Below are 72,089 nucleotides of genomic sequence, written 5' to 3' on the forward strand. Positions count from 1 at the left end.
ATAATGTCTGTTCATCAAGAATTGCTACCAGATTCAGCTTCATCTCTACTTTAAAGTGATCCCACTCATCTAGTCAGTTCAAACACATGCAACTCCAATGTTCTTATAGGCTATATTCACTGAATAGCAAATTTTAAGATGAAATGATGCTTGCATGACAAGGTTTGCAGTAGCAAAATCCTGTTCTCAGCTTAGCTGTTTCATTAGTTTTACTGGGGAATTTTCATTTACGAGTCCATCGCTCTTCCATTTTTCTGTTTTACTTTTAACTGTAAGCATCAAATGTAACTAGGCAAAAGTAGTAAATATTGACAAAATTATTACTTCATTAAAAGTAACAAATGTTATCCTGTACTTTACAATTAAAAGTATAAAAACTTTTACTTAAGTACAGTAACTAGTTACATTTACTTAGGCCCCCTTTTCCTAAAGCAATTAGCGTGAGTCAGTGTAGTAAGCGCACCAAAGACCTTTAAATCCTTATTCACTTTGGTGTGGATGCCACACAGTACTCACTAACACAACTTATTAAAGAGGGCCTTGGTTACTATACAACACTGACCTTTCATTCCATGACAAAGTTGTAATAGAAATGTGCTATTTAACAAGTTTCTTAAGTCTTGAGCTATCAGCATTTGGTTCTCTCTGATACACTTGGAAAAGTTTCCAGAATTGCCTCTGATGATTTTAGTAGGTTACCTAAAACATTTCACTTGAGCATCTTTTGGAGAATATCTTCCTTTCCAAGAGCCTGGGTATTTAAGGTTTTGCTAAACATCTTACTCTGTTTATATAATCTCTCAAGAGCAATGAAATTGTTAGGAGTCCCTGAAGCTTTCACAAAGTTATCACCTCCTGCAATATCACTGAAAATTTCATCATACAATTTATCCATGCTAGAAGCCACCTTGAGCATGATTTTGATGGAAGGGCTAAACATAGAGTATTTTGTAATAGTGTTTCAAAAAGTCACAATACATTTATTTTCTCTTCATTTAATTCACCATTAATACTAGTACCATTGTCATTGCTAATTTTTTTATATTGTTTCTGTAGCCATGACAAATACATTTTTTGATATGTCAGATCTTGTTTTGAGTCTTACATAAGACGCTGGTTTTCTACCCCCCAGAAAAGGGTGTGTGTCTTATGGAGCGAATACACCTCTGCGAGCCCCCCAGGCATTCTGCTACTGCTCGTTGCCACCCCGTCATCCCCTTGCCACCCTCTTACTTGCTCACCGCTGCAGGAAAGGAAGAGAAGGACCGGCGATGTGCAATCGGGCCCATAAGTCTTGCCCCGATGTCAATTCCCATCAGAGAGAAGGTCCAGGCCAGCCAATTGCTGGCCCAGACCTTATCTCCAATGTCAGAATTGACATTGTAGGAAGGCTTGTGGGCCCGATTGCAAGCCGCTGGCCCTTCGTGGAGTTGCACGCAGGAGTCGGCAGCAGGAGTCAGCAGCAGAAGTCGGCAGCCGCTTTGCCCTGTCGGCAGCAGGAGTCGACAGCTGCTTTGCCCTGCCGGCATTAGGAGTCAGCCGCTGCCATGTCAGCAGTGGCGTTGGGTATGCTCTGCAGTCCCGGAGTGCAGGAGCCTTGTTTTGAGTGTGTTGCGGTCCAGGAGTGCAGGAGCCTCACTTTTGTCAGAGGAGCCGGCTTTTGATCTTCTGTGGAGGAATCTTTGAGTTCCTGAGAGGTGGGCAGTGCTGCAATTCCTGGGGTGGAGCCTTGAGGATCATTCCTGTGGCAAGTTCAGGGGTGTTTGTATGTTCAGGGTGTATGTGTGTGTGTGTGTGTGTGTGTGTGTGTAACTTGGTGCGGGTTTGCTAGTGGTACTGGTGTATGGCCTGGGAGGTGAGCCTCTGGTTATTTGGGGTAGTGGGGAGTTGATAGGTTGGGGTTTACCAGGGTTTGGTGAAGGGTATTACTGTGCTCCTTATGGCGCCTGCTAAAAAATATGGTTCCAGGGGAGGGAGGGATGTTGGAGCTCAGAGGGGTCATTCTGCAGTGGTGGCAGTGTCTGTTGGTAGACCAGGGAGGAAGAATCGGCATGTTAAGGAGGAAGGAAGGCTTTGTGGAGTTGTGGAAGCAGTGGGAGAGTGGTCGACCGGGGAGGAGGAATCGGTGTGGCAGGGAGGAAGGTATTCAGGCTTCAGTGTGGGAGGGAGGCAGGCTGTCAGGCTTTGGTGCAGGAGGGAGGAAGGACAAAGGCTGGAAAGCAGTGAGGGGTAGGGGGCAAGAACTCAGGACAGAAGGAGGAAGGGAGGGAGGGAATAGAAAGAGACAATTGTTGGGCCTGAAGAAGTAAGGAAGGAAAGAAAGAAAAAGAAATAACTTTCATTTTCAACCAAAAATCACCAGACAACAAAGGTAGGATTTCAATTTAATGATTAAAATCTGTCTGCTTCAGTATATTTGTCTATTTTTCTAGGGGGCTAGGTTTAGAGGCACAATTTGGTTAAGAATATTTTTTTCTTGGTTTTTCCTCCTCTAAATCTAGGGTGTGTCTTATGGTCAGGTGCGTCTTATGGAATGAAAAATATGGTATATAGAAATAATTATAGAAAAAGATGATGATAATCATAACTATGAGGTGAATGTAGAACAATACACAGTCTTCTCTAAGCAGATACCTATATTAAGATTAGTAGATCAATTTCAAGAAGCATCACTATAGGTTCTAAAAAACTGAAAACAATAAGTAACCTAGATCTCATATGAATAAAACATTTCAACTATGCAGACGACACAACGATCATGCTACCTGTAACAGCTGCATTAGCCAAGACCTTCACCACTGTCCAAAAATGTGTCCACATCATAGAAAACTGGACCTCAATCCACTGCCTCAAATTAAATAAGAAGAAAACCAAATTCTTTTGACTTGGATCCTCAACTGACCCAGAGTATACTCCATGGATTACATTAGATGACACAGATTTTCTATTAGAACTACAAACCTGAATCTAAGGAGTAGAAATTGTTGTGATAGTATAGCCCCTTGGGAATAGATTAGGACACTATTAGCCAGAATAGGTATTAGGATAATAGATGGGTAGAATTGTTAGAGCTAAATATCGTTATACCTAAGTATGGAATAAATTGCTTGTTGGTGATAATTGTGTGCTCCTTAGGCCCACCTTAGTCCCAGCTTATGTCCATCTTTCTCTGATTTGCTGTGCATTTGTACTTGATGTATCCTTTTCCACAATGGATACTGCTTCTCCAGCCTTCTCTGATGGCTCTGATGGCTCATCCCTATTCTTTTGCAGCTCCATTCACAATATCATTTATATCCTCCTCCTTCTGTTAGAAATCTTATTCCACTCCTGCTGCCTTTCCTTCCATGTTTCTCCTATTTCCTGTAGTAAGCCTGGTTCCCTTGAGATCAGCTTGATCAATGCCCACTCCCTTCGCCACAAGAGCTCACTTATCACTAATCTTTTTATTTTACAATCTCTTGACATCTTCTATGCCACTGAAACCTAGCTTCATTCAGGTAATAAAGAAATGCTTTAAACCCAACTATGATCCTCCAGTCCCCCTTTTTACCATCCTTGCAGATGCTTGTGCCCTTTATAGGATTGTGCTTAAAACCATTTTAGTTTTGGTACTGAATTTTGAGCAGCAAAGGAATAGTAAATGTGCTTGAGGGAGCAGAAACAACCAAATTGCAACCATACACATTTTTAACTGAAGCTGGACATGAATTGGGGAACTTTTAGTGTAGCCTTTATCAAGTTTCATCAGAGTCTTCAATAAATACTATTGGGCTCATTTTCAAAAAAGATAGACGTCTTGCTCTTTTGAGAATTGACATTTTCTCTACTGGCTTTCCCAAAACATCCAAACTCAGACTTAGACATCTTATCAAAAATGCCTCTTCATGGGAGCACAAATATGTGCACAAACTATCTGTCAAAAGCAATAGCGTTCTCCTTAGAAAGCAGTTATTTTGAGTGACATTTACAGATAGCAACCTGATTATTAGCTCACGTCGGGCCACTTCTTTAGCAGTTACAGTCCCCACGATATGGAACTCTTTACCTTTCTATATCAGGATGGAAAAAAAACTTATCAAAATTTAAGGGATTATTAAAGACTTACTTTTTCCAAGAGGCGTATAACTTATAACATCTTAATTTTTTTTTTACACATAGAGCCGCTTAATATTTATGATTGCCTACCCTTCCTACTGTACACTTTACTTTTAATTTGTAGTTCTCCCATGTCTTGTTAAGTGATTATTTATTAAGTTTGTCTCCCTTTATTATTATAAATTGAAAAACGCTTAGAAATTCAGATTTGTGTTCAATCAAATTTTTAATAAACTTGAAACTTGAAGTGACAACGCACAATCTGCAAAGGAAAATGTTAGGCATGACCCCAAATGGTTGCTGATTTAGGGCTCCTTTTATCAAACTGCAATAGAGGGCCAGCAAAGTAAATGCTTCGCCGCTTATAGGAATTGAATGAATGCCAGAGCATGTACCTCATTGGCCAATGGTAAAACCCTCTACGGTGGTTTGATAAGAGCCACTATTAGATTTGTAGCTGTGGTAACTGCAAACCCTTTCAAAAATCTTTTTAAGCTTCCATCATCTTGATGTTACATTGAAGTAGAAATCAAATTGTATACAAAATGTCTTTTTTTAGACTGAATTTTGCCATTATCTGTTGCTAGACATACACCTAATAGTACACATTTGGCTCTTTAAGATGCCATAAAAATGATTTGTATATAATGGGAAACTGACTGTATAATAAAGAAATTACCAGTGTGGAGAAAAAGAATGACTCATTAGCTGTACGCTCAGAGAAATGAAACTCTGAAGAGGGGGTGAGAACCTCCTCTTGGGGTAAGAGTTTACCTTCCAATCATTGCATATGTTTCATGAAAAAACTCTCTCTGAACACTGGTAAAACATGTATTGATAATTAGACTTGCTTGTAAGGCTGGCGTGAATATTCAAATTTCTTATGCCACAAATCTCACTGGATTGCTAGTTTGGAAAACTTATCTTGTAAGTATAGCTCTCAGGGGTCTCACACTTAATTGAACGATGTACTCATTGAGATTCTGTACAACAGTAACAGTTTTCCATGAGAAAATCTAAAATACAAAAATTTAAATCAAAACCACACAAACCGTAGAAAAATATACTTAAATAGTCTACGCAATGAGAAGAGTTAATGTCTTATTGGCAAAAATGAGGCGGGAAACACAAGAAAATTCAAAAAAGTACATACCAATTGCAAACTTCCAAAGTTCCAAGCAACAGAGAGCCCTGCCTGCCTCACCCGATTTAAAGCAAAGGGGAGGGAGGGGGAGGGGAGCTCTGTATGCAAACGTGATGACATCATAACGTGAAAAAAGTTACAGCTGTAGGAGAACAACTGTCACTGTAAATAAAGATAATTGAAAAATGAAAAAAAACTGTAAAAAATGAAAAAATGTTTGTGAAAAATCCCAAGCACATCAGAGAAAAGCCACCCATTCTATTTCATTGTTAAGTCCTTGAGGGTGCAAAGTATTTAGTTCGTGTATCCATTTCTGTTCCTTTCGCCAGAGTAGCTTAGCTGTGTTACCACCTCTCGTGGTAACAATGGTGTCTAATACTGAGAATTTCAAATCCACTAGAGCATGCCGGCGTTGAAGCCAGTGAAGAACCAACAGGGCTTCTTGTATGCCTGACTTGATTCTGCTAATGTGCTCAACAATCCGAGTTTTGATACTGCGGGTGGTGCAGCCCACATACAGTAGGCTGCACGGACATTGAATTACATAAACCACTTGTTTAGAATTGCAGTCCGAAGCCCTCATGAAGTCCCTGCCACCGCGGGTGGCCATCACCCGTGTGGACATTGCAAAATATGTCAACACAGTGTTTCCCTGCAAGAGATGAATGTTCACACAAAGAGAAAACACACGCTGAGGGCTTCGGACTGCAATTCTAAACAAGTGGTTTATGTAATTCAATGTCCGTGCAGCCTACTGTATGTGGGCTGCACCACCCGCAGTGTCAAAACTCGGATTGTTGAGCACATTAGCAGAATCAAGTCAGGCATACAAGAAGCCCCGTTGGTTCTTCACTGGCTTCAATGCCGGCATGCTCTAGCGGATTTGAAATTCTCAGTATTAGACACCATTGTTACCACGAGAGGTGGTGACACAGCTAAGCTACTCTGGCGAAAGGAACAGAAATGGATACACGAACTAAATACTTTGCACCCTCAAGGACTTAACAATGAAATAGAATGGGTGGCTTTTCTCTGATGTGCTTGGGATTTTTCACAAACATTTTTTCATTTTTTATAGTTTTTTTCATTTTTCAATTATATTTATTTACAGTGACAGTTGTTCTCCTACAGCTGTAACTTTTTTCACGTTATGATGTCATCACGTTTGCATACAGAGCTCCCCTCCCCCTCCCTCCCCTTTGCTTTAAATCGGGTGAGGCAGGCAGGGCTCTCTGTTGCTTGGAACTTTGGAAGTTTGCAATTGGTATGTACTTTTTTGAATTTTCTTGTGTTTCCCGCCTCATTTTTGCCAATAAGACATTAACTCTTCCCACAGCGTAGACTATTTAAGTATATTTTTCTACGGTTTGTGTGGTTTTGATTTAAATTTTTGTATTTTAGATTTTCTCATGGAAAACTGTTACTGTTGTACAGAATCTCAATGAGTACATCGTTCAATTAAGTGTGAGACCCCTGAGAACTATACTTACAAGATAAGTGTTCCAAACTAGCAATCCAGTGAGATTTGTGGCATAAGAAATTTGAATATTCACGCCAGCCTTACAAGCAAGTCTAATTATCAATACATGTTTTACCAGTGTTCAGAGAGAGTTTTTTCATGAAACATATGCAATGATTGGAAGGTAAACTCTTACCCCAAGAGGAGGTTCTCACCCCCTCTTCAGAGTTTCATTTCTCTGAGCGTACAGCTAATGAGTCATTCATTTTCTCCACACTGGTAATTTCTTTATTATACAGTCAGTTTCCCATTATATACATAGCCCTTTACTGACTATTGTTTATAGACAGTCCCTGTAATTTGCAATAAAAATTATTTGAGCACATACCAAAATCAATGTCCAGCTACCTCTTACAATACTCTCATAATAAATTCTCTGGGCTTCAGACATGCCATTTGGTCACCACATATTTTTATGGTTGCCAAATATTTCTTAATGGCTATGGCTTCTTCACTAGCCCTAATTTTCCATGTTTTTTATTTTTATATAAATATTTTTGTATTTTCTTTAAAGTGCTTAATGTTAATAACAATAACTTAATTTTTGTTATTAAAAACTTATCTTAAATGTTTGCTTTGCTCATTTCTCTCTCTCTTATCATGTCGGGAAAGGGACCTGTCACATCGACATGTTTCGCCGTTAGGCTGCCTCAAGAAAAGTCCCCCCTTACAAACTTATCTGCACCATCCCGATCCACATAGCTTCTGCTAAGAGAAATGATTTGAGCACTACATTGATTAAATGAGTATTAACTTAAAATGTTTTAATTCTTTTATTAGTCAGTATTAAAACAACTTAGCATGCACTAAAAATTCCTTATCAAAACAAATGTGCAAAACTCACTGAAAAAAACCAAAAAATGAAAAATAAATTGTTGACAAAAATAAACAAAATACTAACTGAAATATTATTGTCTGGATAAAACCGTGGAGGAGCATAAGAAAAAATATATCTAAGTCCGTTTTGGGCCTAAGTTGCTAGTCGCCCAAAATCAGCAGTGTCTAATGTTCATTCTCAAAAAATACACCCAAAATATTTTTTTTTCCAGTATCATCTAATTATACATCCATCCAGACCGCTAAGTTGTCTATCTTTATACCCCATTCTCATCCAAAAATTTGTCCAAGTCAAAAACGCATAAAACAAGACCTTTTGGATGTGGAAGGGGCCAGCAAAGTGATGGAATGGATACACAGACATGGCAACACAGTAGTGGGGCACCTTACAGGGCACTGCTACAAACTTCACAAAAAAGGTGCCACATAAACATCTCACCAGAACTCACTGATAGGTCATGGTGAGCCCCCCAAAATTTACTAGACCCACCTGTCTACAACCCCAATAGACCCAGAGTACTTAAACCACCTCTGTGCTGCTCTACTAGGCTTTCCTATGCCAGGTGCTGTTGTTCTGGAGGTAGGTATGTATGTTTTTATTCCAATTTTTATGGTGTTGTTGGGGGTGGGGGGTCAGTGATCACTGGGGCAGTGTTGGGGGTCTGTACTTTGTGTCTGCAGTGATTATCTGGTCACTTTGGATATCTTCTTGGCACTTAGACCTGATTTTACATTGCCTAAGTCACAACGTACAAGTTCCGTCTAGGCAGTCTAGTTAAACTTTCGGTTATACTTGTATTACGACTAAGGGCTCCTTTTACAAAGCCGCACTAGTGGTTTTAATGCATGCACCGGATTAGTGTTTGCTATAGCATGCGCTAGCCGGAAATCTACCGCCTGCTCCAAAGGAGCACACGTTAAGGCCCTAACATGGCTTTGTAAAAGGAGCCCTAAGTCTAGCTCAGCTCACATCGCGCCAAAATCCCAACCTCACCACTCCCTAAAATGCCACATTCAGCTCTGGATGTACAGCAGCACTGAAAAGGCCTAAGCTGTTTTTAGATACGTCTAAAACCTGTTTTGATCATTGGCACTTGGATGACTTGTCTTTTTCATCGTCCAAGTACCAATTTAAGTGGGATTTTAGACATATTTCTGTTTTGATTATGAGCCCCCTAATGTTTACCTCTGGAAAAGCATACTTTTCTCTGTAGAGCTTTTCTCAGAGCTATCTTCACATCCCTATTCCTCAGGCTATAGATGAATGGGTTCAACATGGGTGATAACACATTGTACACCACACTGGCAATCCTGTCCTTTTCCAAGGAATAGCTAGAAGAAGGCCTGAAATATATAAAAATAAGTGTCCCATAGAAGAGTGTTACCACAGTGAGGTGGGAAGAACAGGTGGAGAAGGTCTTGCATCTTCCATCAGTGGACTGGATCTTCAGGATGGCAGTAATGATGTGAATGTAGGAGACCACAATGATGAAAAAGGGCAGTACTACAATCAGTGAGCCCTCTGTGAATATCACTAGTTCATTGATAGAGGTGTCTGTGCAGGAGAGCTCTAGCAATGGTGTGAGATCACAAAAGAAGTGTTGGACCTTGTTTGAGTTGCAAAAAGAGAGCTGAAATACCAGAAATGTGTTTATACATGCATTCATAATGCCAATGATGAAAGAAGCAGCTGACATGCTCAGACACACCTTCTTGTTCATTACTGTTACATAGTGCAGTGGATTACAGATAGCAACATAACGATCATATGCCATGATGGATAGGAGCACACATTCTGAGCTACCAAAGACAAGGAAGAAATAGAGCTGGGTGATACACTCAGAGTAACAGATGGTCTTTTTTCCAAAGATGAGGTTGTTTAACATTTTGGGGACAGTAACAGAGGTGAAACACATGTCTAGAAATGACAAGTTACAGAGTAAGAAATACATGGGAGTATGGAGTTGGGGGTTCCCACCAATCACTAAGATCATAGTTCCATTTCCCAGCAGGTTCATAAGATACATGGCCAAGAACACTAGAAAGAGGAGATATCTTAGTTCCCCATGTTTTGTAAGGCCCAAAAGAACAAATTCTGCCACTGCTGTCTGGTTCCTCTCTTCCATTTCTATTGCTATGCTATAGAAGTCAAAAACAATATTTAAACACACCTACAAACAAAACACACACAGTAAGATTTGTCTTCTCTAGATCACATATGCTAATGCAATTAAACAACTTATCACCATAGTTAATACAGGAGGAAAGGTAGTTCCTTGCAGGACTATTCATTAGCATCAGTCTTCAAGAAAATATTTTAAATTTTGGCTATATTATATTTTATGTCATTCAAAATGATTTGCTGATGTTATTCAAAATTATTGTACCCCAGCTTGAACTAAGATTTATTTTGTGGTAAAAGCAGAGAATGCATTCCAATTTATAAATTAAACTGAATTAAACTTGCACCAGCAGATGGGAAAATATTACAGAAAAAAATAAGAAACTGATAGAAAAGACAAATGAAGATGACTGAAATTCTATCTCACCTACTAATGAAATGTGTAAAGTAAAACTGCCACCAATCAAAAAATAAATGTTATATTTTGTATTCAAGAAAAGGCAAATGATGCTTATGAATCATGATGTTAAAGAAGGTTACCGTGAGTACTATGGACCAAAAATATTCAACTCAATCAATTTTGTCATGTCAAGAGAAGACTTGAGTCACTGGAGACGAATATTATGCTGGGAAAAGTGGCAGGATAATGCAAAAAGGGAAGACTAGCAGTCAGATGGAGTGACTCAACAATATCAGTGACAAATACTAGATTAGCAGTAAACACATCATGGAACGTTGAATCCTTTACTGGAAATTGTCCCGAGATTCACTGAAACAAACTTGATTCAATGACATTTAATCATCATCAGTAGCATCTCCCTTTCTCACTGGTGAGCAGACATTTTGGGCTATAGAAGTGATTTGTTTTGTTATGTTAAGTAGAGCACCCTTCCCACTTCTGAAGTGAAAAAAAATATTTTCTGGAATTCAACCATCTCAATGCACTCTTCTTCTGTTTTGTTTTGCTGAGTTCTTTTTGGAAAGCAAAAGATAAAAAATATATTAAATAGTAATAAACTATTAACTTATTTCTTCCTAGCACTATATTCTTGCTGCTCGGTGGTGCAGAAATGTACACCTTCTCTGAAGAATGTATAAATATGTGCATATACTCAGTACAGGTACACACATATATAAAATACATATATAAAATACATATGTTTTACATACACACATATATAAAACATTGCATATCTACCCCTTTTCCACCCAAACTCTGCTTCCAGAGTTATTTCCATAATATCAGTCATGCCAACTTTTTACACATTTACATCCATGTGCAGTGTTATAAAAGTTGTTTTCTGCATGTAAAACTTGCTTTACACTTATGGCTGCTTAATTATAGGCTGCCAGAAAGCATATAAATGCCTACTTATGCACATAAATGACTTTTATAGAATTCTAGCTGCTGTGCAAGTATGTACACGTACCTGGTTGCAACATGAGTGGAGAGCATTGGTACATGAGTATATTATAGAATACTGTTGCATGTGCTCTAACACACTCAAAAGAATGGACCATAAGCCATAAGGTTAATGTAACCCATTGTGTCTTACATTAGAAGTACATTGTCAACCACTCGTACTATTATTTTTTTTATCATGTATGTAAAATTGTGATCCACTATATAAACTATAGTCAATAAACTATATTCACTACAGAAAGCTATAAGCCTACTTTTATAGAATAGACTTTAAATAAGTGCCATAACCAGCATCTTTAATAGGCACCCTGATATAGAATTACTTTCCACATGCTTTATAAGATAACCCCATAATAGCAAAATGTCTCAGTTTGGTACATTTCCATTAATAAGAACATACGAATAGCCTTACTAGGTCAGACCAAAGGTCATCAAGCCCTGTAGCCCATTCTCACAGTGGCCAATCCAGGTCACTAGTGCCTGTCCAAAACCCAAAGAGTAGAAACATTTCATGCTACCGATCTAGAGCAAGCAGTGGCTTGCCCATATCTTTCTCAATAATAGACTATGAACTTTTCCTCCAGGAAATTGTCCAAACCCTTCTTAAAACCAACTATGCTATCCGCTCTTACCACAACCTCTGGCAATGCGTTCCAAAGCTTAAATGTGAGTGAAAAAATATTTCCTCCTATTGGTTTTAAAAGTATTTCCCTGTAACTTCATTGAGTGTCCCCTAGTCTTTCTAATTTTTGACAATGAAAAATCGATCCACTTTTACCCATTCTACTCCACTCAGTTTTTGGTAGACTTCAATCATATCTCCCCTCAGCCATCTCTTTTCTAAGCTGAAGAGCCCTAACCTTTTTAGTCTTTCCTCATACAAGAGGAGTTCCACCCCTTTATCATCTTGGTTGCTCTTCTTTAAACCTTTTCTTGTGCTGCGATATCTTTCTTGAGATAAGGAGACCTGAATTGAACACAATACTCCAGGTGAGGTTGCACCATGGAGCGATACAGAGGCATTATAACATTTTAGTCTTGTTAACCATACCTTTTAAAATGATTCCTAACATCTTGTTTGCTTTTTTGGCCACCGCCGCACATTGGGCGGAAGGTTTCATCATATTGTCTACAGATTTCAGCATTGACCTAGAGTCTTGGAATCTAGGATTAGTACATGTAAACCCACTTTTTTCTTACTAATAATTGCTCATAAAACAATCTTGGTAAATTCATTCTACAATACCCGTCCTGCTATCTGTAAAACTATACTTAGAAACATAGAAACATGATGGCAGATAAAGGCCCATCTAGTCTGCCCATCCTTAACTTTCTTCTCTTTTATCAGCTGACCTACAAACCCTCTGGTAATTTCTACAGTGCATCTGTCTGCCCTTATTCTAGATTAGTGGTTCTCCACAAATGTGTTAGGACATACTGGTGTGTCACCAAGAGCAGAGAGGTGTGTCATCAAAAGTTTGACAGCAAGTTTTCCTTAACAGGCAGATTGGGGAAGGTTAAGAACCTGGAAATAAGGTACTTGAAATCTCCATAACTAGCCCCAAATTCTGATAACAACCCCAACTGGAAATGTTACAGGTCTTTGGCCCACCCCTCTTCTCCATTCTGGTACTCATCATAATTGCATCTGTATTTCTCTTGCATCACTGTTAGGGCCATGCTACTTCTGTTGCTGGAAGTGATTCAGGACTTAAGATATAGGAGTGGTTCTAACCTTTCTTCTGTTTGTGACGCACTTGGCAGACAATGTTCACATGCCTGACACACTGAACACTACAATTTGCAGCTGAACATAGAAAAAAATATTAGCACTTGCTATTTGTTCTAATATGGAGACTGCAAACATAACTAATGCACCTCAATCCTGCCCAGCAGCACCTCTGAAATTTTAGCACTAGACCATCTTTCTTATGCTGTGTCTAATGTTTACCTGTCTCTTCAATAACCAAATTATAGGAGAATAGAGCTGATTAAGGAATTTTATTTCATCAATTGTAAGTGATCCAACTCTTCTCCACTCCAGAACTCCTAGACAAGGCTCCAGAATTGTTCATGGTGATTTTCATATGCTACTCACATGTGTTGTTCAAGTATCTTTCGGAGTGCAATTTCCTCTCCTAGACATTGTGTGCTTTCCATGGTGCTGATTCACTTATTGTGTTTATATTATCTCATGAGAATAATGAAGTTCATTTTTGAATCCCCAAAGACTTCACACAGAACAGGAGGGAAACTAATATAGCTCCCTGCAGCATCCCTGGAACTATAATTATAGAATTTGTAATTGTTGCAGGTTGTAAACCTATATAACTTCTAACATTCAGCGAAAATAGCCAGCTATCTCTACTGTATATTAGCAGATAGCCACTAAAATTTGTTTGGTTATATTGTCCGATAGCACATGATTTTAAACGATGACAAATTAGTTACAGAACTAAATGATTTATCTATGCCCACTATAACTTAGCTGGCCAGCACTTAAAATCAGCTTAACTGGCTACGATTAAGCCTGCCAAAAATAGACTGTATATTCAATGCTTGTCTCCGGAAACTGTCCATCATTGATTATCCAGGCTCATCGTAGACCTTGGAAGTTAGGCAGCCTCCCTTCAACTGTCTAAGTATCAGCCCCAATGTACCTAATTGTATGATTTTCATATTCACAATCAATACAGTACATTGAGCAGTACTTTACCACCGTTTCTACTGCTTATTATTTCTATAGCACTGACAAATACCTGCTTTTTATATACGAGTACCGTATATTTATCTTGCCTTGAATTTTATATAAAGTGTAATGATAATTTTTGAAATAAAAAGTAAGGATGTTAATGGTGTTGATAATTAACACTAGGAGGTAAATAAGGTAGTTTTCAGAAAAGACAGGATATGTGAAATGTAGTAAGAATAGCTATATAGTTTTGGAACAAGCTAAAATCCATTGAGTTGCAAGTGAATAATAAGCAGCTGAGAAAATGGGGGTTGGATTGAAGAGGTCTAATAGATATGAAGGTATAATATGTGAAGGGGTATTTTCCATGTAATGGACAAGTAAAGGAAAAGACGTCTACTGGAAGATGTCCAAAATGTAACACGTAGTATGTTTTGAAAATTAGCAAAATCAATGTCTAGAAATGGTATTACTGTTTCTTGTTAAATGTCACTGTGTATTGAAATTAGCAGGTCCTAAAGGTCGAAATTCATTTCCTCCTTCTCTGTCGTGAAATATATCTCTGCTTTGCAAATTAGAGTGAATCGTCCCTGTGCCTAATGCTGCTCTTCTGTTCATACGATGGTTATGGAAGCCTCCCTAAAGAGCTGCTTCAAATGATGAGCAGCATTTTAAACCGAGAATGAAAAGTGGGTTATTTTTTTTTATAATACCTATAAACATATTTAAATGAGCGAACAGCATGTTTATTCTGTCTATCATTTAAAGTATATCTAGCCCTTTGCCATCTTCAAGAGCACTGAGACTGGGAAGTGCAAGGTAAAAGAAAAAAAAAATATTGTTACCAGTATTGGTTCTTTCCGTGGACAGCCTCTACTCCCTGTCACTGACTCATTCACAGGCTACTGGGGCATTCGGGGCAGCAGGAGATCAGGGCTGACAGGGCAGAGAGCAGGGCAGCGGAAAAGGGCTTCAGCGACTGGTCCTCAGCAGTTGTTTGTGATCGGCCAGCCCAGTTGACGTTGCAGAGGTTTGCTTAGTGAATCACGCCCCTGTCTACTTTGCATGCCGTTCCCCTTATTTGCATGCGCGGATCGGAGGATGGTCGGCAGAGAGATAAGTGAATCAGGCTGGAGGGAAATCAGGTCACAAAGGGGTCGCAAACTGATCAGTACATGATTGGTTTGCTGTGTGAATCTAGTCCTAAGTTAGGAAGTAAATAGAATGTTAGGAATTATCAGGAAAGGTATGGAAAAAAAGCTGAAAATGTTATAATACCCTTGCATCACTCTATGATACAACCGCACCTCAAATACTGTGTGCAGCTCGGAGAGAACGAGAGCCAGAAGGTCTTGAGCATGCGCAGATACTGAAGGCCCAGCACAGGCAAGAGCCGCGATCTTTCCTTAACTGGCACTGGCCTGCAGTAGATGGGGTAAGGAGCTTGTTTGGGTAGGCGAACGGGTGGATGCCGTTTCCAGCAGGGGGGTTTGATGTGGTTTTCATGGGGGGGGGCGCTCTCGGGCGGGGGTTGCGATGCCGGTTCGAGTGGAGGTGGGTGGGTATGTGTGCTCATTTAGCGGGACAGTGCTCATTTTGTGAGTTAAGGTTTGCGGGAGTGTTTTGCTCCTCTTGCAAAACACTTGCAAACCAGGTTACTCACATACCAAAGTTCCACTGTACTTATTTATTCAATTTTTTATACTGTTCACCCAAAAGAACCCAGAATGGTTTATATTAATTGATTCAGGTATTGAAACATTTTTCCCTTTCTGTCCCAGTAGGCTCACAACCTACCTAATGTACCTGGCGCAATGGGAGAAATAAGTGATTTGTGTAGGGTTACAAGGAGTTGTAGGGATTTGAACCCACAACCTCAGTCTACTAAGGTTATTGCTTTAACCACTGCACCACACTCTCCTCCCAGCCAATATAGCTGGCAACGGTCCACATAATAAACAAACAAAAAACACAGACTGCTGCCAGCTAAACATTTACCCGTAGCCCCCATTTTTATTTTTTAAAAGTTGAATTTTCTGTAATTGTGTATGTTTGTTCACGTTGCGTTACCTTAACTATTGACTTTGGAAACACTGGCTGAATTATTGTCTCTAGAAATACATAAAACTAATGAAAATCTATATCCTACCTAAACTTGAGGCTAAGTTGTCAGACTTTAGAATTATATTAGGGATTTAAATATTATTCTAAACTCATATTTATTAAATGTTTGGGGCAGAGACAGAGATACAATGGATTTACTCATGTACAGTGTTCTGACTAGAAGCCAAATTTACTCTAATTTGAGAGCATTGTCAGATTTCTGTGAGACAGCTGAGCATATTGGTGACCAGGAGTCCGAATCAAGTAATACCTTGTAATTATTTTAACGTTTAACCTGCTTGGAGACGTGCAAGATAGAAACAACAATTTTTGAAACTGCTGTTGGCTGTGCAAATACATTTTGCACTAAGCTGTTCTGGCTAATAGCTTTGCAGAGTTGTATAAGGAAAGACATATAGTATAAGCTAAGAAATAGAAAAATCTTATAACGGGAATATCATTGCCTGCCTAAAAAAAAATGAGTTTGAATGTGTTTATTGTACAAAGAAAAACTGAGTTTTTGGAGTTTTACTGTAAGTTAACTGTGGAAAGCTATACGTTGTAAGTCTGCTGTTTAAGTCTATAGACTTCAGTTTAAACCAGCAAGGGTTTACTAAATGTTATGATTACAGGAAGAACTTTGAATAATGTGCTGCAAGTGATTTTATATGTGAAAAAACCCCCACCTAAATGATATGTTCTTGCCTTTGCACAGCTCTACTGTATACCTCTGGAAAAGCATAGTTTTCTCTGTAGGGCTCTCCACAGAGCCATCTTCACATCTTTATTCCTCAGGCTGTAAATGAAAGGGTTAAGCATTGGGGATAACACGGTGTACACCACACTGGTAATTTTGTCTTTTTCCAAGGAATAGCTGGAAGAAGGCCTGAAATACATAAAAATTAGTGTCCCATAGTAGAGCGCTACCACAGTGAGGTGGGAGGAGCAGGTAGAAAAGGTCTTGTGCCTTCCACCAGTGGACGTAATCTTCAGGATGGCAGTAATGATGTGGATGTAGGAGATCAAGATGATTAGGAAGGGCAGTACTACAATCAACGATCCCTCTGTGAAAATCACTAGCTCAATGATGGAGGTGCCTGTACAAGAGAGCTTTATCAGTGGTGGTACATCACAGAAAAAGTGCTGGATTTTGTTGGAGTCGCAGAAGGAGAGCCGGGATGTTAACAATGTATATAACAATGCATTTAGAAGGCCAATGATAACAGCAGCAGTCGACATGCTTAGACATATATTCTTGTTCATTATTGTGATATATTGCAATGGATTACAGATAGCAACATAACGATCATATGCCATGATGGCCAGGAGCATACAATCTGTAGTAGTGAAGACAGTGAAGAAATAGAGTTGGGAGAAACACTCAGAGAATGAGATGGTCTTCTTGTCAGAGATGAGGATGCTTAATAATTTAGGGACAATGACAGACGTGAAACACATGTCTACAAAGGACAAGTTGCATAGTAAGAAGTACATGGGTGTATGGAGCTGGGAGTTCCCACCAATCACTAAGATCATAGTTCCATTCCCCAGCAGGTTCATAAGATACATGGCCAAGAACACCACAAAGAGGAGATATCTTAGCTCCACCTGTTTTGTGAAGCTCAGGAGAAGAAATTCTGTCACTGTTGTCTGATTCTTCTGTTCCATTTCTATTGTCTTGCTATAGAAATCAAAAGTAATGTTACTTTAAGGAACAAAATGCCAGAAAAGCTTCAAAGCAAGAATTCTCTTTTCAAGATCTCATATGATATAATTCTATATATTGAACAGACCATGAGATAATGAGTTTGTGAAGATTTTCTGTCTCGATTGTGTAGCAGTATTTTGTTGGATCAACTGATTATATGAGAGGCTAAAGTTTGTGTACATACTACCTGATATTCAGACTGCGGGAATTAGCCAGGCTGACTCCTGCAATCAGGTCTGAGCCTGAATATTCAATGCCAGGTCATTTCCTGTGACTGGCACTGAATATTCAGTCTATTTTTGGCTGCCAGTACATCCATGCCAGTACTTGTATTTAGCTCTGGTTGGCTACGTTTATAGTGTCCAAAAGTATACCAGCTATTTAAATGGCCTAATTTGGCCACTTGACTTAGCCAGCCAGCTATTACATGTTCTCTCCATTTGTGAATTCCCTTCTTAGTACAAACCTCAATAATTTATAAAAAAAATTACCTAGAGCCCTGGAATCTAGGCTCAGTGTATATAAATGCACTTATTTATTGCATATAATTACACTTAAAACAATGTAGTATACTCTCCTGATACAGTTGTAGGTCTACTTCCAGCAAGAGAAACAGCATGGACATTGCACCTCCTGATTGGCCTTCACCCTCCCCTATTTTGTTTTTCCTTGTGTTTTATCTTTCCTGCCAGTAGGAAAATGCATGGTTTTACTTCTTGAAGATCAGGTCAATAGTCACTAGATGTTTCTCATTTTGATGCACTTCCATCTCCATGAAGGCACCAACAAGACTCCGCTTGACCTAGAGACATACATTGTTTTAGAGGTTTGAGCTCAGGATGAGCTCTGCCTCCTTCTCTTGGCCTCAGATAGGATGGTGTCATAGCAGCAGCTATGAATCATCTAAGCAAGGTAGAAGGCAGCTTGGAGGGGGATATCAGGGGAATGGGTACACATTTCGTAATGTTGCAGAATGATCAAAAGTAGAGTATAGATGATGGTGGCCATTTTAGAGCAAGAAGACTTTTTTTCCTTCCTGTAAACCCTTCTACTTCTGTCTGATACCACCTCTCAGTACCCCTCCTTCAGAGGTATCTTGAATCATTTAAAGCAATTTGTTTCTTGCCATTTGGTTTTGTATTAATTATCCCTCCCACACACACACAGACACACTTTTACAAAACTGTAGCACAGTTTTTAGCACCAGCCATGGTGGTAAAAGCTCCAATGCTCATAGATTTCCTATGAACTTTGGAGCTATTACAGCTGTGGCTGGTGTTAAAAATCGCACTACAGTTTTGTAAAAGGGAGGGGGGGGGGGGAGGTTAGTACGTGTACAGTTTTCAAAACCATGAATGCTAATACATAGAAATGTAAACCCATAACCTGGCTGCCTGAAAATGATTGTTAATTAATATAACTAAATAAATGTGCATGGTGCATCAGCATGCCTACTTTTAACTGCATTTAATAAATGAGTACCCTGATAAATGTTTTGAGCATAGTTTGGAAAACAATGTGCATGCAGAAAATCTATAATAATAAAATGCTAAGCGCGCATGCGCACTCTAACCGCGTGCTTTCCTGATCCCTGATCTGTCGGGCTGTGGCAGTAAGAGTGCGCATGCGTGCATCTAAGGACCGGCCAGTTAACACCGCGACTCCCACCCCTCCTTCCCTCACCCCCCCCACCACCGACCCTACCCGGCACACCACTAACACGCCGTGACTCCCCCCCCCCCCCGCTGACCCTACCCGGCACACCAGAAATCCCCGTTGACCATCCCAGCCAACACTCCCACCGCTACACGGCTGACAAACCTCACAGCTCCAGCAGTCCCAGGCACAGTAAACATGCTGCTTCGGATCTTCTACTTGCCTAATTTCCTCTGCCGCGTCCCTGGCAGGTTGGCATCGGAGGGGGGTGGGGGGGTTTCAATGGAAGGCAGGCAGGCTGGCATCGGGGGGTGTGGTGGTTTCCATGGAAACATGCTGCTCAGGGGGACGGAAGGCAGGCAGGCTGGCATGGGGGGGTTCAATGGAAGGGGGATGGGAGGCAGGCAGGCAGACAGGCATCGTAGAGGGGGTGGGGGGTTTTCAATGGAAACATGCTGCTCAAGGGGATGGGAAGCAGGCAGGCTGGCATCGGGGGGGGGGGGTTAATGGAAACATGCTGCTCAGGGAGATGGGAGGCAGGCAGGCAGGCAGGCAGACTGGCATGGGGGGGTTAAATAGAAACATGTTGCTCAGGGGGATGGGAGGCAGGCAGGCTGGTATCGGGGGTGGGGGTTTAAATGGAAACATGCTGCTCAGGGGTATGGGAGGCAGGCAGGCAGGCTGGCATCGAGGGTGGGGGTGGGACAAAGTCTGGAAGATAATGATGAGGACATAAGAAGGAGGCACTGGGGGCACTAAGGATATATAAAGGGGCACTGAGGGCACTAAGCAGGACAGAGGCACTGAGGGCACTAAAGACACGGGAAGGAGGCACTGGGGGCACTAAGGACATAGGAAGGAGGCACTGGGGGTATTAAGGACACAGTACGCAGGCACTGGGGCACTAAGGACACAGTACAGAGGCACTGGGGGCACTAAGGACATGGGAAGAAGGCACTGGGGGCATTATGGACACAGGAAGGAGGTAATGGGGGCACTAAGGACATAGGAAGGGGCACTAAGGACATAGGAAGGAGGCACTGAGGGCACTATGGACATAGGGAGAGACACAGACAGAAAAAATGACAGACATGCAGCGTGCAAGGAGAGAGAGACAAAGAAAAAAAAAACCCAGACAGACAGACTTCTACTCTAGCACCCGTTAATTTAATGGGCATAAAGACTAGTGATTGTATAAACTGATTAGTGGTAAGCAGTATGTGTGAATTGCAGTAACTGCTAGGACCCATTGAAGCAATGCCTTAGGGAGAGAGAGCTGTGAGTTGGGGATGGGGAAGGAAGGAATGAAAGATGCTACTCAAATTGATATGGCTTTAAAAAATTGAAAAACACATGTTGGACATAGGGGTGGAGGGGAGAGAGTGATATTGCATGGGGAGAGGAAAAAAGTGTTGGCATATAATGATGGAGGGAGGAAAGGAGAGAAGCTTCAGGGGGGATATAGATGTTTGACCTAGGGCATAAGGTAGGGAGAGAGAGCAGGATGTGGACAGTGGGATAGAAATAGAATATGGCAGTTGAAGGGAGAGAGTGCTGCCTGGGATGAGGGGGAAGAGATATACTGGACGCAGGGCACAAGGGAGGGAGACATAGAGATACTGGGCATAGGAGTGGATGAGAGGGAGGAAGAGATACATAGGAGAAAGAGATCGGAAAAATAGGGAGATGTTGAATCAAGGAGCAGAAAGGAGTAATGGAATGATGCCTGACAAAGGGAGTGAGGGAAGAGAATGGGAGAAGGGACAGGATGATGTCAGGCTACGAGAGTGGGAAGGGAAGGCGGAGGGAGAAGATGCTGTGCTTTAAGGTTAATGGAATGAAGATGCTAAAAATGGTAGAACCCTCAGGGAGAGACTAGGAGGGGTGGCAAGGACATGGATGGGAGGATAGTTATTACAGAGAGTAGAAATATGGTAATAGGAAGTATATTGAAAATAAAAGGGAATGGAGGATTGAGGAAGGAATAAGATGGGCAATGGGAGAGAAGATCAAAATTATATAGGTAGCTGGAAAGTGAGAGAGGCAGATGTACTGAGGGAAAAGATAGCAGAGAGAAGAAAAGGCAAATGGGAAAGTAGATGCTTGAAGGAGAATTATTAGACAACAGACAGGAAAGTAGAAAAGAGAAACTGAAAAAATAAAACATCCAAACAACAAAGGTAGAAAAAAAAGCATTTTATTTTGAATGTTTTAAATGGAATATGTATAATAATTAGCACACATATTGTTTACATTTTGACAAATAAACTTGTAGAATTTGCTAATTTTGTGCACAGAATTTTGAATTTGTTTTGCACAGAATTCCACTAGGAATAATAATATGTAACCTACATTATTCTATAAATTTCACATACAAATGGGAGACCAAACAATATCCCGCCCTTGTGCCTCCTTGCAAATATGCACTATGCAGGATAGAACTTGACAGAAAAAAAGGAGTCTTCCTTTGCCAAGCACAGCGAGCAGCAAAATAAAAGAAAAGCAAAGCCGATGTCACAATGCAACACAAGGGATTTTATTGAAAGTTCCTATGGGAAGTCCCAACTAGGATCCTGGTTTTGGCAGAACACGGCCTTCCTCAGGGGCCATACCAAACTGATAACAGGATATTACAGTGGTATCTCTATGTTAGGTAGTCTTGAAAAAAAACTATACGAATGTACTGAATGAAGTACTGACATTCAAACTTCTAAAGAAACATGTTGAAGAACGCACAGTGAGAACGGATAGTGTGTAGTAAAAAAAGCCAGCACATGTGCACTGTGTTGCATTGTGACATCGGCTTTGCCTTTCTTTTGTTTTGCTATGCAGGATAGACACATATTTAATGAATAGTGCTTAGACAGACTTTTGGCAAATACGTACTTATGTATGCACGCTCACAAGTATATGCTTGTACTCTGTACATTTATATGTGTAACATGTGCTTATATGTTATTGCCTAATTTATAGACTTGTCCTTCACTTTTCATTGTTTATTAAAAAGACTTGTGATACTGCATTTCCTAATGTAAAGTTGGTGTACAGGCTAATATCTACAGACAGAAAAGGAACTCCATTGTAAAACACAGAAACGTAGAAAAATGATGCAGATAAAGACAAAATGGCCCATCCTATCTGCCCATCCACAGCATCCACTATATCCTCTCCCTAAGAGATACCATGTGCCTATCCTATGCTTGAATTTAGACGCAGGGCTCCTTTTACTAAGGTGCACTAGCGGTTTTAGCACACACGCTAAACACTAACACCTCCATAGAGCTTGCGTTAGTATTTTTCATTTAGCACATGGTTTGCACGCGCTAATCGTTAGCACACGTTAAAAACACTAGTGCACCTTCATAAAAGGAGCCCACAGTCTTTGTCTCCACCACCTCTACTGGGATATTATTCCACACATCAACCACCCTTTCTGTAAAAACATGTTTCCTTCGATTACTCCTGAGCCTATCACCTCTTAACCTCAATCTATGCCCTCTCACTCTGTAGTTTCCTTTCAGTTAAAGGATAGAGCTCATTCATTCTTAGATTCATATTCTACAAAAACAAGACAAAAAAATAATTTTAATGTGTAAGTTAAAACTTGAATTTTAGAATAGGTCCCAACAAATAGCCCTTAGTTAGTTTCATTAAAAACAAGTCTTCATTTCTGCCTTAAACTCAGGAAATGATATTATCCCTCTACGTCAGGGGTCTCCAAAGTCCCTCCTTGAGGGCCAAATCCAGTCAGGTTTTCAGGATTTCCCCAATGAATATGCATTGAAAGCAGTGCATGCACATAGATCTCATGCATATTCTTTGGGGAAATCTTGAAAGCCCGACTGGAGGGACTTTGGAGACCCCTGCTCTGCGTGAATGTGGTAGATAATTCCACAATCTGGGGCACAGAAAGAAAAAAGATGAGTTTTTTGTTGATTCATAATAGGCCTTGGAAAGGGGGTGGGAGAGGGGAGAACCAATCAATGCACATTTATAGAGTGAAATGACCTGGTTCTTGTATAAGCAGAAATTAAATATGAAAGATATGAAAGGACACCTAAATGAATGGCTTTGTGGGCAAGGCAGAGAAGTTTAAACTGGATACAAACAGACACTGGAAACCAGTGGAGCAATTTAAGAATGGGGTACAGTGATCAAATTGCCCTACTCCATACAGAAATCTAGTAGTTGTATTATGAAATGTTTCTAGGCACTTTAATTCTGCCTGAGATATACCCACTTAGACCATACTGCTATAATTGAGATGTGAGATAATAAAGGCATGAACAAGTAAGTGCTCTATCCAAGACCACCCTAAGATATTTAAAGGATCCCACAATTGAGAAGGGGAATTAAACAAAACTGGAACAGTAGAAGGGTGGCTGGAACAGCCCGTAATCCAGCAAGCTATAGTCTTCTGATTCAGCACTAGCTTATGATGATTAAAACCAGGTGACCATAGACTTAGTATATGACTATAATTTTGAAAAATCAGTTGATGAATGAGACATTAGGTATACTTCAAGTATGTTGTGTGCCAAATTGCTGTATTAATGTTAACAGCGGGCTAATAAAGATGTTAAAACGCAGTGGTGAAAGCAAGGAGCCTTGAGGAACACAATAATATAACTCTGTAAAAACACCTTAGCCTTAGCTCTCTTTTTCAGCATCCTTGCTATTCTAGTTTAAGATGCCACATACAATTCTTAATACACCTCAATTCTGCCCAGCAGAACCCCTGAAATTTCAGTACCAGACCCCACCATTAGCTCAGTCTCTAATATACAGTAACACAGTAAATAACAGCAGGTAAAAACTTGCATAGTCTACCAGGTCTGGCATATAAGATAACCAGAGCTACATCTACCACTCTATGCAGGTTACAGAAGAACACCAGATTCATCTGGTGTGATATAACATTAGCTGAGCTGATGTCACCGGCTGGTAATATTTATTGAATGATGATGTGGGTAAAATGGGAGGGGGGACAGAGGGAAAGGGGAATATATGAGGTGTTATCAAGGGTCTGTAAAATAAGGATTGATAATTTTACAAGAGGAAGTAAGAAAGGGTTAATAGACAGAGCTTGTAAGAAAGAAAAATGATTAGGGAGGTTTCTAAGGTGATGGGGTGGAGCAGTCATGTGATTGGTTGGATGTTGTGGCAGGCTGGAGTGAACTCTGTGAGGAAAGGGGAACAGTAGAGTAGTCTCTTCAGGAAAAGATTATCTCTCCCTCCCTCCCAATTGTGCTGGTGTTATGTTTTGTGTTAGTGTTGTGGGGTGGGGTGGGGGGTGTACATGTTATATGTCGACTTGGGTGGATTTGGTGGAGCTTATGGGATTGGGGGGAGGTGGTCGCAGCTTTGGGTGGGGCAGAAAATGGGGTTTGCCCAGTTGGATCTGGGAGATGAGCAGTTAATAAATAAATATATGTAACACTCGTATGCAATACCACTGCAAGGGGAAGCATAGCCTTGCGTCACCGTGGATCATGTTTGGGGGGAGGGGAGAGGAAGCATGGCCTTGCATCACCGTGGGCCATGTTTGGGGGAATGTTATAAATTTAAAGACTTAACGGGAGCTAGTTTCGACACTGAATAGCTACCTGGGGATGTGTGAAATATGCATTGGGGGTTTGTTGGATGTTGGACACAGATTGTATTGTAAGTGAAGATAATATTCAGATAGATAATAAAGCTGCGGCCAAATATTTATTCCAATAAAACTGAGTTGTGTGATTATTGATTGATGGTGATTAGCTTTCAGTTGCAGGTGACGGGAATGTGAATGTTAATGTTAAGTCTTTCATGCTAAAACTCTGTTTTGCCATCATGACAACTACCTATAGGCAGTTAGACATGATGAAGTATTGGGACAATATCCCCTGGATTCTAAAAATGGCACTCAAACTTGAGAACCAAACAAAATCTGTGCTATTCTCTATTCTATAAGTGGTGATTCAAGTTGGACACCATTTATAGAATAGCTTGTACTTTCAGGATCTATGCTCAACTTAACATGCAAGGATTTACAGCAAATGAAAGATATTGGAAATACTTGCACTTAAATTAGGTGTAGATTTCCGAAATTCCATAAAACTGCACTAATCTCTAGGGAACACCATTAATCTGCCCATGTCCTTTCCATGGCCATGAACCTACTGCAAGCTAAATGATTTACATGCACATCTTTTTAGAATAGTGTTTAGGAAGACGCATGTGTAAATCCAATAATTCTTTGTACAGCCCATTTATTGCACTAATTGATTCATTTATCAATTAAATTGTGTGCAAAAATTGGGCACACTTGCAAATTTTTGCACACATTTAAGAGCGTCTTATATACAATCCAAGCTTATATGTTATAAATATTGTCAGCAATACTTCTAATTAACTTCCTAATTTCGAAATTAAGACATTTTCCCATCCCGCTTGATATGCCCACTGCACCCTCGCTCATACACATGATAATAAAGTGATATACAATATGTATATTTGATCTTCATCTGTCTTTTGCCATTTATCACACCCTGACTTTAGAAGTCTGTCCAGCATTGTCCTTAATTCGCAACTACTTTTGCCCGACAGACCCCTCAACAGTTTAGTTTCCATTCTCATTCAATTTAGGCATAATATTTACCTTTCTCTTCAGTGACTAAGTTTTAAGAGAATGGATCTATACCAAGAGATATATTGCTGAAATTCAGAGTGATCCAACTTTTCTCCTCTTCAGGACTCTTGGAAAAGACTCCAGAATTGTTGCTGAGTATTTTCATGTTATTTAAGCTGCATTATCCTTGGATCTTTCAGAAATTGTCATTCTTCTCTTAGACATTGTATCAGTGTGGTGCTGATTTATTTATTGTGTCTTTAAAAACTCATGAGCACAATGAAGTTTATTTTCGGAAATCCCTGAAGGTCTCTCACAGAGATGGAAGGGAATTTCTATAGCTCCCTACAGCATCACTGTAGATGAGTTTTAATTGCTACAGTTGTAAGCCACTTAGGCATTATTTGGAATGGAGAACTAAATATAATTTTTAAAATTCAATGTACTTAGTTGTGTGTTCTTCATATTTAATTCACAGTAAAATCATTATGAGGTACCATCTATGCTGATGATATTCAGTTATTACATCTTTTCAATTCTAATAATCTCAATGACTATTCCTTGATTTCCACAAAATTAGACAAAGTTTTTGACTGGCTAACTATGAATAGATTAAAAATTAATTCTCAGAAAACTTCTATCATTATCTTTTCTCCAATTAAGCACACATTGAATCTTCCTGGTCTTACTTTTAGTTTGAAGGGGTCCTTTATCATATTCATCAACAATTAAAATCCTAGGTGTCACCTTGGATACCACCTTGTCATTTCACTTGCACATCTCCAATGTAGTTTCAATTTCTTTCCTACTGCTTCTTCAACTTTGCTTGGTTAGGTCTCTATTATGTTGCAATTCCTTACGAATCCTTCTACATTCACTGGTTATTTCTAGACTGGATTATTGCAATTCATTACTAATTGGACTTCCTCAGTTCCAACTCCAGCTAATTAAAAACTACTGCATTTAGGCTCCTTTATCATCGTTCAAAATTCTATCATATTACTCTACTACTCAAAATTGAACACATGCTTCCGATTTCTTTCAGGATACCTTTCAAATATAACCTTCTCACTTTTCAGATTCAGATCTCTGGTCTTCCTCTATTTTTATTTACTCATTTGATTCCATATTCATCTAGGAGAGATTTATGTTCCTCAAATCAATTCTTACTGTCTATTCCATCCTTTAGGCAGCTGTTTCTGGATATTTACAGACTCTAGTTTCTCTGTGTTCCAACACATTGGAACTCTTTTCCATTATATCTGAGAACAGAAAAATCTCTTAAGTCATTTAAGTCTCATTTGAAAGCTTATTATTTCAAAATTGCATTTGAACCTAGTTCCTAATAGTCTGACACTGCAATTTTTTCCCATTACTTGCGATTAGAAAGTCACTTTCTTAAGCCTATTAATTATTTCTTTATTTTATTTTTTATTTTTCTGTTTAAGCATTTTAACCTACCCTCTTGTTCTTATCCTGCTTGTTTTCCCCTTAAGATATTGTACATCTTTTCTGCCCTTTTTCCCACTTGTGTCCAGTTTAGTTAATTTGTCTATGTATAATTCCCTACTTTGTTTTTATTGATTTTAATTATAGCCCATTGTTTTTATTTATTATAAACAACTTTGGGCTCCTTTTACTAAGGTGCGTTAGGGCATTAATGCGCAGAGTGGCAAGTGCTAAAATTCCACACGCGCTAGATGCTAACGCCTCCATAGAGCTTGCATTACTAGTTTCATCTATTGCGTGGTTTTGCATGCGCTAATTTTCAGCGTGCGCTAAAAACGCTAGCACACCTTAGTAAAAGAGGGGATTTAATTTGACTTTTTTTTTTGTTAAAAATGGTGGTACATCAAATAAAAATAACTGTAATTGTACCATTACCCTAGCTTCTACTGATTATTATTCTGTCACAATGATAGCGGAGTTTTTATGACAGAGGATGTGTCTGCATCTTTAAATTCATTATTTGAAGTTGCTTGGTCCGAAAGATCTATTTATTCGATCCTACGTGACGCTGAGGTCTTTTCTTCAATGATTAACTTATACTAGTTGATAGGCTGCTATTCTTCTGTTTGCTATTGTGGGGTCATACTCACACCATAAACCTTTTTACATGGTGATGATTCAGATTAAATAAAGCACATGAGGTCAAATGTACAAAATGTAATAGACCAATTTGACAAACTCAAGAACAACAAATTGCCAGGACTTGTTGGCATTCAGATCAGAATCCTGAAAGAGTTCAAACATGAAATTGCTAACATTATTAGAAATCTGAAAGCTTTCATTCAAAATGGCCACAATGCCTGAGTATCTGATGGTGGCCAATATAAAAATCAAATTTTCAGAAGGGCTCTAGGCGTTATCTGGGATACCTAAACCATTGAGCCTGACTTAGCTGCTGGGCAAAATGTTGAAACTAAACTAAAAAATCAAAGGGGTCCATATTAAACCCAAGACAGTCATCATTTTCTTAAAATGCTGGACACTACAGGCTTCAATACTAGCACATACCCAAGTCTTTATTAGTGCCTGGAGATTAAGCAGATAATGCCAATAATTACAGTACTGGATAGCTAGCCCAGAAACTTAGGACTGTTTTGAATCTGGTCCTACTTGCTCAGATAGTTATCCAGGCAGCAGCACTGAAAGTCAGTAGCACTTGGATAACTTCTGGCTTTACATTTGCTGTGCTCCACTGAAAGTAACCAGTTAGTGCTACAGCAGTCACACATGATATTCAGCTGCATTGTTTGGCTAAGAGCTACAGAATTTTATAAAGAGAACCAGTCAACAGGACTAAAGTGGGCAGGAACCATTTCTGATTGGTTAACTCCTGCTGAATATCATCAGCAAAATTCCTGACAACATAGATAAAGTATGTCCTTGTCTGAAGCAGGTCTCCAATTGCAGGTTGCTGGGTATATCTTTGGTAGATCAACTGGATTGCTGTAATTCTTTTTTTGTGGGTTGGACAACTAAATTTGAAAATTTTGCAATTCCTGCAAAATACTATGGAAAAAGCATGAGCATAGGGCCTGAAGTGACTACTACCATAAACAGATTAAGTAGTTGACATGACAGGAATCCAGCAGTTTAAAAGAAACTCATCAGCTGGGTGAAGTCCCAAGACACAGTAGTTGGTTTTATAAACAACTCTCAATTTTTAAAGAAAGCATATTTGAGGGCACTCTTCACTTACCACCTGTCCCTCCCACCTCCCCCCATTCTGAGACTCTTACTCTGTTCATTTCTTGAGTTCACCTTGTATTACCTTACTTCTATTATATTTGACTCTGACTTTACTATGATCCTTTGTTATGTGTACTCCTACGTTACTTGTACTTGTATCCTCAACTCTTATATATGAGTTTTCAGTTAACTCCTATTAATTGCATCGAATTTCATGGTGTATTGCGACATAGAAGTACAATTTTATGTTATGTTATGTTATATGGAGGGGAATAGTAACACATTCCTAAGTGGAAATTTGTAGTCCAGAACAGTAAGCAATTCAACTGTAGGCTGTCCTTCAGTTTCCAATTGGAAATGAATGGGCTCTGCCATTTCTCAAACAAAGCCCATGAAAAAAATGTTGTGGGGAGAGGCAGATGGTATATTGTTGGACTTTTCTACTGAGAAGCACTGTGGATCCCTTTCAAACTCCCAAGTAAGGTCTGAATCAGATTGTGCAAAGTACTCATCATAAGAATTATGAGGCTGCATCTCCCTATCAGACTCATGGCCATATGTCAAAGAGCGTCAAGGTACAGGTCTGCTCTCAGACCCAGGAGAGATACCTTCCTTGATATTGCACCAGATGGGTGTGCTCTGACCCTGATGCTCAACATGGGACTAGTGTCTGGAACCTCTTCCTAGACTGGGCTTCCTTGGGCATCTGGGGCTATGCTGTGGTTGTCACAAGCACCCTTAATGCCCACTAAATACTCTGCATCTGCAGAAACGCCATCATCTCCTCCTTGAGCATGATCTAGGCCACTCCATGAACAGTAGGCATAGATAAAGGCTGAGAACCCTGCCTGCAGAGTTGTGGTTGCCAAAGAAGGAATCTGATCATGGCCAGCACTGGGAAGGCTGGCATCTACATGAAGGAAGGGAAGCAATCCTCTTGGTGCTGACTTTTTGTAGCACTGGCGATGTTGATGCTTCAGAGCCCCATTTCTCAAAGGTGAGCAATGTCAATACTTTCTTGCTTTTCCACAGTGCCAGATCCCTGATTTTCACTGCACTGACAAGGATGACATGGAATCTACATGCCTCCATGATTTCAGGTCCAATTGCATCTGGCCTTAGAGCACTGGCTCATCAGTCAATGTAAGCTCTGCAGAGGGCAACATCTGTCAGGCTCAATGTCACCAATGCCAACAATGAAGGACTGGATTGAGTGCTATACAGTTTTTCACAAAAAGCCTCCTGGAATCTTTAGGTTCCCTGACTCATATGTTGTGAAAGGTGTCAGTGCCTGAAAAACAGCTTGTTGCACTAATGACATAACAGTATATGACAGTATCTCCTGGAACAGGTAGGGAAAATTGGCCTATACCAAATAAAAAAGGCTGAATGGTTGAAGGTAGCTCAAAAGCCATTGATGTACAACCAAGGCCCAAGAGGACTTAAAGTTTAAAAAATTATAAATGGTTAGAAATGCACAAAACTCAGTAGGACACACACACTGAAGTAGTGAAAATTAAAAGATATGAGAAAGGTGTTCAGAAACCAAGAATGGAAGGCACCACAAAAAAACAACAACATTTGAAGCACTGAAGAGAGTTTCCAAACATGACCTTTCTGCTCCATGGAAAATGAAAGACTGTTGATCCCTTGCTTGCACATTGCTTATTCCTAGGATAAGCAGTACACCTTTCCCACCACAGCCCCAAGGCAGGTGCCAAAGACCAGCATGCAACTACTCCAGAGAATTCTAGGATTAGGTTTTGCTTTTTGGTGACCCTCTGGGTCTCAGAAAAGGCCCAAGGAGAACCCAAAGAGATGGTTTCTTCTTTCTCATATCTGCTCCAGCCAGAAATAGTTGGGGTGGTGCACATCATGCCCTTCACATCACACCCCTTCCTCTCTCCACTCACACATGTCTACTTAGGTACTTGGCATGGCCACTGTTGGAAACAAGATACTGGGCTTGATGGACCTTTGGTCTGTCCCAGTATGGCAATCCTTCTGTTCTTACCTACTGTACATTGCTGTTTAAAGAATTTAGGCCTCCATGCCCATGGTGGCTTGGTACTAAATACTTATTTATTCATTCAATTTTCTATACTATTCACCCAAGGGAACTCAGAATGGTTTATACTAATTTATTCAGGTATTCAAGCATTTTTCCCTATCTGTCCTAGTAAGCTCACAATCTACCTAATGTACCTGGGACAATGGGAGGATTAAGTAACTTGTCTAGGGTTACAAGAAGCTGCAAAGGTTTGAACCCACAAACCTTAGTGCACTAAGGCTATTGTTTTAACCACTGCACCACACTCTCCTCACAGCCAATATACCTGGCAACGGTCCACATAATAAACAAACAAAAAACACTGACTGCTGCCAGCTAAATATTTGCCCCCTAGCCCCCATTTTTATTTTTTAAAAGTAGAACTTTATGTAATTTTTTATGTTTGTTCATGTTATTTCCCCTCAAAAATTGACTTTGAAAATACTGTATGAATTATTGTCCCAAGAAATATATTAAATATATTAAATATATTAAATATATATTAAATATATTAAACTAATGAGAAGCTATATCCTTCCTAAACTTGAGGCATAGTTGTCAGACTTTGGAATTATGTTAGGGATTTAAGGGCTCCTTTTACTAAGCCACGTTAGGGCTTTAACGTGCGGAATATCACATTCTAAATTGCTGTGCACGCTAGACCTTAATGCCAGCATTGATATGGCGTTAGTTCTAGCCACGCAGCGCGGGTTTAGCTAACGCAGCCTAGTAAAAGGAGCCCTAAATGTTATTCTAAATTCATATTTATTAAATGTTTAGGGCTTATTGTAAAAAGAAAAACTGAGTTTTTGGAGTTTTACTGTAAGGGCTCCTTTTACAAAGGTGCGCTAGCATTTTTAACGCACTCACCGGATTAGCGTGCGCTATAGCACGCACTAGCCGAAAAACTACCACCTGCTCAAGAGGAGGCGGTAGCGGCTAGCAAATGCGGCATTTTAGCGAGCACTATTCCACGCATTAAGGCCCTAACGCGCCTTCGTAAAAGGAGCCCTAAGATAACTGTGGAAAGCTGTAAGTCTGTTGTTTAAGTCTATAGACTTCAGTTTAAACCAGCAAGGGTTTACTAAATGTTATGATTACAGGAAGCACTTTGAATAATGTGCTGCAAGTGGTTATATGTGTGAAAAAACCCTCACCTAAATTATATGTTCTTGCCTTTGCACAGCTCTACTGTTTACCTCTGGAAAAGCATAGTTTTCTCTGTAGGGCTCTCCACAGAACCATCTTTACATCCTTATTCCTCAGGCTGTAAATGAATGGGTTCAGCATTGGGGATAACACGGTGTACACCACACTGGTAATTCTGTCTTTTTCCAAGGAATAGCTAGAAGAAGGCCTGAAATACATAAAAATGAGTGTCCCATAGTAGAGCACTACCACAGTGAGGTAGGAGGAGCAGGTAGAAAAGGTCTTGTGCCTTCCACCAGTGGACGTAATCTTCAGGATGGCAGTAATGATGTGGATGTAGGAGATCAAGATGATCAGGAAGGGCAGTACTACAATCAACGATCCCTCTGTGAATATCACTAGCTCATGATGGAGGTGCCTGTACAAGAGAGCTTCATCAGTGGTGGGAGATCACAGAAAAAGTGCTGGATTTTGTTGGAGTTGCAGGAGAGCCTGGATATTAACAACGTATATAACAATGCATTTAGAAGGCCAATGATAACAGCAGCAGTCGACATGCTCAGACACACCTTCTTGTTCATTATTGTGATATAGTGCAATGGATTACAGATAGCAACATAACGATCATATGCCATGATGGCCAGGAGCATACAATCTGTAGTAGTGAAGACAGTGAAGAAATAGAGTTGGGAGAAACACTCAGAGAATGAGATGGTCTTCTTGTCAGAGATGAGGATGCTTAATAATTTAGGGACAGTGAGAGAAGTGAAACACATGTCTACAAAGGACAAGTTGCATAGTAAGAAGTACATGGGTGCATGGAGCTGGGAGTTCCCACCAATCACTAAGATCATAGTTCCATTCCCCAGCAGGTTCATAAGATACATGGCCAAGAACACCACAAAGAGGAGATATCTTAGCTCCACCTGTTTTGTGAAGCTCAGGAGAAGAAATTTTGTCACTGTTGTCTGATTCTTCTGTTCCATTTCTATTGTCTTGCTATAGAAATCAAAAGTAATGTTACTTTAAGGAACAAAATGCCAGAAAAGCTTCAACGCAAGAAATCTCTTTTCAAGATCTCATATGATATAATTCTATATATTGAACAGACCATGAGTTAATGAATTTGTGAAGATTTTCTGTCTCAATTGTTTTGCAGTATTTTGTTGGATCAACTGATTATATGAGAGGCTAAAGTCTGTGTACATACTACCTGATATTCAGGCTGCGGGAGTTAGCCAGGCTGATTCCTGCAATCGCGACTGAGCTTGAATATTCCATGCCAGGCCATTTCCTGTGACTGGTATTGAATATTCAGTCTACTTTTGGCTGCTAAAAACTTAGCCAGCCACGCCAGTACTTGTATTCAGCTCTGGTTGGCTAATTTTATAGTGACCAAAGATATACCAGCTGTTTAAGCAGCCTAGATACCTAGGTTTTCTTATAGAACACTAGCTAACCTAGCAAAGACATACCTAACATTTAAGCCTCTACAGTTTCACCAACCATAGATCAAGGGCTCCATTTACTAAGGAGCGCTAGCGTTTTTACATTACATTACTGACTTCTATTCCGCGGATTACATCAGGAAGATAACTGCAGGAAATTACTGCTCGCTACACCTCACGCTATTCTTCTAGAACTAACGCCAGCTCAATGCTGGCGTTAAGGTCTAGTGCGCGTGGAAATGTAGCGTGCGTTATTCCATGTGTTAAAGCCCTAACACAGCTTAGTAAAAGGAGCCCCAAGTGTACTGTAAGTGCAAACACCTAAATGTGGCACCAGCATATGTTACTTCTGGCAGAATTCTGCCTAACTGTGCAACACAGTATTTCCACAGAATTGCACAGTCATGAAGAATTTCCCTATTCTGCACAGAATCTTCTTCCTCTGATATGTCCGTCCCTAAATTGTTGTTTCTACGGGTCACAGAAGTGGCAGCGATTCAGACACACTACCTGTCGCTAACCCAGAAGTCTCTTCTTTGCTACAGAGATTCTTCCAGGTTAGTAGTAAGCAGCATGTGTGAATCGCAGCAACTGCTAGGACCCTTTGAAGCAATGCCTTAGAGAGAGAGAGAGCTGTGAGTTGGGGAGGGGTTGGGAAGAAATGAAAGATGCTACACAAATTGATATGGCTTTTAAAAAAGTGAAAAACACATGTTGAAAATAGGGGTGGAGGGGAGAGAGTGATATTGCATGGAGAGAGGAAAAAAATTTGGCACATAATGATGGTGGGGAAAAGGGAGAAAAGCTTCATGGGGGATAGAGATGTTTGACCTAGTGCATAAGGCAGGCAGAGAGAGTGGGATATGGACAGTGGGAAAGAAACAGAATATGGCAGTGGAAGGGAGGAAGGGAGAGAATGCTGCATGGGGTGAGGGGGAAGAGAGATACTGGACCCAGGGCATAAGGGAAGGAGACATAGAGATACTGGACATGGGAATGGATGAGAGGGAGGAAGAGATACATAGGAGAAAGAGATGGGAGAAATAGAGAGATGTTGGATCCAGGAACAGAAGGGAGTAATGGAATGATCCCTGATAATGGAAGTGAAGGAAGAGAATGGGAGAAATGCTGAACCATGGGGGAGAGTTCAAGAGGAAGAGAGAAGGGACAGGGAGATATTAGGCCATGAGCGTGAGGAGGGAAGGAGGAGGGAGTAGATGCTGTGCTTTAAAGGTAAACGAAGGAAGATATTGAGAATGGTAGAACCCTCAGGGAGAGAACAGGAGGAGGAGGAGGGGTGGCAAGGACATGGATGGGATGAGAGTTATTACAGAGGGTAGAAATATGGTAATATGGAATACGTTGAAAATGAAAGGGAATGGAGGACTGAGGAAGGAATAAGATGGGCAATGGGATAGAAGATAGAAATTTAATAAGTAGCTGAAAAGTAAACAAGAGACGGGTGAGAGAGACAAAAAAGAGCTAAAATGGAATGATCAATATGTCAGAGGTAGATGTGGTGAGAGAATAGATAGGAGACAGAAGAAAAGGCAAATGCCAGTAGCCACTTGAAGGAGAATTATCAGACAACAGGAAAGAGAAACTGGAGAAGTAAAACATCCAGACAACAAAAGTAGAAAAAAAAGCATTTTATTTTGAATGTTTTAAATAGAATATGAATAATAAATAACAAATATATTGTTTACATTTTGACAGATAAACTTGTAGAATTTGCTAATTTTGTGCACAGATTTTTGAATTTGTTTTGCACAGAATTCCACTAGGAGTAATAATATGTAACCTACATTATTCTATAAATTTCACATTCAAATGGGAGACCCAACAATGTCCTGTCCATGTTCCTCTCCTGTATATGCCTCTTTATAAATATGCATTATGCAGGGTAGACACATATTTACAGAATAGTGCTTAGACAAAATGTTGGCAAGAATATGCTTGTACTCTACACATTTACTGTATGCATGTGTGCTTAAGTGTTGGTCCCTAATTTATAGACTTGTCCTTCACTTTTCATTATTTATTGTTTATTAAAAAGACTTGCGATACTGCCTTTCCTAATGTAAAGGTGGTTTATAGGCTATCTACAGACAGACAAGGAACTCCATTATAAAACACATAACATTGGGACTCAGATATCAGCCATACATTCAATTACCACTTCACTTCAATAACTCAAGTACAGCTATAATTGTTGGCATAACATTGGCCGCAGCTTTATTTATATTAACCCATTAAATTCCATAACAAATTTTAATAGCTGATAACAGATTTCAGCATATATCAAATACAAACTTGAAATTATTGGATACTCACTGGAGCCATTCGGCAACGAAACTAGCTCCAGTATACAATAAATTACTTTATAACATTTTTGTAACTTACGGTGCCGGCAAGCCACCTTAACTCGTGGCGGTGTCGCCCATGAGTCCATATTTCAATTACTCCCTTATCAAGTCTTCACTTCACCCCCTTCCGCAATAAATGTTCATATCTAGGCCCCAGCACTTAAAACTGCGACCGCCTCAGACCCATCACCCCACCAAAAACCTAATAGCAACAACCCCCCAGGGAGGGCGGGAGGGAAACTCCGCTCCCTGCTCCCAACCTCCTCTTTTCCTACTCTCTCACAATCCTTTCTTCCCGCCCGACAATTCACTAACAAAACCCCCTCCCCTTCCCAACCTTTCTAATTCCGCCCTAATCCTTCCCTCATCCAATCAGCTAGCCTCAAATTTCTAATCTCCTCCCTCTTCTTATCCCTCCACCAATCCTAACCTTTCCTACCTCAGCTTCATGCCTTCCTGCCCCTCCTCCGGCTGTCCTTCGCCCAATGTTATCAGCCCCCCAGCCAAACCTGGGTGGCTCCCTGAAATGTAGGAAACATGATGCAGATAAAGGCCAAATGGCCCATCCAGTTTCCCCATCCACAGCATCCACTATCTCCTTCTCTCCTCGAGAGATCTTACGTGCCTGTCCTATGCTTGAATTAAGACACAGGGCTCCTTTTACAAAATGGCACGCATGCTAGCCGCTACTGCCTCCTTTTAAGCAGGCAGTAATTTTTCAGCTAGCAAGTGCTAATCTTGTGCGTGCGCTAAAAATGCTAGCCCACCTTAGTAAAAGGAGCCCACAGTCTTTGTCTCTACGCATCAACCACCCTTTCTGTAAAAATGTGTTTCTTTAGATTACTCCTGAGCTTATCACCTTTTAACCTCAATCTATGCCCTCTCACTTTGTAGTTTCCTTTCAATTAAAGGATAGAGCTCATTCATTCTTAGATTCATATTCTAGAAAAACAAGACAAAAAATAATTAATGCGCCTCTATAAAGTGAAATGACCTGGTTGTATAAGTAGAAATTAAATTTGATAGCTATGTAGGAACGCCTAAATGAATGGCTTTGTGGGCAAGGCAAATAATTTTAAAACGGATACAATAAGACAATGGAAGCCAGTGGAGCGTTTTAAGAAGTGGGGTACAGTAATCAAATCGGCCTGCTCCACACAGAAATCTAGCAACTGTATTATGAAATGCTTGTAGGTGCTTTAATTCCGCCTGAGATATGCCCACTTAGACCACATTGCAGTAATCAAGATGTGGGATAACAAAAGCACAAGTAAGTGCTATATCCAAGATCACCCTAAGATTTTTAAATCACAACTGAGACTGGGGAACTTAAACAAAACTGGAAGAGTAGAAGGGTGGCTGGAACAAACCGTAATCCAGCAGGCTGTAATCTTCTCCTGATTCAGCACCAGCTTCTGATGATTAAACCAGGTGGTCATAGCCTCAATATATGACTATAATTTTAAGAAATCACTCTTTAGCATCTCAGGCAGCTTCTCATGAAAAATAATTTTGATCATTGTTGCTCACTGCTGTTTCTTAGAGACATTTTAGAAAACAGCTAAAAACCTATCTTTTCTCCAAATACCTGATTTGCTGACTCATTCAAATATATGATTATGTTTAATGTTTATAATCTTTTGTAAACCTAGTAGAACTTTTTGGTAACGCGGTCCATAAGTATAATGTTATGTTATATTACACTAGGTATACTTCAAGTATGTTGTGTGCCAAATTCCTGTATTAAGGTTAACAGCAGGCTAATAAAGATGTTAAAACGCAGTGGTGAAAGCAAGGAGCCCTGAGGAACACAATAATATAACTCTGTAAAAACAACTTAGCCTTAGCTCTCTTTTCAGCATCCTTGCTATTCTAGTTTAAGATGCCGCATACAATTCTTAATACACTCAATTCTGCCCAGCAGAACCCCTGAAATTTCTCCACCCTTAGCACACAGTACACAGTACACAGTAACACAGTAATACACAGTAACACAGTAACACTAATACACAGTAACACAGTAAATAACAGCAGGTAAAGATTTACATAGTCTACCAGGTCTGCCATATAAGATAACCAGAGCCACATCTACCACTCTATGCAGGTTACAGTCATTCATGCTTAAACTCTGTTTTGCCATCGTGGCAGTTAGACATGATGAAGTATTGGGACAATATCCCCTGGATTCTAAAAATGGCACTCAAACTTGAGAACTAAACAAAATCTGTACTCTTCTCTATTCTATAAGTGGTGATTCAAGTTGGGCACCATTTATAGAATAGCTTGTACTGCCAGGATCCATGCTCAACTTAACGTACAAGGATTTAAACTAACCAAGGATTTACACCTAAATTAGATATGGATTTCCCAAATTCCATAATACTGTACTAATCTGTAGTGAATGCAACCAACCTTTCCATGTCCCTTCCATGGTCATGATAAAGGATTTACATGCACATATTTATAGAATAGTGTTTAGGAAGATGCATGCGTAAATCTAATTGTTTTGCACAGCCCAATTTTTGCATTAATTGGATCATTTACCAATTAAATTGGGTGCAAAAATTTGATACACATTTACAATCATCTTATATACAATCCAGGCTTATATGTTATACTAGCTGATGGCTCGGCGATGCACGGGTATTTAATTATAGCAATAACACTGTAAATGGATTCAAATAAAGATACTTTATAGTGGTGAATGAATGCAAGTCTCACTGGAATTAGCAATCTCTTAAACTGAAAAGGAAGATCTGTTGGAATAAGTGGCATCCAAAAGTTTCAGTATTGATTTAAACAACTCAATATGTGGAAACTCAGGTTGAAAAGAAACTCCATGCAGTTTTTTCCCGGTTCAGAATGGAACCTGTGTGCCTAGTTCAGCATATGTGAGTACTCATGTAATGTAATAACATTATGAACTGGGGTGCATGAAGGAAATAGTTACAAATACAGTTAGAACATACAAACTCTATATGTATGGTGTCCGTGGTAGAATAGAAAAGATGTCCCTAGTGGTTATGGTGTCATATAAAGTGTTTTATAGTTGCAATTACTGTGAGAATGGCAGCTTTTTACATTTTTTCCATTGACATGAATGGGTGAAATCTGATTTTCTGTTTGTAGCTCCGCCCACATGTGCAGGTGGGCCACGAGACCCCCAGAACATATCACCCCAGGTAGTGAGAGATCTGCATACCAAGTTTCGTTCAAATCGGTCAAGCCGTTTTTGAATTACTGTGAGAATGGCAGCTTTTTACATTTTTTCCATTGACATGAATGGGTGAAATCTGATTTTATGTTTGTAGCTCCGCCCACGTGTGCAGGTGGGCCGCGAGACCCCCAGAACATATCACCCCAGGTAGTGAGGGATCTGCATACCAAGTTTCGTTCAAATCGGTCAAGCCGTTTTTGCGTGATCGCGGCACATACACACATACACACACACATACATACACACATACATACTTCCGATTTTATATATATAGATAAAGGTCATTTTGGAAATAAAAGATGATGCTGATACTTGGGGAGAATGCCATGTGGACAATTTTTCACATCCTGGCGGAATCTCTCTATCTTCATCCCATCCCCCATAAGCTTTATCCCTGTCTGTGTCTCATTCCTGCAAGCTCTGTCTGTCTTTAAAATCATAAGTGTTCGAGGCTTGTGCTGTTTAAGCAGAGCTTGCAGGAATGGGACAGGGACAGGGACAGGGCAGAACTCATGGAGATTGAGATACCGAGAAGTTGGGGACAAATGTGTCCCTATGTCATTCTCTTGCTGGAGAATTCGAGCTGCAGAGTGGAGCCAGAGGACAGAGAGATTGAGGTGGGTAGCTGAGCTAAATTTGGGCCAAGACAGAGTAGTTTTGTTTTGGATTCATTCAATTTCATTTGGATGGTATGGGCCCAGGACTGGAGGTTCGAGATACAAGAGGATATGTTCTATGAGAGATTAGTGAGGTTCGAGTCGGTCTCGAGAAGGACGAGGATGTCATCAGCATAGGTGTAGATTGTTTCAAAGGGGGATAGATGGAGGAGTTTTAGAGAGGTCATATAAATGTTGAAGAGGATAGGGGATAAAGGTGAGCCTTGCGGGACTCCGCAGATTGGTATTGTTCCGCCACTTATTTCTGCTAGATGGGATGATCAGTGACACTCAGAAAAGCACACAAACAATATAAAAGCATAAACAATAACCCTTTAATATATATATATTTATATGAATATAAGAATAAAATAGCTTCACCGTAATCCCAGGCACCGACCAGCTTCACAATTGGGAATCCCTGCAATTGATAGGTGGGTGGACACGGGAGACTGTCCCTTTAGACGTCTTGGATTCTACTGTTAGGGGCAGAGTCCCGTCTTTTATAAAAGCTGCTGAGTTCATAGTAAAAACAGCTGGTCCTGCAGTAACCAGCGTCCTCAGGCACACCCAGTCCTGGTCTTTTGTTCTTTGTTTTGGCAACACCCAGGTCAAGGAGGTCAAGATAGCAGATACTTGTTGCAGAAACCAGCTTTCCATCTGGTTTTACTGTCCTTTTGATGTTGTTTGGGCAACCCCCAGATCAAAGAGGTCAAGATAGCAGATACTTGTTGCAGAAACCAGCTTCCCATCTGGTTTTACAGTCCTTTTGATGTTGTTTGGGCAACCCCCAGGTCAAAGAGGTCAAGATAGCAGATAAGCAGACTTGTGGATACATGTCAGTAGTATGCTGAGTTTCAGTTACCCCCCTGGCCATAGGCATAACAGTCCACCCCTGGATCCTCAAGTCTGCACCTCCGAATAAGAAGTCATCCGAATAGAGGGAGAGAGTGTTTGTTTGTATACACAATAGGTAAATCCACAATTAAGAAATGTTAACATAAGGATAACTAAACAAACATAGATTAAGGGATGAAGAAACACCTTTCGTGCAGTAGCACTCCATCCGGTAAAAGCATCCCACCAATGGTGTGCAGTAGTAGCTTCAATATGATCTGCCACTGAATGCAAGTTAAAATTCATATCTATTTTATGCTGTAGCAAAGTAAGGTTACATTGCTGATTTGCTTTATTTAGGATTGCTATATTTTTTATAGATGTCAATAAAATAATTGGAGTAAGTATATCGGCAAAAGAAAAATTAATATTTACATTTGATATAAACATACTGAAAAGGGGGCTTGAATAGCAGGAATCACAAGTTCAACAGTACTGCTAGCAACACAAACATTTTTATGTGATATTTCTTGTATAAAGGTATAACCTTGCGGTGGAATGGTCCATTGGCACAAATTGTAGGTATGTTGTAAAGAACATGGTTCATAGATGACACGTTTGTTTTATTTTGTTCATCTATTTGTTGCCCATGACAAGTGGGAAACCCTAATTGGGGTCCCAATGTCAAAGGCATCACCGTAAAAGGACACATTGTTTCATTTCAAAATTACACCATTTTCTATCTAAGGGTACAGAATGTGATGTGGTTTTAAAAAACAAAACACAGTTATCATTGATGACGTAACTTTAACTGATCATGATTATGATTATGTACAGTATATGGCACCCATTCACCTTCCCATCTAAATACATCTGCTACTCTGGAGCCAAAATATGCTTGTTTGCCAGCCAGTATTTCAAAAACAATAGTATTTACTATACCTCAGGTTAAATTATTCCCTTATGTTCTAAACCTGGTATTCTTGCATTCCCTAATATTTCTTGCTAATTAGGCATTTTACTTGAAAGTATCACGTATAGGGAATCATGGAAATTAATAATCTTATTAATATTATATTTGTGCTCTTACTCATGGCTTACATACATTTAGGGTAGCTTCATATTCACCATCGCTCACTGCAGTTATCTGGTATCCCGTTTTTCTTAGCAGCTTTGGTTAGGGTCTGGCTATGCTCCAGTTTCAATAGGCTTGCTATGCCACTCACATGCCTTCACTCACGTAAGAGTCAAGTGCACCACCCCCAGAGACCAGCCCTAATGTGAAGTGGCAGGATATAGGCTCAGTTCTATTCCCAAGTCGGTGCCACATAATAGCATCATGGCACGGCACTGTATGTCTGGTTGCGTGTCATCTTCTCGATCTGGTGAAATTTTCTCTTAACCCAGCATGTTAGCCAAATCATAAGAATAAGAGAGCAGAGCTGACCAATTCTATCACAAAGGGATGAAAGTCTATATGGAATAACATTTCCCAGTACGTGATTTCCCAAGGAAAATATTTCATCATGACTGTTTAGCTTCAATGCTTTAGTTACAATAAACACCCCTAGTGATAAAAGAAAAGATAAGAAAAAGAAAAAGGAGAAAAACCACTTTATGTACAGAATGTGATAACATATGACACAATACTTGTGTGTAAGGTAGTATTTGTTTGAGATAAGAGAAACAACACTAATGCACTTAAAGGTATTCTGTAGGACATTCAGAAAATACACCTTTTTATGTTCTGGACATAATTATTATGTCACTTAAGAGAGACCATAAACACGTACTGATGGTAATACCAAAATAACTTATGTCAGAGATGTGCACTGCACTGTTTATACCTGGTAAGTTAACTAAAGAGAGACCATTTTTTTATTTTATTTAGCAAATATCAAATACCATTGAGCACCATTTTACCAGGTATAAAGCTTTCTAATTTTTTCTCTTCAGATATCCTCTTATAATATAACCCCTAACTAAATTATAATTGGGCTGTATGAACCATAGCATAAAATCATTGTGAGCATGGTTTTCATAAGAAACTTTCTTGTATGTGGGGGAATCTTTTTTGAAAAGGGATATGGTACCATTTGGACTAATAGAAGGGGTGTAAAAACTCTGGAAATGGCCAATGTGCAATGTTTATTGGGGTACCCCATAAGCTAAAACAGACAACACATAACAGAAACAGACAAACACAGAGTTCCGGCATGCTTTCTTCCATCGGCAATGATTCAGGGTTGAATTTAATCTGTAAATAAGCACACTATTAATCAAAAGAGTCATAAACAAATTTGGTATCCATTGGATTCCCACTATCAGGTCACAGTGCTGGAAGTATTTTAAATATGGCACATTGAAATTGGTTCTAATGACCATGTCTGGATGCTAAGCTTCTAAAAGAAAGAGAGATAGAAACTTAAGTTAATTGCTCTATAGTTTTGCTGGTCTCTTTTCTATGTTCTTCCATTTCCAAGCTCTGTCACACAATCATAAGAGAATGCAAGCAGGGACGTTTTAATCTATAAAACATACAAGAGAGGTTTACGTGCAGGTACAGTGGTTCACAATGTTAGTGTTTGAGGTAAAAGACACATTTGCAAAATCACTTGGAGTGCAACTTCCTTATACTATCTAACAAAACTTTATACATTATAAAGGTCACTTAGCAATATTTCTACTCTTTTAGGCCCTGATTCTCTAAAAGTGTGTCCCGATTTTAGGCAGCTGTAGGCGTCCTACAGCTGTCTAATCAGCCAATCGGGATGCACGTTTTTTAAAAAAAAATGCTCCCCAGGCAGGCCGCCTATATTGAAGGCGAGGCCCGCAAGACACCTAGGCCCTGATTCTGTATAGGACACCCGGGAGAGGCGTCCTATTCAGAATCGGCCTAAACTAAACCCCGATTCTGTAACCGGCGTCCATGTTACAGACACGGGTTAGAGAATCGGGTTAGATTAGACACGGCCCGCTACACTTATCGCGGCAAGGGATCTCTCTGCCGCTATAAGTATAGCGGGCCGTGGCCCCCTGACCGATCACTGGCAGGAGGGTGCCCAAACCCTCCTGCCCGAAGACACCCCCCCTCCCCGACACTACCGACTGCCCCCCCCTGACACTACCGATCGCCCCCCCCCGACAATATCGGTCGCTGGCAGGAGGGTGCCCAATCCCTCCTGCCCGAAGACGCACCCCCCCCCGGCGCTAACAACCCCCACTCCACCAAACCTGTTCTTACAGATGGGTCTTGCATGTCGAGCAAGCAGGCACGCCTCGTCGAAATGAGGCGGGCCCGCCCCTTCCCGGCCCATCCCGCCGAAGCCTAAGGCCTGATTGGCCCAGGCTCTAGAAGCCTGGACCAATCAGGCCTTAGGAATAGCGGGTCCGCCCATCCCTACTAAGTCTAAGGTCTAATTGGCCAATCAGGCCTTAGATTAAGTGGGGATGGGCGGACCCGCTATGCCTAAGGCCTGATTGGTCCAGGCTTCTAGAGCCTGGGCCAATCAGGCCTTAGGCTTTGGCGGGATGGGCCGGGAAGGGGCGGGCCCGCCTCATTTCGACGAGGCGTGCCTGCTTGCTCGACGTGCAAGACCCATCTGTAAGAACAGGTTTGGTGGAGTGGGGGTTATTAGCGCCGGGGGGGTACGTCTTCGGGCAGGAGGGATTGGGCACCCTCCTGCCAGCGACCGATATTGTCGGGGGGGGTCGGTAATGTCGGGGGGGGCGGTCGGTAGTGTCGGGGGGGGGGCAGTCGGTAGTGTCGGGGAGGGGGGTGCGTCTTCGGGCAGGAGGGTTTGGGCACCCTCCTGCCAGTGATCGGTCAGGGGCCACGGCCCGCTATACTTATAGCGGCAGAGAGATCCCTTGCCGTGATAAGTATAGCGGCCGCGTCTACTTACAATGTAGACCAGCATTTTGCTGGCCTACATTTTTAAGCTTCTCATCTACTAGGGAGACGCGTAGGGCCGCCTAGGTTCAGCCTAAGGCCCGCCTAAGGCCCTTAGACAAGCTTAGGCATCTTGCGGGTCTCCCTAGGCTCCCGGAGGCGCCTTCAGGCCTGCTTGGGGAGCATTTTTTTTTAAAAAACGTGCATCCCGATTGGCTGATTAGACAGTTGTAGGACGTCTACAGCTGCCTAAAATCGGGACGCACTTTTAGAGAATCAGGGCCTTACTGTCCAACCTACCCCATATGTCACCCCAGATGTGAAATATGTTGCCTCCAGAATCCGAAAAGGCCCAAGTTTGTTTGTTTTTTTCTTTGGGGAGAAGGGAAGTTTACAATCTTCTGTTTAACTTTCTCTATCACCTCTCGGCATCCTTTTGCCCACTTAGTCAATATAGTGTGATAGTTCTACTCCTGCATGTAAGGTATAATTCTGATATAATCTTGTGATAGAAGGTGGGACTATGTAAGTATTTTTGTGGTAGTCTGTTAGATGTATATTGCCTCCCTTGCCAAGTGAATGCAAATTGTTCTGGACATTGCTCCACTATAGGAATAGTAAAAAATGCATTGGTTCATGTTTACAATTTTAGTGGAGATCGTTACTACTATTGGTTTAGATAATTTCCCCACCACTACTGATCTCATAGGAATGTCTGGCAATTTACCAAAACTATAGATTCCATCGGAAAGCTGTAATGTTAACCCTTTTAGGATATCTAGCCCTATTATATTTTAAGGAATCTCATTGATCAATACAGTATATTCCCAAATTGGTAATTGTCCAATTTTAAAATCTGTAAAAAAAATTTTTTTTTTCTTCCCGCTTGTATAATTTTCCCCCCAATCCTGATATTTATATTCCTCCACCCCAGTGTCCACTACAGCTTGTACCTTTTGCTCCCCAGATTTCCACTAAATATTTATCTCTACATGCGGACGCTGTTCTAATTTGTTCCAGGCAAACACTGAGGCTTGGCATTCACATCATTGATCCTCCCAACACTTCCACCCTTTTAAATCAGGATAAAGAATGGAAGCAGTTTCCTCAGGGGGAGCCATTGGCACCAAAATATCCTCCCTCTCTCCTTTGTTCACTTGTGCTTGAGACATAGATTTCTTTCCCAGTCCTCTACTTTTGTACATTTCCCATAACGTCCCTGTATCTTTCCCATCTATTTCTTCCCTCTTTACACCATCTTTTATTAATGCCAAAAACATATTCCTCCGAGACACCCGATTAGCCCTGTTTGAATTGGATTGTCCTTTTCTCTTTTTATCAAAAGTATTTTGAGGTCCCCAGTACCCCCGATCTCCTAACTGTCGGACCGCTTCTAAGGCTTCCAAAATAGTCCTGTCTATTTGATTGATCAACAAAGTTATCATTACCTGTGTGTATGCCAGTGCAGCATACTTGATAATTTTATTTCTTATGGACACTGTAAAAGGTAATGACATATATGTGTCAGCGTGACCTATTACTAAGGCTACCTTCATAGCCTTCTCCTTAATTCTCATTTGAGCATCTTTTAATGTATACCAAATTTTATCATTTGAGGGCCAATCAGATTCAAGTGGATATTGCCTCGTGACACCCCTACTAATTATCTCTAATAAAGACCATTGGGCATATTTTGCAGGATAAGGATCCTCCCGCAACGCATTTTGTACTGCTACTTCTTGACTAATTTGAACAAATTTAGGGACATCTGTGGCATCCAACATAATCCCTGCTGCGCCCAGCTCCTGCACCCGAATTACCCATTGTATTAGTGGTTCCCCAGGCTGCTGTGTAAAGCATGCCATCGTATCCATGACTTCCTGTGGAGTAACATCCTCCATAACATTATTTCTAGTCAGATTTTCTCCTGTCTGCAGATTTCCCTGTAATCTTTGTCTCTTCACAGGCTTTGCTTCTAAACTTTCTGCCTGTTCTCCTTCAACACATATATCCTCCTCACTGTTATTAGAATTTGAATCCCAAATATCCCCATCCCGTTTGTTTGGATTCCAATCATCCGGCAGATGATAAATTAAGATTTTAACTTTTCTGTAACTCACTTTCCGCCTCCGTTTCTTGTATTTATATCGTGCACATCGCACAGCTGCCTTTTCTGTTACATTTTGATAGGTGTCTACCTTATCCATTAACAACTTATTCTGACATTGTAGCATTTTAATGGCATGCAGTTGATTACACCTTTTCTTTTCCAGCTCTCCTAATTTCAATTGTAATTCATGTTTAGCTTCATGCAAATTCCTCCAGTCTGACAAAATCATCCTTCCTTGTCTAGAAATTTCTTCTTGCTCTTCTCCTTTTGAGATTTTCACCTTTTGTAAGGAGGCACATAATTCATGTGGATCCCCACTTCCAAAAGTACAGGATTCACATAATCCTGCTTCTACAGACCACTCAGTGGCCATTAATTTACCTATACTGTCATTCCAATCCGGAATGGAGGGATTGGGAGCCTGCTCCTCAACCCCTTGTTTTCTGGGTAGCTTTTCTGACCACATTGATCACCCCACTTCTGGTACCAATATGTTCCGCCACTTATTTCTGCTAGATGGGATGATCAGTGACACTTAGAAAAGCACACAGACAATATAAAAGCATAAACAATAACCCTTTAATATATATATATTTATATGAATATAAGAATAAAATAGCTTCACAGTAATCCCAGGCACCGACCAGCTTCACAATTGGGAATCCCTACAATTGATAGGTGGGTGGACACGGGATACTGTCCCTTTAGACGTCTTGGATTCTACTGTTAGGGGCAGAGTCCCGTCTTTTATAAAAGCTGCTGAGTTCATAGTAAAAACAGCTGGTCCTGCAGTAACCAGCGTCCTCAGGCACACCCGGTCCTGGTCTTTTGTTCTTTGTTTTGGCAACACCCAGGTCAAGGAGGTCAAGATAGCAGATACTTGTTGCAGAAACCAGCTTTCCATCTGGTTTTACTGTCATTTTGATGTTGTTTGGGCAACCCCCAGGTCAAAGAGGTCAAGATAGCAGATACTTGTTGCAGAAACCAGCTTCCCATCTGGTTTTACAGTCCTTTTGATGTTGTTTGGGCAACCCCCAGGTCAAAGAGGTCAAGATAGCAGATAAGCAGACTTGTGGATACATGTCAGTAGTATGCTGAGTTTCAGTTACCCCCCTGGCCATAGGCATAACAGGTATCCAGGGGGAGGATGAGGTGCCATTCCTATTGACAGTGTAGGATCGGGAGCGGAGGAATTTTGAGAACCATTCAAGGACTATAGAGGTGATGCCGATCTCGGAGAGTTGGTAGATTAGAATATCGTGGTGAACAACGTCGAAAGCGGCAGAAAGATCAAATTGCAGGAGGACAGCGAACTTGTTGCGGGAGTGAAGTTGTTGAACCTTGGAGATTAGGGAGGTCAGTAGGGATTCGGTGCTGAAATTGGGGCGAAAGCCATATTGGTAAGGTAGGAGAATGGATAATTTCTCTAAATAGGATGAGAGTTGGGTCGATATGATGGTCTCGAGCAACTTGGTTAGGAGAGGGATATTTGCAATTGGGCGATAGCTGGAAGGTGTGGAAGGGTTGAGGTTGGGTTTTTTCAATAGAGGGGTTAAGGCGATATGGCCCATTTCTAGGGAGAAGAGGCCCAAATGTAGGGCGGAGTTTAGGAGTTTGGTAATGGAGGAGATGGCCTGAGTGGGTATTTCCTCATAGAGGTAGGAGGGGAAAGGGTCTAAAGAACAATTGCAAGATTTCAGTTTGAGACAGAGTTTAAGGATATAGGATTCGGATACGTGCTCAAAGGCAGCCCAGATATCTGTCGGCTGGGATAGTGCTGGGGGCCATTAGAGTAGGGTTGGGGTCAGTGAGTAATTCCTTACTTCTTCCTTACTTTCACCTTTGTGGAGAGGTACCACATCCACCCTTCTCCAGTCCTCCGGTACCACTCCTGACTCTAGAGACTCGTTGAAAAGGTTAGTCTGTGGAGCTACCAGAACTTCCCTAAGTTCTTTCAGCACCCTCGGATGTACACCATCTGACCCCATCACTTTGTTTACCTTTATTTTAGATAGCTCCTCATGAATACAACCCTCTGAAAATCGATCAGGGTCTATTACTCCTCCATCCATATTCACATTTGTCTTCTGCGGTCCCGCTCTTGGTGCTTCAGCTATGAACACAGAATTAAGCAATTCGGCCTTTTCTTTATCAGCTTCTACATATTCCTCCCCTTCACCTTTTAGTCTCACAATACCACTTTTGCACTTCTTCCTATCACTAACAGATCTAAAAAATGTCTTGTCTCTGTTTTACCGCATCAGCTATTTTTTCTTCCATTTGCATTTTTGCTTTCCTGACTACACGACCCAGCCTTTCTTAACTTTTCCAGATATTTTTGCCTGTCTTTCTCTTTCTGCGAACTTTTGTAGTTTATGAAAGCTATCCTCTTATTCCTTACCTGCTCAGCTACTACTTTTAAAAAATAAAGTGGCCTTCTTTTCCTCTTACTTTTGCTTACTTGCCTCGCAAAAAGGTTTGTCGCTCTTATAATCGCTCCTTTCAGTTTTGACCATCGTATTTCCACTCCTTCCAGATGTTCTCATCCAGTCAATAATTCCTTGATGAAAACACCCATCTGAACAACGTTAGTTTTTGGATGGGGGTAAAAGTGGTTAGTGTAGCTGGTTTTAAGAAAGGTTTGGACATTTTCTTGAAGGAAAAGTCCTTAGTCTATTATTGAGAAAGTAATGGAGAAAGCTACTTCTTGCCCTGGATCAGTAGTATGGAATGTTGCTACTCCTTAGGTTTTGGCCTGGTACTAGGGACCTGGATTGGCCACCATGAGAACGGGCTAGTAGGATTGATGGACCATTGATCTGACCCAGTAACGCTATTCTTATGTTCTAATGTTCCCTCTTCCCCCAGTGGATGCAGGCACTAGTGTCAGCCTACAGGTTTTACCTTATCCCTAGTCTTACTGCCTCCTCCAAGTCCTAAGGGTCCTTTTATCAAGTTTGGTAGGGGTTTAACATGCGTAATACCATGTGTAAAACTGCCTGCCACGCTAGCCGCTAATGCCTGCATTGAGCAGGTGTTAGTTTTTTAGCTGGCCACGGGGGTTAGCGTGTGATGAAATGTCCATCGCGCTAACCCCGCTAGCGTGCCTAGTTTAAAAAGCTGTCTCTGCTTTTTTGCCTCCACTCCTCCCTGACCTGGAGAGATGACACATCGGTTAGTCACAAGTGACATATACTGTGTTGGGTGAATTTCATGAATGATGCTATTTATGAGATGATGAGATCCTTAACATGGCAAAAGAACAACAGCATTATTGGCAAATTTCACAAAGTTTTGTGACACTGATATGGAATCATTCTTCTGTTCTTTTTATTCAAAAAAATCCCAAGATTTTATGAGCTGAGATGATTGACATATTTCTTCCAGAGCAATATTGATTTACATAATCATTACTGTATAAATACAGGGTATTGTGTTGCTTTTTCCTTTAAAAAGTTGAAGGCATTTGATATTTTAAGATTATATAAAGATGGAACTTTAATCTCTAGTATATGGATTTAGAAATCAGATCAACTAAAATGTCTCTTTGTATTGCGAATGTTGATATTTTTTCTTGGGTTAATATTTTCCTTTGGAAAAGCATATTGTTCTCGGTAGAACATTCCTCACTTTTAATACAACTTCCCTATTCCTTAAGCTGTAGATGTAAGGGTTCAGCATGGGAGATACCACATTGTACATCACACTAGCGATCATGTCCTTTTCCAAAGAATAGCTGGATTGAGGCCTGAGATACATAAAAATAAATGTCCCATAGAAGAGCGTTACCACAGAAAGGTGGGAAGAGCAGGTAGAGAAAGTCTTGCGCCTTCCACCAGTGGACTTGATTTTCAGGATGGTAGTAATGATATAAACGTAAGAGATCAGGATGATCAGGAAGGGTGTTATTATTAGTACTGTGCCAACTATGAAGGCCAACAGCTCATTGATGGATGTGTCTGTGCAAGAGATGTGTATCAGTGGCGCAAAATCACAGAAGAAGTGTTGAATGTTGTTGGAGTTACAGAAGGCAAGCCTAGATACCAACAATGTGTGAAGCACGGAATTCAGGAAGCTGATGATGAATAAAATAGTTGTCATGATTAGACACACTTTCTTATTCATTATAATGATATAATACAGTGGTTTACAAATAGCAACATAACGGTCATACGCCATAAGAGACAGGAGCAAACATTCTGCTGTAGCAAAAATAATAAAAAAATAAAGCTGGGTAATACAGTTAGCATAAGAGATGTTTTTTTTGCCAGAGATGAGATTGCTTAACATTTTGGGGACAGTAACTGAGCTGAAACTCATGTCCACAAATGACAAGTTACAGAGTAGGAAATACATGGGAGTATGGAGCTTGGAGGTCCCACTAATGACAGAGATCATGGTTCCATTCCCCAGGAGATTCATCAGGTACATGAACAGGAACACTACAAAGAGGAGATTGCTTAACTCCACACGTGTTGTTAGGCCAAGCAGTAGAAATTCTGTTATTGCTGTCTGATTCTTCTGGTCCATATCTACCTCTTCCTAAAGAAATCAAATTTAATATTTAACGAAGGAAGGAAAATATATCCCCAAACCAACAACACGAAGAATGTTTTTCTTAATGTCATGCACGATTCAGTTCTACAAATTATCAAACATCTGTGTTTAGACCAATGTTCAAAAACAATTTTAAAAAAAGAAACGAGAATGAAACCTTTATCTTTTGTCATCTGCTAATATAAAGTATTTTAACAAGAGAATAAAAACTAGGCATTAGTGAATCACATGGAGTTGCTGTTTCAAGATCACATTTTCAGTACTGAGTGACTGGCACGCATACTACATGCATCTGGCAGAGCTATAGAAATGATTAGTAATAGTAATAGTAATAGTAGTAGAATCTGAAGAACTTGCCTGTCTCTAGAGACTGAAAACATAAGACTGCTTCACTACTCCCCACTGGCAGCAATGCAGTTGGAGGACTCATACACAGCTTGGAGCAGGGATCCCAAAGTCCCTCCTTGAGGGCCGCAATCCAGTCGGGTTTTCAGGATTTCTCCAATGAATATGCATTGAAAGCAGTGCATGCACATAGATCTCATGCATATTCATTGGGGAAATCCTGAAAACCCGACTGGATTGTGGCCCTCAAGGAGGGACTTTGCGACCTCTGGCTTAGAGGGAATAGTGAACACTGCAGCTGTTTCTCAGTAGCTTAGCGGGTGGACTACTGTCTTTCTCTGCACTGGTGCTTTTGATGGCTCTGCATCTCTCAAGACCACCAGCATTGCTTTTCTGTTTCCAGTACCACTTCCATACCTACAGTATCTCATTCAAGTTTTGTGATTTCGTCAATCTAGATTTTAAGCTCAAATCAGTGGCGTGTAAGAGGCACCTGAAGGGTTGCTCTTCACCCACCATCTTCTTTTCCCCACTCCCACCTTCATCTGCTCCTTGCTCGCCCCTTCTGCTGTGCGTGCATACCCTTCCCTTCCCCCATACCTCATTAATGTTTACGGCGTGAGCAGCTACCCCAACCTGCTGATCACACCAGCGCTGGCTCTTCCTCTGACATCACTTACTAGGCGCAAATCCAGGAAGTGACATCAGAGGAAGCAGAAGCAGTAGTGGGGTGGGTGGGGAAGTAGCGAGGGGGCGGAGAGGAGGATGGGTGCTGGTGCCCCACCAAACGGTGCCCAGGGCAGACCGCCCCCCCATCCCTTTTACTACACCACTGCATCAAATTAACCAACCAAGTGCTGACTCTGCTCTTCTCAATGCCCCCAGAATAGCCTGTTTTCATCTCAGTGTGCTAACTGGTTATTATCAGTGGTACTGACTGGTTAAGTGCCACTGAAAATTAGTGGTTAGCTCTGAACAAATTAAACCAGCCAGAAATCATTTCTGGCTGGCTAGTTCACTTTGAATATTGACCTGTTTGTCTTTTAGATTCATTGAACAGCATTTTAGAAAGAACATACAAATTGTAATTGAAACATATAGGTTTGAATGTCTATTGTTCCCCTGGTATCTTAGAATAGGATCTGCTGACATTGAGCCTGTTCTAAAATACACTGAGAAATGGATGTTATGTGCTCTATCCAAGATCACCCTAATATATTTAAAGGATCACACAACTGAAACTGGGGAACTTAAACAAAACTGGAACAGTAGAAGGATGGCTGGAACAAACCGTAATCCAGCAGGCTGTAATCTTCTCCTGATTCAGCATCAGCTTCTGATGATTAAACCAGATGGTCATAGCCTCAATATATGACTATAATTTTTTGAAATCACTCTTTAGCATCTCAGGCAGCTTCTCATGAAAAAGAATTTTGATCATTGTTGCTCACAGCTGTTTCTTACAGACATTTTAGAAAACAGCTAAAAACCTATCTTTTCTCCAAATACCTGATTAGCTGACATAAGAACATAAGAACTGCCATCTCCAGATCAGACCCAAGGTCCATCGAGTCTGGTGATCCACACACGCGGAGGCACAGTCAGATGTACACCTGATGTAGTTTTAGTCACCCATATCCCTCTATGCCTCTCATAAGGAGATGTGCATCTAATTTGCTCTTGAATCCTAGAACAGTGGACTCCGCAACAACCTCTTCTGGGAGAGCATTCCAGGTGTCCACCTCTCACTGCGTGAAGCAGAACTTCCTGACATTTGTCCTGGACCTGTCCCCCCTCAGCTTCAGTCCATGTCCTCTTGTCCGTGTCACATTGGACAATGTAAATAATTTTTTTCCTGCTCTATTTTGTCGATGCCTTTCAGTATTTTGAAAGTCTCAATCATGTCCCCTCGCAGACTCCTCTTCTCAAGGGATAACAGTCCCAGTTTCTTAAGTCGTTCCTCATATTCCAAGTTCTCCATACCATTTATTAGCTTCAAATATATGATTATGTTTAATGTTTATAATCTTTTGTAAACCGCGTAGAACTTTTGGTAACGCGGTCTATAAGTATAATGTTATGTTATGTTACACTAGGTATACTACAAGTATGTTGTGTGCTTAAGTATAGAATGAAATGCCAAATTCCTGTGTTAATGTTAACAGCAGGCTAATAAAGATGTTAAAATGCAGTGGTGGGGGGGCGCTGGTGAGCACCGGCTGGGATGGTTGCAGGGTGACAGAGCTCCAGCTTATGATATTAATAACTCGAGAATAACATCATATTAACACACGATTTTTTGTGTGAAATCTTACTTTCTCGCTGCCTAAACATGTCTGCTACAAAACCGGGGAAAGCGCAAAAACGCAGAGCCACCTTCGCCTCGAAAATCAGGCGACGAACAACCAGACGAGGCCTCTGGGGCCTCTATTATGGAAGAACTACGTTCAATCCGTAACCTCATACTTGATACTAAACAAGATATCACGGATATGAAATCGGATCTTACCACTCTCCGTGAAGAATTTGCCTCTGTTAAAACTCGAACCGACACTCTGGAAACAAAAGTGCAATCCAACGAACATTCCATCAAACTCCTCTCTAAACAATCCTCCCGCATTGCTCAGCTCGAGCTTGCTTTGGAAGCAGAGAAGAACAGAGCGAAAAAGAACAGCTTCCGTTTGCTGGGCTTACCAGAAGGTCGGGAGGCTTGTGATCTTGCTGAGTTTTTGTCTGCATTACTGCCTGAATTGCCGAAGATACCGCCGGAGATGAAACTGGAAATTGATATCGCTTTTTGGGTCCCTCAACATGTGGCACGCCCTAGCAAGTTCCCGCGCCCAATCGTGATTACAATGCTGAGACAGGCGCATGTTCAACTTATTCTACAAAAGGCAAAAACTCACTCTCCTGTGCTATTTGAGGGATCGAAGCTGATTTTGGTTCCTGATCTTTCCAAGGAGACAGCAAAGAAACGGAAACAACTACTTGCCTTTAGACCCAAATTGTCTGCCATGGGAGCCAAGCACGGTATCCTGTATCCTGTTCGTATGAGGGTCACCTTCAATAATTCAACAAAGAACTTCACTAATCCGGTTGACCTTGCTGAATACATAGAGGAATTGCATCCGACAGCGATTGATAAAACTTAACTTGGTATGGCTGGCATCGAGTAGTCAGTCTCTGTTCTACATGTGCCTTAGTGTAGCCTAGCAACCACATGCTCTGCTCTAATGGCTGCTGTTTTGCAGACACTGTTACTATTTAAGTAATGTTCTTTTAGTAGACTTTAAACATGATGTTCTTCACCATAATTTACTTATGTAGCTGGCTTTTCATGTTGCCTTGCTCCCCACTTGCTGCTTGCCTTCCCGTGGCGAGTTTGTTCAGTCTTTTTGTTAGTCACGTTTTTCTCTCTGTTCAAAAGTATTGTGCCTTGAAGCCTCCAGGTCTTTTTTATACTTGCTGTTAACATGTGTTTCTAAGTGTCTGGTCTGGTTGTCTCTGTCTTTTCTTTTTTTTTATATGTGTCCTGTCTTTCTGCTGATTTGTGTAATAAGTTCTTTTTGAATACATTTACCTGTGGTTCCACCTTTGCGGTGTTGCTAGCTGAAGTTACTACAATCTGTTTCAATACATTGCCTTTAGCTAGTGGCATTCATAGTTATTTTCTCCAGATTTACTATAGGAGAATATACAATATGCTGTTCTCCAAACCTTCACAGTTTTTTCAAACTGAATATGTGCATAGTGACTTGTTCCTTGTCTATCTGTATCAAACTTGATCATGGTACCTTTGTAATGAATGTTATTGTCACTCTCAGCCTCCTTAAGTGTATGGCTACCCTTATTGCTTTTCTTATAGCTATATTTGATAGTCCTATTACCTATATCCTGATCGATAAATTATATGTTTACCTTAGCTCTTGTTTTAATCCTATACTTGTACTTAATCCACTACAGAGCTTATACTACAGTATCTATGCTATGGCATTTAACCTTTTCTGGTCTGCGATATTAATATACAGATATGAGTGCTTGTACCAGTGTTCTTCACATTGCCAACTTGTTTTATTTCACTTCAGGCGAAGTCCATTCTGTCATATTGTAATTTATGCACTATTTCCCATTATTATAACACTACACTATGCTATGGGTGCACCCTGCTTGATTGCTACACTCAGCACAGTGGTTTATCACAACTTGCTCTGTTCCATGGTCTCTTTTGCTGAGGTTGGTGTCTTGCTACAGTGGAGTATTGATTTAAATTACTTTATGTTTACATACATACATTATTGTGCACTGTTGTTATGCCTCTAACCTGTTTTTCATTGAATGTAAAAGGATTTAATAACCCAATTAAACGATGCAAAATTCTTCAGTACTCAGAGCAATATAAACCGGATATTATTTTCTACCAAGAAACTCATCTCAATGAATTGGAGTCTAAAAAAAATCTCTCCTAAAAGGGCCTATCCACCGCTATACTCACCCGCAGTGGGTAAGAAAAATGGAGTTATAATACTAGTTAGACGCAGAGCTGAAATTAAGATAATATCACATGCCACAGATGTCAATGGTAGATGGATCCGAGCTACGCTGTCCATTGGTACCCAGTCCCTTAATGTCATCAATATATATGCTCCTACTGTCGATGATCCTTCTTTCTTTCATGAGATATCAGATTTGGTTACATCCCTTGGTGACACACCATGCATAATTGGAGGTGACTTCAATCAAATTTTGAATAAGGTTCTTGACAGAAAATCCAAGTCAACCTACAGACCAACTAAATCCTGGCACAGTATTCAGGATATGATGTATCACCTGAAGCTGATAGACATACGGTGAATACTACATCCAGCTGACGCCTCTTACACTTTTTATTCACCTCCTCATATGTCTTATTCGCGTATTGATTATTTTTTGGTCAGCTACTCCTTATCACAAAAAATAGATGCTGCTCAAATTAATCCTATTTCAATATCTGACCATGCTTCCATTTCAATTACTCTGACAGATTTTGTTCAATACCGACTGTCTGGATGCTGGAGATTTAACTCTGCTCTATTATCAGATGAGGAATTCATTATCAATATTAAACGGCAGATTGCGAACTTTTTTGCTATTAATAATACTTCAGATACTTCCTGGCAGACTACGTGGGATGCCTTTAAGGCCTACATTAGGGGTTGCATCATCTCTTATACTGCTGCGAAATGCAAATCAGATCACGCCAATATCCTACGCTTGGAAACTGAAATCAAAGATGCCGAAAATTCTCACCTTGATGACTTGAATAACCCTTCAAAACTTTCAACTCTTCGGAAACTGCGCATGGAATTGAACCTGTTATGGAGCTCTGAGGCCTCTAAGGAGATCTTTAAAAAATCTACGACTTACTATACGAGCATGAATAAATCTGGTCACCATCTTGCGACTTATTTGAAATTACGCTCTGAGAAAACGGATATTCCAGCTATCATGGCAGAAGATGGAGATATATTGAGGAATACTAAAGAAATATGTAAATAATTTCATGACTTTTATGTGAAATTATACTCCACTGAAAGGCCGGATCCGACTCAGATTAACTCCTTTCTGACTTCATTACCACACCCTTCTATTCCAACTGGAAGGCTGGATATGTTGAATGAAATGTTCATGATAACTCAAGTGGAACAAGCTCTACAATCTATGGTGAAACATAAAACATCTGGCCCAGATGGCTTATCTGTGGAATTTTACACAGCCTTTAGTGATGACATCCTTCCCTTTCTGACTCAATATTTTGGTCAACTAGCAGAGATGGGAGAAGCAAATGGCACCTTTACTAAAGCCCTTACTATTGTTCTGTCCAAACCTGGCAAGGATCCCTTGCAAGTACAGAACTACAGACCTCTCTCATTAATAAACGTGGATGCCAAGATCTATGCCAAACTGTTAGCTAATAGATTGAATTCAATACTACCTGATATCATCCATGAAGATCAATATGGTTTCATGAAAAATAGACTTTCCAGTGACAATACCAGACTCTTTGCTCACGTTCTATTTCAGGCCCAGCAGGGTAAGGACTCCATGGTTGCCATGGCTCTCGATGCCGAGAAGGCGTTTGATCGGGTTGAATGGGCATATTTATTTCAGGTCTTGTCTTGATTTGGATTCCCAGAGCAGTTTATCAGAATGATCCGAGTCCTTTACTCCAACCCCTCTACCAAAATTTGAATCAACAATGCTTTCTCAGAGGCTTTCTATCCATCAAGGGGCACTAGGCAAGGTTGCCCTCTCTCGCCTTTGTTATTTAATATTGCTTTGGAACCCCTTTTAATAGCCATAAGATCTTCAACGGCTATTGTGGGCTTACGCTTAGATGAGCTGGAAATCAAATTATCAGCTTATGCAGATGATGTAATGATTTATACTACCTTGTCATCTATACCACATGTTCTGCATGTTATTGGTAATTATGCACTCATCTCTGGCTACAAACTAAACACTACTAAAACCGAAGTTATGCCACTGTCTGGCTTTCCTTGCAGCGATCTTATTTCCAAACTTGGTCTTAAATATTCTGCATCATGCTTAAAATATCTAGGGGTCATCTTCTCTCCATCTTTAGAGGAAACTATATTCCGCAATGAGGAATACATACTGAAGATTGTCAAGACTACTGTTGCTTTGTCAAGACTCTGAAGCTTTCTTGGTGGGGCAGATTGGAAACTATAAAAATGGTATTGGCCCCAAAAATTACGTATGTATTATCCATGCTGCCGTTCTTTCTCCATACCAAAATATATCACAAGATAGAGTCGCTCTTCACTGACTTCTTATAGAACCACAAAACTCCCCGTATAGCCCTAAAGAAACTGAAATGCCCTAAATCTGAAGGTGATGTAAACTTTCCTAGCATGCATGATTATCATATTGCCTTCCTAGGTAGACAAGGTTCTAAATGGATCGTTGATGTACCCCCTCATACTATACCGACTTGGTTGAAATTGGAACATTACTTGTACAATAAGTCCTTTCTAAAATATTCGCCTTTTATAAACTCTACTTCTACAACGAGTGCTCATTTGATTCTGAAATCTACTGTTGTGGCTATTCAAGAACTTGAGGCTTTAGCAACTACTCCATGGAACTCTACTATTTCCACATCTATTTGGCTTAACCCGCAAGTGAAAATACCAGGCAAACATGTTGAATGGAAATCCTGGATCAAGGCAGGTATTTGGTCTATCTCACAAGTTATGGTAGAGGAGAAACTGTCTAATTTTGAAGTATTATCCTCTACTTATGGCTTGATACCCACACAATTCTATCAATGGATACAACTAAGTCATAGTATACAAGCTTTATTATGCCAAACACCTCTAACGCACAATGAGCCTTCAATGATTGAGTGGTGTATGGCTTTCATTGGAAAGAAAAGTGAAGCATCCAACTGGTACAAACTCTTGAAAAAAAATAAGTATAAATGTCCTACTGCACTTTATGATATATGGTCCCATGATATTTCTCTCCCAATTCCTTATGCTAGTTGGCAATGCTTATGGCTTACATCTTTTAAAGTTATGAGAGCAGCTGCACTTAAACAAATGGTTTTGTACTTATATCATCGTGCATATTGGACACCAAATAGATTATCTAAAGTATCTACTGAAGTTTCAAATTTATGTTGGTCATTCTCCACTCACGTGGGTACATTGGATCATATGCTATATTCTTGTGGTATGCTACAACCCTACTGGACGCAAGTCTGGAACACAATTTGTGAAATTCTACCTATTAAAGATGTTTTGACATATGCTATTTTGATTACGGGTGGGATAGCGTTAGCTTCCCCTTTAGATAAAGGAAGTGTTAAACTTTTACATTGTTTGATACTCATAGCTATAAAAACTATACAGACTTTTGATCCCATATGACCCGCCGAGAGCTTTAAGATCTATATCTCAATACAATCTTAATATTCCATCTTTAAAAATAATTGGTACTCGTCGCACCTCCATTTTCTCTGTGACAGCCCCTATGATCTGGAATACTCTTCCTTTAGATTTAAAAATGGAAAAAAAATTTAAAAAATTTTAAAAGTAATTTAAAGTGCTTTCTTTTTAAAGATGCTTTTAATTGATTAACTGAAATTTAGAGATTAATCTATTCTTGTCTTTTACATTCAATTTCCCAGTCCCTTTTGTGTTTACCATAAATGTTTCTCACATTTTCTATATCAATTGTATTTCTCCCCCCCTTCCTATTTGTGTTTAAGGGCCTTCAAGTCCGTAATTACCCTGTATGTAATTGCCGTCAGTCTAGTAATTTTTTATATAAAGATATGTCTTAATTGTTAAATTTGTTTAAATGTTATTTTAAACCTTGTACAACGTTTTTTTAGTATCGAAAAAGTGTTTAATCAAAAATCTGAATAAACAATAAACAATAAACAATGGATTTTTCCTCTCTTACTTCTAATGAATGGTGGAATACCGTTTGCTTGTATGCCAAATTTGAAAAATCCATAGCGGACAATGACAGACTATCCCATTCTGCATTCCATCATATATGGTCTCCTGTACTGTTGTATGCTGGTAGTCCCTAATCAGGACTTATACTTTATACTTTATAATTTTATAATTTTATATGTAGTCTGTACCAGATGTGGACATTGCTGTCTGCTACTGTAGCACTGAAATGTGGAAAAGGCCTGTTACTCTATTGTTAGGCACCTTTTGTCTGTGACTATGATAACGTGACAGTTTTTCATGTTATAATGTTTTTCCCTTTTGTATTCTTTTTATTCTAAAAATCTTAATAAAATTTATTGAACAAAAAAAAAACGCTGTGGTGAAAGCAAGGAGCCCTGAGGAACACAATAATATAACTCTGTAAAAACACCTTAGCCTTAGCTCTCTTTTCAGCATCCTTGCTATTCTAGTTTAAGATGCCGCATACAATTCTTAATACACCTCAATTCTGCCCAGCAGAACCCCTGAAATTTCTCCACCCTTAGCTCAGTCTCTAATACACAGTAACACAGTAAATAACAGCAGGTAAAGACTTACATAGTCTACCAGGTCTGCCATATAAGATAACCAGAGCCACATCTACCACTCTATGCAAGTTACAGTCATTCATGCTTAAACTCTGTTTTGCCATCATGACAACTACCTATAGGCAGTTAGACATGATGAAGTATTGGGACAATATCCCCCGGATTCTAAAAATGGCACTCAAACTTGGGAACCAAACAAAATCTATGCTACTCTCTATTCTCTATTCTATTCTATATCTGTGCTATTCTCTTTTCTATAAGTGGTGATTCAAGTTGGGCACCATTTATAGAATAGCTTGTACTGCCAGGATCCATGCTCAACTTAACGTGCAAGGATTTACACCAACCAAGGATTTACACCTAAATTAGATATGGATTTCCCAAATTCCATAATACTGTACTAATCTCGAGTGAATGCCACTAACCTGCCCATGTCCCTTTCATGGTCATGTGTCTTCTGCATGATAAAGGATTTACATGCACATATTTATAGAATAGTGTTTAGGAAGATGCATGCGTAAATCTAATAATTGTTTTACAAAGCCCAATTATTGCATTAATTGGATCATTCACCAATTAAATTGGGTGCAAAAATTTGGCACACATTTACGATCATCTTATATACAATCCAGGCATATATGTTATAAATATTGTTAGCAATACTTCTAGTAAACTAGCTAATTTTGACATTAAGGTATTTTCCCCTCCTGTTTGAGATGCACAGCTCTCTCGCTCTTAGCAAACAATAATAAAGTGATATACAATAACTATATTTGATCTTCATCTGTCTTTTGCCATTTGACACACTGACTTTAAAAGTCTGTCCAGCAATGTCCTTCATTTCCTTCTACTTTTGCTCGACAGAATCCCTGAACAGTTTAGTTTCCATTCTCTTTCAATTTAGGCATAATATTTACCTTTCTCTTCCGTGACAAAGTTTTAAGAGAATGGATCAGTACCAAGAGATATATTGCTGAAATTCTGAGTGATCCAACTCTTCTCCTCTTCAGGACACTTGGAGACGACTCCAAAATTGTTCCTGATTATTTTCATGTTATTCAAGCTGTGTTACCCTTTCAGAGATTGTCATTCTTCTCTTAGACATTGTATCGATGTGGTGCTGATTTATTTATTGTGTTTATAAAAACTCTTGAGAACAATGAAGTTCATTTTTGCGAAATCCCTGAAGGTCTTACAAAGAAAAGAAAGGGAATTTCTACAGCTCCCTTCAGCATCACTGTAGATTGTTTTTAATTGCTGCAGGTTGTAAGCCATTTGAGTATTATTTGGCATGGAGGACTAAATATTATTTTAAAATTAAGGGCTTCTTTACCGAAGGTACACTAGCGTTTTTAGTGCATGCACCATATTAGCGCACACTATAGCACGCCCTAGCCGAAAAACTACCGCCAGCTCAAGAGGAGGTGATAGAGGCTAGCGCACGTGGCATTTTAATACACACTATTCCATGTGTTAAGGCCCTAACATGCCTTCGTAAAAGGAGCCCTAAATGTACTTATTGTGTGTTCTTCATATTTAATTTTCAGTAAAAACATCATGCAGTACCATTACCATAGATTCTACTGATTATTATTTCTGTCACAATGAAAATTGGCTGGTTTTCTTTTTTAAATATATTTTGTATCTCATCTTGGGCTTTATATAGTACATAAAGGTCATTTTGGAAATAAAAGATGGTGCTGATACTTGGGGAGAATGCCATGGGAACAAATTTTCTACATCCCGGCGGAATCTCTCTATCTCCATCCCATCCCCATGAGCTTTATCCCTGTCTGTGTCTCATTCCTGCAAGCTCTGTCTGTCTTTAAAATCATAAGTGTTCGAGGCTTGTGCTGTTTAAGCAGAGCTTGCAGGAATGGGACAGGGACAGGGACAGGGCAGAACTCATGGGGATTGAGATACCGAGAAGTTGGGGACAAATGTGCCCCTGTGTCATTCTCTAGGTGAATGCATTAGGTTTCAGAAAAGACACTATATTCATAGAAACATGACTGCAGATAAAGGCCTAATGGCCCATCTAGTCTGCCCATCTACAGTAACCATTACCTTTATCTCTCTCCGAGAGATCCCATGTGCCTATCCCAGGCCCTCTTGAATTCAGACACAGTCTCTGTTTCCACCACCTCTTCCAGGAAACTATTCCACGCATCTACCACCCTTTCTGTAAAAAAGTATTTCCTCAGATTGCTTCTGAGCCTATCACCTCTTAACTTCATCCTATGCCCTCTCATTGCAGAGTTTCCTTACAAATGAAAGAGACTCTACTCATGCACATTTATATTACATAAGAACATAAGAATTGCCACTACTGAGTCAGACCAGTGGTCCATCATGCCAAGCATTCCGCTCACATGGCGGCCCTCTGGTCTAAGACCAGCACCCTAACTGAGACTAGCCTTACAAGCGCACGTTCTTGTTCAGCAGAAACTTGTCTAACTTTGTCTTGAATCCTTGGAGGGTGTTTTCCCCTATAACAGCCTCTGGAAGAGCGTTCCAGCTTTCTACCATTCTCTGGGTGAAGAAGAACTTCCTTACGTTTGTACGGAATCTATCCCCTTTCAACTTCAGAGAGTGCCCTCTTGTTCTCCCTACCTTGGAGAGGGTGAACAACCTGTCCTTATCTACTAAGTCTATCCCCTTAAAGCTTTGAATGTTTCGATCATATCCCCTCTCAATACGTAGGTATTTAAACATCTCTATCATATCTCCGCTCTCCCACCTTTCCTCATATATACAGATTGAGATATTTAAGTCTGTCCCCTTACGCCTTATCACAAGACAACACACTATTGGAGAAAAATTTGCTTTATATGTTTTGCACAAGACAAATTCCATTGAATTTCAAATGAGTTATGAGCTTCTGAGAAGCTGATGGCTGACTTGAGGTTTATCTAAGAGATATAAAATGAGGCACCTTCAAAAAGTTCCCGCCACTTTTATTTTTATAAGCACTATTTATTAAATATCTCAAAAGCATATTACATCACTATCAGTAAGGTGAGCTGGCTTGCCTGATTGACTAGTCACATGACAATCTATGACACACCCTCTTACTACTTTTCCCGCCCCAACCATTTCCTGCAAAAATACGAAAGTGTGGAAACTTTTTGAAGAACCCTTGTATCATGTGCGTATAATATATAGATTATAAAACAAGGAAAATAAACAATTATAGGCACGATAGGCTACATCATGATTTCGTGTTGAGTTTTAAGAGGCAATTAAAGCAAAAAAAAAACCATTTTTCAGAAAATGGAATGTAGACTATTGAAGATAACAGAATTGATCACAAACTTTGGCAGGATAGATGTAAAAAAAAGTGGTAAGGTAGATCATAAGAAGCTTCTTTAAAGGCAAGAACTAATGTACAAAGGTACGTGAAGGAGTTGGTTGGATAGCTTGATGATAAAGGTTTGCTCAGGGAGTTCAAGGTACTTAGAGATAAATCAAATAATTTCTTTGCCTCGGCCTTGACAGAGGAGGATGTTGGGGTCATGGTGATGATTTAGATTAATTAAAACAAATGAGGTCAAATGTGCAAAATGTAATAGATCAATTTGACAAACTCAAGAACAACAAATTGCCAGGACCGGTTGACATTCATGTCAGAATCCTGAAAGAGTTCAAACATGAAATTGCTAACATTATTAGAAATCTGAAAGTTTTCATTCAAAATCGCCACAATGCCTGAGTATCTGAGGGTAGCCAATATATATATTTAAAAAAAAATTCAGAAGGGCTCTAGGCATTATCTGGGATAACTAAACTGTTGAGCCTGACTTAGCTGCCAGGCAAAATGTTGAAACTAAACTAAAAAACAAAGGGGTCAGTATTCAGCACAAGACAGTCAGCATTTTCTTAAAATGTTGGACACTACAGGTTTCAGTACTAGCCCATATCCAAGTCTTTATTAGCGCCTGGAAGTTAAGCAGGTACTGGCAATATAGTGCCACTACTAGATAGCTATCTCAGAAACTTAGGACTGTTATGATTCTGGTCCTATTTGAACATAAGAACATAAGAATTGCCACTGCTGGGTCAGACCAGTGGTTCATCGTGCTCAGCAGTCCGCTCATGCGGTGGCCCTTTGGTCAAAGACCAGTGTCCTAACTGAGACTAGCTTTACTTGCGTACATAGAAACATAGAAAAATGACGGCAGAAAAGGGCCAAAGCCCATCAAGTCTGCCCACTCCAGTGACCCTTCCCCCAACCTCCTGCCCTTACCTCATCAAAGATCCCACATGAATATCCCATTTATTTTTGAAATCTGCCACGCTGTTGGCCTCAATCACCTGCTGTGGGAGTTCATTCCAATGATCGACCACCCTCTCAGTGAAGAAATACTTTCTGGAGTCCCCATGAAATTTCCCTCCCCTGATTTTCAGCGGATGCCCTCTGGTGGACGAAGGTCCCATAAGACGAAAGATATCCTCTTCCACCTCGATACGACCCGTGATATATTTAAATGTCTCAATCATGTCTCCTCTCTCTCTTCATTCTTCAAGTGAGTACAGCTGCAATTTATTCAGCCTTACTTCATACGGAAGATCCTTGAGCCCCGAGACCATCCTGGTGGCCATCCGCTGAACTGACTCAACTCTCAGCACATCTTTCTGGTAATGTGGTCTCCAGAATTGAACACAATATTCCAAATGAGGTCTCACCATGAACCTGTACAGTGGCATTATGACCTCTGGCATCCTGCTGATAAAACCTCTACGGATACAACCCATCATTTGCGTTGCCTTGGAGGAAGCCTTTTCCACTTGATTGGCAGTTTTCATGTCATCACTAATGATTACTCCTAAATCCCGTTCTTCCGTGGTCCTAACTAAGGTCTCACCATTTAACGTGTAAGTCCTGCACAGATTTCTTTTACCCAGGTGCATCACTTTGCATTTTTTAGCATTGAAGTTGAGCTGCCAAGTCGATGACCATTGTTCTAATAGTAGTAGGTCCTGCGTCATACTGTCAGGCATAGTGCTTTTACCTACTATGTTGCACAGTTTGGTGTCATCGGCGAACAATGATATTTTTCCTCTGAGCCCTTGGGTCATATCACTTATGAATATGTTGAATAGGATTGGACCTAAGACCGAGCCTTGTGGCACTCCACTGGTCACATCTGATGTTTTGGATGGGGTACCATTTACCATCACCCTCTGAATTCTACCGCTCAGCCAATCTTTAACCCATGCAGCTAGTGTTTCCCCTAATCCCAGCGATTTTAACTTGTTCAATAACCTGCGGTGTGGGACGCTATCAAAAGCTTTGCTGAAGTCCAAATACACTACGTCCAGGGACTCCCCGGCATCCAGTTGTCTTGTTACCCAGTCGAAGAAGCTAATCAGATTTGATTGGCAGGACTTGCCCTTGGTAAATCCATGTTGATGGGGATCACGTAGATTTTCTTCATCCAGTATTGTATCAAGTTTCTGTTTGATCAGTGTTTCCATGAGCTTGCATACTATGGATGTGAGACTTACCGGTCTGTAATTTGCCGTCTCTGTCCTGCAGCCCTTTTTGTGGAGTGGAATAACATTAGCTGTTTTCCAGTCCAAGGGAACTCTTCCCGTGCTTAGGGAGAGATTGAAGAGCACAGACAATGGTTCCGCCAGGACTTCACTCAACTCTCTGAGCACCCTGGGGTGTAGGTTGTCTGGTCCCATGGCTTTGTTCACTTTGAGTCTTGAAAGTTCGCAGTAGACGCTACTGGGCGTAAACTTGAAGTCTTGAAACGGGTCTTTCTGGCTTTCCCTTGTCTGTAAAAGTGGACCGGATCCCGGTGCCTCACAGGTGAAAACCGAGCAGAAGTATTCATTTAGTAGCTCGGCCTTAGTGGAATCCGATTCTGCATAATTCCCGTCCGATTTCCTGAATCGTTCTATCCCATCTTTGTTTCTTTTCCTGTCACTAATATACCTAAAGAAGGATTTATCCCCTTTCTTAATGTTCCGCGCTAGATTCTCCTCTATTCGGAGCTTGGCCTCTCTGACTGCCTTCTTGACAGCTTTAGACCTGTCCTGATAGTCTTCTTTTGCCTCCTGCTTTCCTAAATGTTTGTAGGCGATAAATGCTTTTTTCTTCTCATTAACGAGGTCCGAAATTTCAGTACTGAACCATTGGGGTCTCTTGTTTCTCCGACTTTTGCTGACCTTTTTTACATAGCGATTTGTTGCTTCATGCAAGGTGGATTTCAGAGTCGACCACATATTCTCCACGGTTTGTGCTTGGTTCTGCAGCTCCCGGTGGACAAAATCTCCCATGTGTTCGAAGTCTGTGCCTTTAAAGTTGAGGACTCTCGTCACTGTATTTGATCTAGAGAAACCCCATCTGAGGTTAAGCCATACGATGTTATGGTCGCTGGAGGCCAGCGTATCTCCTACCAATACTTCTGTGACGCTGTCTCCGTTGGTGAGTACCAGGTCTAGTATCGCCTGGTTTCTAGTGGGCTCCAGTACCATTTGTTTGAGTCGTGCAGGAACTTGTCTAACTTTATCTTGAATCCCTGGAAGGTGTTTTCCCCTATAACAGCCTCCAGAAGAGCATTCCAGTTTTCCAACATTCTCTGGGTGAAGAAGAACTTGCTTATGTTTGTACGGAATCGATCCCCTTTTAACTTTAGAAAGTGTCCTCTAGTTCTTTCTACCTTGGAGAGGATAAACAACAATTTTCTAAGTCTATTCCCTTCATTATCTTGAATGTTTCTATCATGTCTCCTCTCAGTTTCCTATTTTCAATGGAGAAGAGGCCCAGTTTCTCTAATCTATCACTGTACAGCAACTCCTCCAGCCCTTTAACAATTTTAGTCACTCTACTCTGGACCCTTTCGAGTACTATCGTGTCCTTCTTCATGTACGGCAACCAGTGCTGGATGCAGTATTCCAGGTGAGGGCGTATCATGGCCCAGTACAACGGCATGATAATCTTCTCCGATCTGTTTGTGATCCCCTTCTTAATCATTCCCAGAATTCTGTTTGCCCTTTTCGCTGCCACCGCACATTGCGTGGATGGCTTAATTGACTTGTCGACCAATACTCACAACTGTCTTTCCTGGGGGTCTCTCCAAGTACTGCACCGGACATCCTGTATTCGTGCATAAGATTTTTGTTACCGACATGCATCACCTTACACTTATCCAGATTAAACCTCATGTTGCGGCCCATTTCTCAAGCATGTTTATGTCACGTTGCAGGTCTTCACAATCTTCCTGCGCCTTCATTACTCTGAATAACTTCATATCGTCTGCAAATTTAATCACCTCAGTCATCATACCAATTTCCAGTTCGTTTATAAATATGTTGAAGAGCACGGGTCCAAGCACCGAACCCTGTGGCACTCCACTCGTGATGCTTTTCCAGTCCGAGTATTGTCCATTTACCTCCACTCTCTATTTTCTATCTGCCAACCAGTTTTTAATCCATATGAGTATTTCACCCTCAATTCCATGGCTCGCAATTTTTTAAAGTAGTCGTTCATGTGGGACCTTGTTGAACGTCTTGCTCAGATAGTTATCCAAGCAGCAGCACTGAAAGTCAGTAGTACTTGGATAACTTCTGGCTTTGCATTTGCTATGCTCCCCTGGAAGTAACAAGTCATACATAATATTTTGCTGCATTGTTTTGCTAGGAGCAACAGACTATCATAAAAAGAACCAGTCAACAGGCCTAAAGTGGGCAGGAACCATTCCTGATTAGTTAAATCTTGCTGAATCTCATCAGCAAATTTCCTAACAATATGGATAAAGTTGCTTGGTATATCTTTGGTAGATCAACTGGATTACTGAAATTCTTTTTTGGTGGGTTGGAGAACTAAAGTTGAAAATTTTGCAATTTCTGCAAAATACTGTGGAAAAACACTTCTACAGAAAAGCACAGTTACTTACCTGTAGTACATAAGAATATAAGCATTGCCATACTGGGACAAACCACAGATCTATCAAGGCCAGTAATCTGTTTCCAACAGTGGCCAACCAGGTCACAAGTACCTGGCAAGATCCCAAAGAGTAAAACATATTTTATGCTGCTTATACTAGGAATAAGCAGTGGATTTCCCCACATCCATCTTACTACTGACTTATGGACTTTTCTTTAGGAAGTTATCCAAAACCTTTTTTTAACCCTACTAAATTAACTGCTTTTATCACATTGTTCAGCAACAAATTCCAAAATCCAGAGTTTAATTTAAACATGGAGTGAAGAAATATTTTCTTTTGTTTGTATTAATTCTGCTGCTTAGGGATAGATTCACTAAACTCACCTATCCGATCCGATCCGATCCAATCCGATCCGTGGGTGAGTCTTCCCGGGCGACTGATTCACTGCACCTCCCCATGCAAATTAATGTGATTGTAAACACACCTCACAGCAACTGACACATGCGCAGACTATCTTCTTTGCTTGTAGATGGTCTGCGCATGCGCACAAGCGAGGAAGGAAGGGTGGGGGGGGGTGGCTTTAATGGAACAGAACAGGCTTCTGCCCATCTACACGGACAGATGACTTGACACAGGAAAGAAATGTTGACGCTTAATGCAACAGCAGATCCAGATGCCTCCCCACCCCCCATGCACACCAGTGTTTGGGCAAAGACTCCTGTGCCAAAGCTTCTCCTCTCTGTTGGTCTTGGAAGGACTAAATAAACCAGGCACTGTCCCTATCTCCAAGACCCAACGTAGGCAAAGATTGGTTGGGGCCAAGGTTGTTCTGACCTGGCCCGTGCAGTTGTTTGTGTGTCACAGTACAAAAAGGAAATAAAATGAAAGGAACTAACAAACAGCGTTGAGCGATTACAAGAGAGGTCATTTTGGGGTGCCCCATCAGAGTGCACATTTCCAAAGTTTGAGCTGGAAGCGCCATGTGTTCTGCTGGCAGCTGCACTTAGGGGCATTCTGGAACAGAACAGAACATGCCGTAGTACAGTCCCGCTTTAAATCCATGGGTTAAAACTACGGGCTCGCACTGCAAGGAAGGGCGGCAGAGAGCAGGAGAGTCAGCAGGGACAGGATGGCAGAGAGCAGGAGTTGTGTTTAAAATGTTTTATTTTGTTGGTTTTATTTTTTTGATACTGTGGTTTCAGGGCTGAAGAGCTGGGATTTCAGGGCGGCAGAGCACAGGACCGTCGGCAAGGATGTGAGCAACTGGTCCTCAGCAGTCACATCTTTTTAGATCAGCCAGCCCAATCAGTGTTCCTTCTTCAGTTTAGTGAATTGCTGCCTTCCTACTTTGCATGCCATTTCCCCTCATATGCATGTGCTGATCGGATCGGGTGCGGATCGGATCGGGCAGAAGATTAGTGAATCGGGTCGGGGTTGGAGATTTCCTTAGATTACTCCAAAGCCTATCACCTCTGAACTTCATCCTATACCCTCTCATTCCAGAGTTTCCTTTCAAATAAAAGAGACTTGACTCATGTGCATTTACATTATGTAAGTATTTAAACATCGCTATCATATCTCCCCTCTCCTGACTTACTGGCTTGTAATTCTCTATTTTTTCCTTACTTCCACTTTTCAGGAGAGGGACCACATATACCCATTGCCAGTCCTCCAGTACCACTCCTGACTCTAGAGACTCGTTGAAAATGTCAGTCAGTGGAGCTACAGAACTTCCCTAAGTTCCTTCACCACCCTAGGATGTACACCATCCGGCCCCATTGCCTTTTCTACCTTTATTTTAGCTAGCTCCTCACGAACACAACCTTGAGGCACACACTGGTAACATCCCTTTTCTCAGAGCGATCTCCATTGATAACTACCCTCTCTCGTCTTCCACACAACCAGTTCTTGACCCATCCTGTCACTTTGTGACCCATCCCGAAGTCTGTGTGGAACACTGTCAAAGGCTTTGCTAAAATCTAAATATACTACATCTAGCTTAAATCCTCTATCCAATTCTCTGGTCACCCAGTCAAAGAAATTGAGCAGATTTGTATGACAACAACTAACTCTAGTGAATCCATATTGCCTCCGGTCCTGTAAGTAAAAGAATTCCAGAAACTTGACCATTCTCTGTTTTAAAAGTGTTTCCATTAATTTGCATACCACAGACGTCAGACTTACCCGCCTGTAATTCCCTACTTCTTCTTTACTTCCACCTTTGTGGAGAGGTACCACATCCACCCTTCTCCACACTCGTTGAAAAGGTCAGTCAGTGGAGCTACAAGAACTTTCATAAGTTCTTTCAGCACCCTTGGATGTACACCATCTGACTCCATCACTTTGTCCACCTTTATTTTAGATAGCTCCTCATGAACACAACCCTCTGAAAATCGATCAGGGTCTATTACTCCTCCATCCCTATTCACATTTGTCTTCTGTGGTCCTGCTCTCGGCGCTTCAGCCGTGGACACAGAATTAAGCAATTTGGACTTTACTTTATCAGCTTCTACATATTCCTCCCCTTCACCTTTTAGTCTCACAATGCCACTTTTGCACTTCTTCCTATCACTAATAGATCTAAAAAATGTCTTGTCTCCGTTTTACATTAGCTATTTTTCTTCCATTTGCATCTTTGCTTTCTTTACTACACGACCAGCCTCTCTTAACTTTTCCAGATATTTTTGCCTGTCTTTCTCTTTCTGCGAACTTTTGTAGTTTATGAAAACTATCCTCTTATTCCTTACCTGCTCAGCTACTACTTTTAAAAAACAAAGTGGCCTTCTTTTCCTCTTACTTTTACTTACTTGCCTCACAAAAAGGTTTGTCGCCTTTACAATTGCTCCTTTCAGTTTTGCCCACTGCATTTCCATTCCTTCCAGATGTTCCCATCCAGACAATAATTCCATGATTCAAACACCCATCTGAACAAAGTTAGTTTTTGGATAGGGGAAGAGTGGTTAGCGTAGCTGGTTTTAAGAAAGGTTTGGACAATTTCCTGAAGGAAAAGTCCGTGGAGTGGCATAATAAAAAAAAAAAGTCTAAGTCCGCTTTTGGCCTAAGGCCTTAAACATTGAAAGTAGAAGCAGGGAAAATGTCCATAATAAAAAAAAACCATCCAAATGGAGGTTTTTTTGAAAATGGCCTGCCTCTACATTCATCTATTTAAACGCCCAGACCACCACTACGTCTAAACTTATACCCTATAATCAACCTAAAAAAGCCTAAGCCCCAAATGTCCAAAACAAGAGCTTTTAGGCGAAGGAGGAGCCAGTCCTTCATCTAAAAGCTGGATTCTGTAACCGGTGTCTGTCAAAAACAACACCGGTTGCAGAATTCACCCCCTCCCCCCCCCCAATGACTTCGGGGCAAGAGGGACCCAAGCCCTCCTGCCCCACGGCA

The 72,089-nt window shown here is 40.6% G+C and overlaps 3 protein-coding genes and 1 pseudogene across 3 annotated transcripts; all 4 read right to left on the minus strand.

Moving 5' to 3' along the window:
• Window positions 1-709: 709 nt before the first annotated feature.
• LOC117368524 (olfactory receptor 1361-like) lies at window positions 710-9,724 on the minus strand. The gene is made up of 3 exons (XM_033962266.1): window positions 8,801-9,724; window positions 7,642-7,661; window positions 710-932 (listed from the first exon to the last, which is right to left on the minus strand). Exons 1-3 carry the CDS (start codon window positions 9,722-9,724, stop codon window positions 710-712), a joined length of 1,167 nt encoding a protein of 388 aa, XP_033818157.1.
• Window positions 9,725-16,655: 6,931 nt separating this feature from the next.
• LOC117368533 (olfactory receptor 1361-like) lies at window positions 16,656-21,095 on the minus strand. The gene is made up of 2 exons (XM_033962274.1): window positions 21,073-21,095; window positions 16,656-17,613 (listed from the first exon to the last, which is right to left on the minus strand). The coding sequence occupies exon 2, from the start codon at window positions 17,604-17,606 to the stop codon at window positions 16,656-16,658; it is 951 nt and encodes a 316-aa protein (XP_033818165.1). The 5' UTR covers window positions 17,607-17,613; window positions 21,073-21,095.
• Window positions 21,096-32,345: 11,250 nt separating this feature from the next.
• Window positions 32,346-33,292, minus strand: LOC117368542 (annotated as a pseudogene).
• Window positions 33,293-50,411: 17,119 nt separating this feature from the next.
• Window positions 50,412-51,362, minus strand: LOC117368549 (olfactory receptor 1361-like). The gene has a single exon (XM_033962284.1). It carries the CDS (start codon window positions 51,360-51,362, stop codon window positions 50,412-50,414), a length of 951 nt encoding a protein of 316 aa, XP_033818175.1.
• Window positions 51,363-72,089: the final 20,727 nt, after the last annotated feature.

The sequence above is a fragment of the Geotrypetes seraphini genome, chromosome 1 (genome assembly GCF_902459505.1).
Source record: "Geotrypetes seraphini chromosome 1, aGeoSer1.1, whole genome shotgun sequence".
Taxonomy (NCBI): Eukaryota; Metazoa; Chordata; class Amphibia; order Gymnophiona; family Dermophiidae; genus Geotrypetes; species Geotrypetes seraphini.

What these genes read in the sequence shown, in the direction of transcription:
- LOC117368524 (XM_033962266.1), bottom strand. Translation starts at nt 9,724, where the DNA reads ATGGAAGAGAGGAACCAGACAGCAGTGGCAGAATTTGTTCTTTTGGGC. An exon ending in GAAAAGCTCTACAGAGAAAA is followed by an intron (nt 7,662 to 8,800) that starts GTATGCTTTTCC and finishes ATAATATTTCAG; the next exon opens with TTAGTATTTTGTTTATTTTT. An exon ending in TTAGTATTTTGTTTATTTTT is followed by an intron (nt 933 to 7,641) that starts GTCAACAATTTA and finishes CTCTATGTTTAG; the next exon opens with CCCTTCCATCAAAATCATGC.
- LOC117368533 (XM_033962274.1), bottom strand. Translation starts at nt 17,606, where the DNA reads ATGGAACAGAAGAATCAGACAACAGTGACAGAATTTCTTCTCCTGAGC.
- LOC117368549 (XM_033962284.1), bottom strand. Translation starts at nt 51,362, where the DNA reads ATGGACCAGAAGAATCAGACAGCAATAACAGAATTTCTACTGCTTGGC.